This window comes from Xyrauchen texanus, chromosome 17, assembly GCF_025860055.1.
Source record: "Xyrauchen texanus isolate HMW12.3.18 chromosome 17, RBS_HiC_50CHRs, whole genome shotgun sequence".
NCBI lineage: Eukaryota > Metazoa > Chordata > Actinopteri > Cypriniformes > Catostomidae > Xyrauchen > Xyrauchen texanus.
The window spans coordinates 40,047,939-40,120,027 of NC_068292.1; the positions used below are offsets into that span (position 1 = coordinate 40,047,939).

The 72,089-nt window shown below is 38.5% G+C and overlaps 2 protein-coding genes across 2 annotated transcripts; both read left to right on the forward strand.

The window, feature by feature from the left end:
* The first annotated feature begins 5,377 nt into the window (after positions 1 to 5,377).
* Positions 5,378 to 56,782, forward strand: LOC127658464 (synaptic vesicle glycoprotein 2A-like). The gene is given in 14 exon segments (XM_052147789.1): positions 5,378 to 5,526; positions 27,241 to 27,986; positions 36,682 to 36,862; positions 37,202 to 37,353; positions 39,004 to 39,137; positions 39,267 to 39,356; positions 41,559 to 41,632; positions 41,634 to 41,667; positions 43,120 to 43,208; positions 44,354 to 44,518; positions 47,500 to 47,633; positions 48,853 to 49,056; positions 51,017 to 51,176; positions 52,289 to 56,782. Coding segments are annotated over 13 exon segments (2,199 nt in total). The 5' UTR covers positions 5,378 to 5,526; positions 27,241 to 27,388; the 3' UTR covers positions 52,473 to 56,782.
* A 3,947-nt stretch (positions 56,783 to 60,729) lies between these two features.
* LOC127658245 (bolA-like protein 1) lies at positions 60,730 to 65,150 on the forward strand. Its single transcript, XM_052147443.1, has 2 exons — positions 60,730 to 60,808; positions 63,389 to 65,150. Exons 1-2 carry the CDS (start codon positions 60,772 to 60,774, stop codon positions 63,841 to 63,843), a joined length of 492 nt encoding a protein of 163 aa, XP_052003403.1. The 5' UTR covers positions 60,730 to 60,771; the 3' UTR covers positions 63,844 to 65,150.
* Positions 65,151 to 72,089: the final 6,939 nt, after the last annotated feature.

Consider the following 72,089-nt stretch of genomic DNA (forward strand, 5'->3'; position numbering starts at 1 on the left):
GAATTTGTTTCAGCTACATACTGTAAATACATTTTGCCACTCTATACTGAAAATTTCCTATCTGGTTAATTGTTCAGGGGAGTTTAGCTTAAATAGTCCAGATCTGGTCTGTCTTTTTTCAAACTGGGGTTAATATATAAATGTTCTGTTGTATTTTGCTATTAAGCAGCCTATTTAAGTAAATAGATAATAGGCTACTTTTGATTTGCTGTACAAACAGGCCCTTCAGCAGCTGGAACCGTTCTTGCACTGTTTTGTAAATTTGGAGAAAGAGAGATTTCAGAGGCATTTTAATTCATCATAGCCAATTATAACCTGTATGAAAGAGGTATTTCTGAAGAAAGAAAACGTATTTTGCAAAAGAGTAATGGAGATTGGCCTATATAGATGTTCCTCCAAAAATAACAATCCAGCTTGCTTTCAGTCGAGACTGCAGTGTCACACTTTTTAGGGCACTAAGAGAAATACCAGTCTGCAGGAAGCAATTAACAATAGTTAGTACTGACTTTTTCTTTAGAACGATGAGAGGAATGATGCCCAGAGCAAAAATTAACATTTTGAGCTGGAGGACCATCTGTTGGTGCTGTAAATAGCTGAAAGGTGCAGTCCCCCCACTTTTTAGGGCACTAAGAGAAATGCCAGTCTGTTATGGTGTTAATGAAGTAATCCATTGTTGTGACAAGGTTGCTAGGAATCACATTGAACAAGAAGTTAATTTGGCATGACGAAACCAACATACTGTTAATCTACAAAATTGTTTAGGGTTTTTCAAAATCCTTAAATCGTGACCAACATTTATAATACTAAAGCAATACAGTAATACACTCACCTAAAGGATTATTAGGAACACCATACTAATACTGTGTTTGACCCCCTTTCGCCTTCAGAACTGCCTTAATTCTACGTGGCATTGATTCAACAAGGTGCTGAAAGCATTCTTTAGAAATATTGGCCCATATTGATAGGATAGCATCTTGCAGTTGATGGAGATTTGTGGGATGCACATCCAGGGCACGAAGCTCCCGTTCCACCACATCCCAAAGATGCTCTATTGGGTTGAGATCTGGTGACTGTGGGGGCCATTTTAGTACAGTGAACTCATTGTCATGTTCAAGAAACCAATTTGAAATGATTCGAGATTTGTGACATGGTGCATTATCCTGCTGGAAGTAGCCATCAGAGGATGGGTACATGGTGGCCATAAAGGGATGGACATGGTCAGAAACAATGCTCAGGTAGGCCGTGGCATTTAAACGATGCCCAATTGGCACTAAGGGGCCCTAAAGTGTGCCAAGAAAACATCCCCCACACCATTACACCACCACCACAAGCCTGCACAGTGGTAACAAGGCATGATGGATCCATGTTCTCGTTCTGTTTATGCCAAATTCTGACTCTACCATCTGAATGTCTCAACAGAAATCGAGACTCATCAGACCAGGCAACATTTTTACAGTCTTCAACTGTTCAATTTTGGTGAGCTCTTGCAAATTGTAGCCTCTTTTTCCTATTTGTAGTGGAGATGAGTGGTACCCGGTGGGGTCTTCTGCTGTTGTAGCCCATCCGCCTCAAGGTTGTGCGTGTTGTGGCTTCACAAATGCTTTGCTGCATACCTCGGTTGTAACGAGTGGTTATTTCAGGCAAAGTTGCTCTTCTATCAGCTTGAATCAGTCGGCCCATTCTCCTCTGACCTCTAGCATCAACAAGACATTTTCGCCCACAGGACTGCCACATACTGGATGTTTTTCCCTTTTCACACCATTCTTTGTAAACCCTAGAAATGGTTGTGCGTGAAAATCCCAGTAACTGAGCAGATTGTGAAATACTCAGACCGGCCCATCTGGCTCCAACAACCATGCCACGCTCAAAATTGCTTAAATCACCTTTCTTTCCCATTCTGACATTCAGTTTGGAGTTCAGGAGATTGTCTTGACCAGGACCACACCCCTAAATGCATTGAAGCAACTGCCATGTGATTGGTTGATTAGATAATTGCATTAATGAGAAATTGAACAGGTGTTCCTAATAATCCTTTAGGTGAGTGTATATCCACCAAACTTGGCACAGACTTTCAGACTGTTCTGGAAAAATGTGCCAAGTCTTTTCAAACTGAACATATGTACGGTTTTCACTGAGCGGATGAGGTAAAATTGGAAAAATCCCATAGACTTACATTGACGGAATGTTCAAATGGGCCGACGGAATGCTCAGTAATTCAAATCATCAAACTTAAAACTTTAAAAGCAGTTTAAACTTAAAAACTTTCAGTCAAGGCTTTGTGCTTTAAAAACAAAACAGAACTGCTCTGCTTGTTTGACCTCTAATAAACCAACCTCTGGCTCAGCCAATAGTACGAGTTTGTTGAGGGCACAAATGTAATAAATGGTCCTAAATATAACAAATCTCTTAAATGTGATACAAATCTGGTCCTAAATGTAATAAAAGTCTTAAATGTAAAAATGTGTGGTCCTTAATCACGGCCCTATATGTAATAAATGTTAATGAAAAGTTTAATGGCCAACAGGCCATTTAAACCATACAGAACCATATGTAGAGTAAATAAACTATTCTAAAGTCATTACACTAACTTTCATTAGTTAGTACAAACATTAGATCTACATATAAACGCAAACCTATTCCATAAATTATACAAAGCTCCCTTATGGCACAGTTATCGGAAGAAAAGTATCCTAAACATGTCATAGACTTTTTAGCAATTGAGAGCACACTCAAAAGTACACCTGTGTCAGTATGACATACTTCTCCTTTTAATCTATAATAGCCTTGTGACTGTTTATTGAAAATGAATAACATATAAGTAAATATGTCTCACTATTTAGCAAGTATTGCATGCCAGTCTGCCTTATTATGCCTCGTTTAACTGCATATCAATGATTTCGAATGCATACGGAAATTATTAGTCATTAATAAACCTATTTATAACCCCATTACAAAGTTACCTTTATTACATTTACACCATTAATTACATCAAAGACAAAGTTGTTACATATAGGACGTTTATTACATGTAAGGACCTTCATTACATTAAGACTAAATGTTAGTGAGAGGAATGTACATCATTAGATGCTCTTGTTGTAAGCATGCAGTTGTGACTTGCATATTTGAAAACCAGTTGCAAAGCACTGAATTAGCCCATTATGTCAGATCATTCTGACTTTTCTAGAAATACCTTGAAGAGTGACAAGTTTTGCAGTGCATGTTATGGAGTGGTGGTCTAATGCACATAACTGGTAAACTGGTAATCAGAAGGTCGCTGGTTCAATCCCCACAGCCACCACCATTGTGTCCTTGAGCAAGGCATTTAACTCCAGGTTGCTCCGGGGGGATTGTCCCTGTAATAAGTGCACTGTAAGTCGCTTTGGATAAAAGCGTCTGCCAAATGCATAAACGTAAATGTAAAATATTACATTTAGGGACTTTATTAAATTTGTGCCATCTACAAATCATGGTAGATGGGAGGAGTGGAGTGAGTGTTTAGGAAACTATTTTTGCGATTCTGTTTGGTGCCACTAGTGGCACAGAAATGACTAAATTTACCTTTAGCTGTTTTAGATAATTCATGGAGATTTTAAAATATCAGTTCCCAAAATAGGATAGCATAGACTGAGAAACAGCAAACACACATGGTTGAACAAAGTGACATTCAACAAAACATTTTGTCTTGTCTGTTTAACCGGGTCGTACAGTATACAGATATTTGTTTTAAAAAAGAAACCTATATGCATACATTGAGGAGTTGGCTTTTGTTCTTAAACAGATTTTAGTGCTGTGGTGCATTTGCTCTTTGAGAGCACTGTTCATCATTAGATGCACTTGTTGTAAGCATGCATGAGAATGGTGACTTGCAGCCTTATTTGAAAACCAGTCACATGGGCATACTGCCTGTTGCTAAGCACTGAATTAGCTCATTATGTCAGATCATTCTGACTTTTCTAGAAATACCTTGAAGAGTGACAGGTTTTGCAGTGCATGTTTCATATGGATAACCTGGTAATTTCATAATGAACATGCAGACACTCATAATTAATAAACCAAAATGATGCTGAACCAGATTTGTCTTGTTTTGCAGTGCTTAAGTCTCAATCTTTGAAAAAGTGACATATGAGGTGTAGGCCCTACTGCAAACAACAGCTTGTAAATGATGACTTAATCAACAGTTCTGTAGATAATTCAATTAAGGCACCTTGCTTTTAGGAAGCTGTTTGCTTGCCAATAAATCTTAGCTGCCTATGATTTTATGCATTTTGACAAAAGTCACTGTTCCTCTTTGCACAAGTAAGGTTATTTGAAAAATGACTTGAGAAAAAAAGGGAACATCAGTCAACAATGTATTTTTCGTGCTGGCATCAGTTAACGCGGCCTACAGATAGTCATGCTAATGAACAGTATTTGACTACAGAATCTTTATTCGGATTGTTATGAATGATAAATGTTAGTCTACTAGTTTGTATTGAACACTTGTGCCTTTGTCCTATTCCTGATGGATGCCGCCATTTAATAAAAGCAATTAGCCATTCCAGGGTGCTTCGCGTCGATCCTAAAACACTCCTTGGTAAAAAATCGTGGCAAAATAACGGCCCCTCGTGGCTTATTGCTTTATTATAGTGGTTCTTGTCATAAATAATTGGTGTATTTTATTGAATGGAGTGTGATTCTGCTCTAATAACACGTTTGGTGCACTGGTTAGCTTTAGAGGAGGTGGGGGAGTACTCTTCATATCCCACTGTGGTGATGAATTTACTCATTAATATTAATTATGTAACGTAACTAGCAAACGTCACGTTTGCTCATTTAAGCACGAATAATTGGCTGAAAGGTAGTCGTTGGCGAGTGCGCTGCTAGTCAGCTGGCGAATGAGGAAATCCTACAATGGTGAGGACTTGTCTTAGGGGCTGTTCAGAGTCAGACCGAGGTCGTTTTTTTGCTCTAAAAATTGACGTTACTTTAAACATGACACAGCGTCTAAAAACGCAGCCTTCCTGCGCGAGACACTGAAAACACAGCGAGACGCGGCACAAAGGTCAGAAATAAGCGCATGTTTACATAGACAAACAGCGCAGTCAGACGCCGTAACGTTTCGGTGTGAACGATCTCTTATAAATATTAATTGCGTTCAATAAAAATTACTGATTGGCTACAAGGCAGGGGCTGTAAAGAAGGCACTAGCCATCTGGCCTATGAATTAAGCCTACTATGGAGAAGGCTTGGCTTATAAATATTAATAATATTACGTAACTGGACGCTCCAAGAAAGTAACCATGCAGTGTCAGTGTGAGATCATTAATATTCATGAGTTAAGCCTTCGCCATAGTAGAAATCGTTAAAAGAAAATAGCCTGTGTAGTAGGTTTGCACCCCGGTTAGACGTCACGCGTGCCTATCTTTCAGGGTGAAGATACAGGCAATGTCATACAGCTTTCCTCATCATCACCACTAAAATTCGCCGTATCTTCTAAAAAATATTCTTGACAGCACTTGGAAAAATTATTGGAGCAGAATCGCACTGGTAAGTGACGCGATATCCTATTTGTATTTTGTAGCTAATTATAAAATGGTCTCTATTATGATTTAAAGATGCTCATGTTTAAAATTAAACACGGGTGGCGTTTTATTATCAATGCATATGTGTTTTTTTTTTAATGTTATCTGTTGCAGTTTTCCCCTATCTGTTTTTCAGGGATGAGATTCATTCGGGAAAAAAATGATCTGAGCACATCAATGATGGATGCAAACACACTATACATCAAAAATACGTTTTTTCCCTTTTATATAAAATCCAGCGTTAATGGTATTATTATTATTTTTAAAGCAGTCTTTTTTCATTCCACATGGCTCATGCATTATTTCAATAGGCTACCAAAAATAGCCTATTGCCTCCCCACGTAGCAAATTAGGCTTTTTTTGTTTGTTTATTTACTTAAATGTTCCGTTAGCATGGGTTAAAGAGACGATTAAAAGAGTAACTGATAAAAAGACATATATTCCCATAGAGACATCAACGTACCCTAAGCCTCGCCCCTTCACCTAATAGCCATCGGAATAAAATGTGACTTATTAATTTCGCTCACACTCTGATTTTGGTGCTGGTATCGTGGTTTCATATTTTCTGCATTCGATTAATCATGAAAAATATTGATTAAATGAGGTTTATAACGCGTGATATATTGAAGGATCAAAATGACCTTGCAGCACGAAGAATGAAAACCTGGTACATATGTGTGTGTGTGTGTGTGTGTGTGTGTGTGTGTGTGTGTGTGTGTGTGTGTGTGTGTGTGTGTGTGTATAGTGATATATATATATATATATATATATATATATAGGCCTATATGAATATTCACGATGATTTGGCCCATTCAATCTTGTCACGACTGCTTGTGCCATTTGGTTTGAATGCTCAAATTGGCTGGATTCACTGTGATGTGTGACTACATGTGCCCATATCATTGTTGCTCTTTCAATGAAACAATGCTTTTGAACTGCAAACAATCGTCTCTGATAAGTGCATGCAATGACAATTTTTCTCTTTACTTTTCCTTTATAAGAATAGAATATAACCGGTAGACCTTGATATTGTATTATATTGATAGTACATGCAAAGATTTATGTTGGTTGTATTAACAGTATTTGTCGAGTGTTATGTATATATTTACTATTATTGATAGTGCATGCATAGATTTCTATTTTGTAGTAGTATACAGTATGCAGGGCTCAGTGTTAGAATATTGATAGTATATGAAGAGATTTATGTTGATAGTATTGATATGCTGATAAGCTTTATGTTAGTAGAATTGATAGTAAATGCAAAGTTTTTAATATTGATTAGGACTGCTTGTATGTAAAGCTTATACAGTATAAGCTAGTATTGGTGATTTGTTTAGAGCTTTACAATTACAGTACATTGGTAGTAGTGATTGTATATGCAGACTTTCACATAGTAGTGGCAGGGTGGGCAGTGCTTGTGTACTTGTTTTGTTTTCAGTTGGATTATTTCACATCTTTTCATATGTTCTCGTTTTAAGTCGCCTTGGATAAAAGCATCTGCTAAACGAGTAAATGTAAATACAAATGTAAGCGAGAGTTAATACAGATCTTTATGTTGGTTGTTTTGAATTGCACTTTAAATGCAGACTTTAAAATGCTGTATGTCTGTCTTTCCTGTCCAGAAGTTTAATGATGCTTCTGTATTCATTCATACTTCCTCAATCAGCCATTCTTAGAAGGAGCTACTGTATGATCATACTTCCAAAGCCCTAACTTTGATCTGATGGGGTGCAAGTGGCCAAAACCATCTCAAGCACTTATAGCGAAGCGTTTTCTCTAAATGTGAATTGATTTGTAGGCTGTCTCTCCTCTGGTGCTGTCCAGGATTGCAGTGGTTTCTCAATCATTGCGTGCTCTATGCGCTGCAGTGCTCTTTTCAGTGTTACTTTGAGTGGAATCCTCAGAGGAGTGATGCGGCAAAGGAGAAACAGAGAGAGGAAAACGTTCAGTGTGAAGTGTGTGTGTGTGTAGCTTTAACAGCAGGAAGTGTTTATCACTGATCTTTGCTGGTGCTGATGTTTTGTCAGATTGGGTCATCATATAGAACTCAATGAATATTGGATTGCCACTCAGTTTGGTGGGTCAGTCCTGCTTATGCAATACATATCTTAATATCTTGGATAAAATATTACATTCACAGTTTTAAAGATGGAAATTATATTAGTAAGTTCTCTTATAACTCAATACCACAATTACTTGAACATAGAGGTGATTTTTAAACGATTTTGCCACTTTGTCATGTCTTTGTGTGACACTTGCTTACATTTGCTTATCAGTCATATGCATGAAAACAGCAAAATGAAAAAAACTATGATTTACTTTAAATTAATTATGTAAATGTATTGCATTGTATAAAGTTTTGTCTTTGTATATAATATAAAGAAATACCTACCAAAATAAATGAAATCTGAAAAATCATGCTGAATCAAAATAGGTAAAATTTGAGTTCTATTGTTTAGAACTGCAAAAACAGTGAAAAATGTTTTAGAAGTGCAAAATAACCTTTGTTCCCCTACATCACTGGTCATGCTATAATATATATAGCGGGGGGCTGGAGCCTATCCCAGCTAACATTGGGCGAAAGGCGGGGGACACCCTGGACAGGTCGCCAGTCCATCGCAGGGTATATATATATATATATATATATATATATATATATATATATAAAATTGTATATATAAAATTAAAATTTTGGTCTGTCATGCGTCAACAAATCCAATGCATCTTCAATTGAATTGATTAATTGTTAGAGCAATAAAATAGCTTTTGTGCCTCGCTGTTCATTTATTATAATACAGTAAGTAAAGCAGTGATCTGATGACCAAATAAGAGGAGTATGTGGAAAATATCAGTACTGGCCCATATTACTTTGTTAAAATCAGAAATAATGTTTCGTATCAGAAAAATGTCATATCAGTGCATCCCTAATTGGTAATCAATAGGTTTTTCCTATGTCCTCAATAACACTTCACATCCTGTTAGTCTTTTCTAGAATCCTTTTAAATGACAAAGGCCAGTTCCTTAATTACATGTTCCTCCAGTAATATAGTATCAGTGGATCTTTTAAATTCTAATGATATATAGAGTTATTTCTTTTTATAGAAATACTTCCTTAAATTACAGCACAAGCATAAGATTTTCAACATAATAATGCAAAAGTTACTTCTCAACTAGGGCTGTCAAAATTGCTCAAAAATGACATTCGAATATTCCCTCTAAAAAAAACACATATATTCGAACTATTCGAATATCTGGTTGCGCATTTGGTCAATGACGCGCATTACGTCAATAACAGGACAAATTAATACAAAGAGACATAACTATTTGTATAGGTAGTTTATTTAAGTTTAAACATATTTGACAACGTATTACCTACACAAAAACAAGTAAATCAACTAATGGCCAAGACCTCACGCTCGCTCGCACGCGCAGGCACTCTTTCTCTCTCTCTCTCGCCCTCACGCTCTCTGCGCATAACGGTTTAAAAGAACAACAACAATAAACAAATGTTGAGTGCTGATCAAGAGTTTTGTGCAAGCAATATAAGGTCGCGACTCTTGTCCCAAATATAGCAGGCTTCATTCAGTGATTAAAACAAATTATTAACATTAATTGAAGTTTTACAGTATATAGAACCGACATTGAGCGCTCCGAGCGAGCTGTGCTGTGGTAAACATGGAACTTTTCCTTGACATGAAACGGTAAATAATCAAACCAGTGGAAGCCTGCAGTGCATGAAACTGCTGTATCTAACCTACCTTATTCATGCAACATCTATTCAGTCAGTACAGTAGCCTTACATTTTAGTCATGTTTCTGTTTAACGTTAAATAAAATGAGGCACACAATTCGAGAAATGTGACAACAAAGACCCCTCAGGCAGCACGCCCACTCGCTAAAGCAGACAGCCGCACATCTGCTACCAGCGGGCGCTTTTTTCCACATTCGAATATTAATTTTCACCTTCGAATTTCTGTTTTTTAAAACTATTCGAATATATATTCGAATTTAGAATATTCGTTGACAGCCCTATTCTCAACAGGCATGACCCTGTTGTGTTTAGAACAGAGCCAAATATACTGTACAGTATATGTAAAGAGGAAAGCAATATTGAAGCAGAACCTCAAAATGATTTCATCTTTACACACAGAGCTCGACCCACTTGTGTTTGAACATAAATCTATATATTACTGTCCCAGTGTGTATTGACAGACAGATGGGTAAAGGCTGCCAACCTCTTTGAAGTGTAACAAATAACAATGCCCCATATATATGTGGTGAAAACATGCATAGATAAGCACATTTATTTTGAATTTTCTCGAAGTTAGATCCAAATATCCTTAGTTTCAAGATGATGCGAGAAGAGGAAGTGGTTTCTTCAGAACTGCAGTACGTTATGGGTGTAAATGCGCAGAATGGCTGAAAGCGGTTTAAGGTTTCTCTCGGAAAACACAGCTTAATTTGGCCATGTAAACGACGTTCTGATGGGTGTTTGAAGAGTGTGCGTGTGTGGAACAGACCTGGAAAACAAACTTCATAGGATGGAGCCCAATAAGAAGTCAACACAGTGGAAAGAATTGAACATTTCTGGGAGTCCAGAGGGAAAATCACATACACTATAAACTATACCCAGGAAAATGATTGAAGCATAATTGTGCAGCATGTCATGATAGAGAGTGAAGGTAACTAACACAGCAGCAACTCTGGAATATCATACCCCATGTTTGTAAAACATGCATCACTGAGAAATTACACTGCTGTGGAGAAAGCAGCTGACTGAACGAGCCACGTGTATATGGGAGTAGAGTACGCAGCTTATATAGAGCATGTAAACCGGAAAACTGTTTTTTCGCAATAAGTTGCTTTCTGTTGTCCATGTAAACATAGGCAATGAGTTTTATTCCCTGTCACACAAATCACCAGTAAGACAGCAGATTATCAGTTCATAAACACTTACGTTTTTTTCCTGTTCCTCACACAATGCAATCTCATGACAGCTAAACATTTTTACTATAAAGCATGACTTAAGTAAGCGATACAGTATTTGAACATTTGCATTTCATAACCACATGTAAAAGCTGATTTAAAGGTGATTTAACTATGCGATAGTTGACACTATGTTGATAGTGAGACAAAAGTGTAATAGAAGCACAAAATTATGTGGTTTATTAAAATAACTTTTTGTCTCAAATTTGCGTTTAATGAAACTATTAGTTAGGTTTAGGTTCACTGTTTAGGGTAGGGAGGAATGTTTTGTTGATTTAAAACTCAGTAGAGCTTTAACCTTAAAAACCAATTTTTTTGGGAGAAAATCAAATTAGCTATTAGCGGCACAAATAAGGATCCATGTAATGTCATTTTGCCAAAAAAATGTCTGCACAGTCATGTAATTTTCATGAGATCAGGCTGATTTTACTTAATGTGACATATTGTTTCTGAAGGAAACAGGATATTCAACATGAAAATAAAATGTATTCTATCCACTGATAATGGATTGGATTGTAAAAAGTGGCATGATGGAATGATGGCAGATTGTTAAAGGGGAGGGCTTGTATGGGATAAATACACTATCAAAATGATTCACAAGGCCATTTTGTGTGTAATTTGGAACATCTTCCTTTGGTTAGACATACAAACTGTTACATTTATACAAAAGGGAACATTTGTATTCACAAACATGTCTCTATTTGTACAAATCGCTGCACATTAATTTAATTAGGATTTTCACAGACACAAGTTGAAAGACATTTGTGTATGGACAGTAAGATGCATGTATGACATTTATCGAATTGATGGATAAGTGTTTAAGCATTTGAGAATACTTTTGATACTATATTCATCCCATAGACTGGTGATGACATCAGATGATAAAATTAGTAGATTCAGAGACAGAGTTATTGCATCTCAATAAAAGAATGATGTGCACTGATGAATCACACAATAAGACCAGGAACGGGCATAGGAAGTAAATATAGTGCATTTTGATTTCATGTTGACTTTAACAAGGATGATTTCTCTGAGAATTGTGCCCTACTAAGGGAAATCTGATTTTGCAGCAGTTAGAGTTATGGAGAAATGCTGTGGGTAATTCTGGTGTATTTCAGTACATATCGAATGTTATACTCTGTATGGCTGTATGGATTAAACATTGTAATGTAGATGGAGTTTTCTAATGACGTATGAGTCATTGTAATAGTTTTATTTGCCCTGCTGTCATCCCATGTGAACTCTTTAACGTGCGCCATCATGAGTTCATATATACAAAAAAAGTGGATGATGTAGTCAACAACTTCTAGTGCTATCAATCATATCGATTACATTATTTTATATCCATGTCATGTCTATTCGTATCCGACCAAGTTAATCCAAACTTTACTATACGATCACAATAAATATTCACAAACTGGGGCAGTGGTGGCTCAGTGGTTGAGGTTCAGGGTTACTGACCAGAAGGTCGGGGTTCAAGCCCCAGCACCACCAAGATGCCACTGTTGGGCCCTTGAGCAAGGCACTTAACTCCAGATTGCTCCGGGGGGATTGTCCCTGTAATAAGTGCACTGTAAGTCGCTTTGGATAAAAGCGTCTGCCAAATGCATAAATGTAAATATAACAATATTATAAATGTATTGTACTTAAGACAATGAAGTTTTAAGCTCAAGCTTGATTCAAGCACAGACCATATATACCACAAGATGGACACACTAGCAACAATATGATAGACTTCCTGTCTTTAATGAAATGTCAGATTGACAGCATCCCTCCAAATGTGGCTCATTCCAGTTTGCTCTGGATTTTTTTTGGGCTAAAATGGAGGCAGAGCAGAGAGGATGCTGGGTGATGCTGATGTAGCAGAGGGCAGGAGTGATGGTGGCCATGGTGACAGCGCACACTGAGAGATTTATTTCAGGGTTAATGTGACTCACAGTGGCTCTATTCTTTCCAGAGAGACTGCTGTCGAGATGCTTCTTACCATTCGCCTATATTCTCCCCTCCTTCCCCTGTTCCACCACACTCACTCCCAGATCCATTGACTCAAGGCTTCTGCTGTCTCTCTCACTGTCTGATATACACCAGATGTATTAAGCTTGGGCCTTGTTAGCAATACTTTATCATCCCAAATGTGTCAAAGAGAACTATTGGCTAAAGAAATTAATAACACACTCATAATTTGTGCCCAAATAATCAATCTGTAAAGACTCAAAGCAAATAATGAAAGATGATGGGAAGAGGTTGAAAAAAATGGTTTGTTGTTAAAAGAGGGAGAAGCATATTGAAATGAAATGTGTTTAAATATAACTGTAATATGTCCTAACCAGGCTTGATGCGATAAAGCAACTTAAGTGATAAAAGTGATAAAATCTCTTCTATGTATATCTGAGTTTTTGTTCTAACCGATTGTGAAAAATAACAGGATATTGTAAAGCAGTTCAATGGAAAGGAGGAGGCGAGAACCGGCTTGACAATATAAATAATATTTTTAGTAAAGAACTAAAACCAAAAGACACAAACACACACATAGGACGGACAGCTGCCAACACTCTCTCTCTGTCGCACCACCGTCTGCAGTCAGCCTTTATCCCTCTCGGAGGCTTGATTAACCTGATAAGGGGCCGGGTAAAATCACGACCCGGCCCTCCCTCCACCCTGTCACATTCCCCCCTTGTTCTCTCAGGCCGGGGAGCCTCTGACACTGGGGGAGGGCATGCCTTTATGCCCCATCTGCCAGCAGGTGATCCCCGCCTTCCTGAATCTGGGAGGGGACAGGGGGAGGGAAACAATAATGAAAAATAGGGTTGTGCAAAAAAAACTGTAACATTTTAAAGAGAGGGAAAAGGCCAACACGGAGCGGTAGTGGGAGAGAGAGAGGTGAGAGAGAGAGAGAGAGAGAAGAAAACACTTACTCGCCGGTTCTCCGATACGGCGTAGCGTGGTCCTCGGCCACTCCTCCACCCTTTAACGGACGACAGCTATGCCTCCCCGGGTGGATCGGAGGCATTCCTCCAGACCCTGGCAGACAGAACGCCCCACAGCATTCTCGGGGAACAGAAGGGGTCTCCCCCGCCCCTGGCAGCGGTTCTCACGCTCCAGGCGGTCTGCAGTGAGCCCCTCCCCGCTTGCGCATTTTAGCCCCTGGCAGCATTGGTTAAGAATCCCTTCTCCCCTCGCAGTCGGCGGCCGTTCCTCTGCTTCCAGGCCGCCAGGCTCCTCCGTCCCCAGATGGCCGCGGCTGCTCCATTGGGGTGGATGGTAGCGCCGAGAACTCCCCTACGTCGTATCCCTCCCCGTTCCTGGGTCTTCAACAACAGTGTAAAGCAGTTCAATGGAAAGGAGGAGGCGAGAACCGGCTTGACAATATAAATAATATTTTTAATGAAGAACTCAAACCAAAAGACACAAACACACACATAGGACAGACAGCTGCCCGTAAATGCTCTCTCTCTGTCGCACCACCGTCACGCAGGTGGCCTTTATCCCTCTCGGAGGCTTGATTAGCCTGATAAGGGGCCGGATGTGTAAAATCACGACCCAGCCCCGCCCTCCACCCCATCACAGATATTTTTTTGGATTTCTGCTTTGCTACTCTGGATAGCCCTTCCCATAGTGAAATGTCATTGGTCCTTAATCCAGTCCCTCATAACTGTACATTTAAGCATAAAATATGTTCTGAATGGCTGTGATTGTGTCCGTAGTTTAAAATTCAATGTGGACTGACAAACTGCTCATTGCATGTGGGAACTTGCATTGTACATGGTTAGGAAACGGTGTAGTTCAGTGATTTTAAACTAAAGTAAATGAATGCCAGTACAACAAATAATAGCATTATGTTTAAATTCCTTACATTTAAAATAATATATCACATTTTTGCATTACGGTAAGAAGATTTGGGGGAAATTTACTGTAATGTAAAAGTGTGCTTAATCTTGAAATTAATGCAAATCTCTAAGGTTTTGAAAACAGGCTTCATAATCTTTATTTCAAATTTATTAATTCATTAAAATCATGAATGTTATATTTTTATTGATTGCTTTATTTTATTTTTCTATTTGAATTTGAATTTCTAATTTCATATAATTTAGAAATTAGAAATGGCTTGAAAAATGTTAACAATTTTGTGAGATTCACCCAATTACAGTCATATTCACAGAGTCATGTTTTAAACAAAATTACATCACCATCTTTTTCATCATGGTCCCTGTTATGCCAGTGGATGTTGTTTGTTAAATGAAAGGCATTGTAAACAATGTAATGTATGTCGTGTGGGATGCGCCCAGGCTGTGTAAATCTACAGTATCTGTCTGTTTGACCACCTGTTGCAGCTGCCTGGTAAATAATGAATTGTGGAGCTTTGCATCTTTTGTACAAATAATTGTTCACAATGTGGAAAATGGCTTCAATACCCAGATACACAAATGAGACAGCATGTATTCTTCTGGAAGGGAACACTGTTAAAAATGAAATTGCTTTTCAAATGATTTAAATAATTAATATGCAAGTTACGTAGTAAATAGGGCCATTTGGTGGGATGACAAGAAAATTATTTATATTGCCTCTTATATATGTAATGTGATTGAATTACAGTTTTCAATTTGCTGAGCAGGTCTCCCCTCTCACTGCCATCCCGAATGCTGGCATTTTACTGCCTCTGGAATCCTCTGCTAAAGTGACCTGTTAAGTAGCATGATAGTGCGTGGTGGCAAATGTCCTTCTTTAGAACAAAAGCTGGGCATTATAGCTTGATAGATCTGGCTATTTTTTTGCTTTTTGATTGACATTCAGAATACAATTGGATGCTTATGTATTTACTATGAATTGCCTTGTAAAAATAGTTATTGTTTAATTGAAAAATGTAATGTTGTACCCAGTATTTGTGTGTGCTATTTTTATGCTGATTTGAGCATTGCATCATTATTTAAGCAATGTGTTGTTACTTTGTTATCTATTGAAATACATTGAGAGTCAAGCATCCTGTGTGCTTTGCTTGAAGAAGGCTATTTGTATAAAGCACATAGTGGAGTTCAGTTAGGATGGTGCATTAGAAGTCAGCTGCCTATGTAGGTGGTAGACAGCAAGACAGTCTGGTTTTCATTTTGTTGATAGCAGAGACAAAAGCCTCTCAGACTAGGAGGATTTGCTAATGGCACTTTTCCACTGCACGTTACGGTTCGACTCGCCTCAACTCGCTTTACTTTTCTGAGCTTGCATTTCCACTGCAGTTCAGTGCCGCATCAACGTGGGTGGGATTATGGGCTGATCATTATAGTTTCGCTGCCTCTACTGCCGTGACATAATTTTAACACAACAAAACTGACCAAAATAACACAACCGCTAGCTGTTAGCATTGTGCTGCATAAAGAAGTTGTTGCATGGTGATTTTACACAAGTCTAACAGTTAAATTGGCCTGGTTGTTTTAGAAGCAAGCATCCAGAAGATGGACAACTAAATAAAGTGAAGCTTTCAAGCAGAGTATAGAGTTAACGTAACAAAATGTACCATCCTTCATCGAGTCCAAGGCACTCTCCCTCCCATCGCTCGCTGGTTTAGATAGTGTCCATTTGGTCAAACCACTTCAACTTTTCCTTGATGGTTCTGTAGTCACGTTTAAGTTTTTTAACTTTTCCCTACACTGTTGGTAGGTCCGGTTGTAGCCGTGTGTGGCCAACAGCTGAGACAATTCTTGAGAGACTCATCGCTAACGAGTGGACCGTCTGCACCTCGTTTATTGACCATGGTGTGGTTTTGCGCACAGCCATTTCTTTTTTCACAATTCGAAAGTCGCGTGAACAAATGATACTGCTATCACTGTTACTAACTTTAAAACTAGCGGGTTGATGTCGCGTATCGGAAATCCAGTGACGCTGGTAGTGACGATTCTCCTTGACCAATCAGTGATCTGCAGGATCAGATGACGTCACATTTAGTATCGGCTCGGCTCGCTTAGAACCTCGACTGAGGTGGTACTAAAAAAATCAGGTACCAGGTACTATCCACAGTGGAAAACCCCAAAAAAGCAAGCAGAGTCGAGTTGTACTGTGCATGGGAAAAGCCCCATAAGTGTGAAGTGAGCATCTGCGTGTGTGTATTGTGCTGAGAGGGACATTTTGAGATGAAGGGGTTGGTGAAATAAGCAAAACAATTTTATTGCAGTAATCTCGACATTTTTGGTCAATTATGATATCAAAATATACACACTTTAATGGAAAGTGATTCAAAAACATAAAAAAAAGAAGGAAATGTTTGATTTTGAATTTTAAACCACATCCTAAGTAATGTTAAACCTGTAATGGCCATTACAATGAAACAAATGTTATCAGTAAATAACAAATTATTAAAAATAATATGTTTTATTTATATATGAGGGCTCTCGATTGAGCATATTTATTTAATGCGTTTTATTAAATAAGAAGAGAGTGAGAGCGGAAGGTCACGGACCGATGATGACATGAAGACTACATCATCTGCAAAAAGCAGCGATGAGATCCCCAGCCCACTGATCCACACACCTTCCCCACCCCGACTACACCTCGATATCCTATCCATGAATATCACAAACAGGATTAGTGACAAAGCGCAGCCCTGGCGGAGACCAAATCCCACATGGAATGAACTCGACTTCGTGCCGAGGACCCGGACACAGCTCTCGCTTTGGACGTACAGGGATTGATCACCCTAAGAAGGGACCCCCCCACCCCGTACTCCCACAGTATCTCCCGGGGGACCCGGACATATGCCTTCTCCAGATCCACAAAACAAATGTAGACCAGTTGGGCATACTCTTAGGCCCCCTCCAGGATCCTTGCGAGAGTACAGATCTGGTCCGTCGTTCCAGGACGGAAACCGCATTGTTCCTCTTCAATATCGGCCTCTTTGACAATCAGCCGAACCCTCCTCTCCAGCACCTTGGAGTAAACTTTACCAGGGAGGCTGAGAAGTGTGATACCCCTGTAGTTGGCACACACTCTCTGATCCCCCTTTTTGAAGAGGGGAACCACCACCCCGTTCTCCCACTCCCACTGCACTGTCCCAGACTTCCATGCAATGTTGAAGAGGCATGTTATCCATGACCAAGAATGCAGAATACTCTGAACTGCTGGTCGGTGCATATGCACAGACAACAGTCCGAGTTTTCCCCCCACAACCCATAGGCATAGGGAGATACAGTCCATCCCCTATCCGAGAGTATGGATCCAGAGCCAAGACTGTGCATCGAAGTAAGCCCCACCAGATCCAACTGGTAGCGCTCCACCTCCCTCACCAGTTCCGGCTTCTTCCCCTCCAGCGAGGTGACGTTCCACGCCCCTAGAGCTAGCCTTTGCCGCCTGGGTCTGGTCCGTCGAGACCCCCGGCCTTCACTGCCACCCATATGGCAGCGCACCCGACTCCTGCGTTTTCTCCAGTGGGCGGTGGGCCCAAGCTATAGAGGGGGGTGTCACGTCGCTTCTTTGGGCTGTGCCTCCATGACAATGAGATTACTACCCTCCGGGCAGGGTAACTCTTCCTCTTGCCGTTTTTACCATGGAGTCTTTGTGAACCATTCTTAGTCTGGCCCCTCACCTGAGACCACTTTGCCTTGGGAGACCCTACCAGGAGCACCTGGCTCCAGACAACTCAGCCCTCAGGTTCATAAGGGCACACAAACCTCTCCACCACGATAAGGTGATGGTTCCTGGAAATGTTCAATATAATGGAAATAAATAAAGTATTGACTTCTAACGCTACTTTTTATATTGTGTTATCAATGCTTTACTGCCAAAATAATGTAATGCATTTTAATGAACTTCATTTTAAATATATATATAATATTTATATACACTGGCAGCCAAAAGTTTAGAATAATGTAAATATTTTGCTGTTTCGGAAGGAAATTTATACTTTAATTCAACAAAGTGGTATTCAACTGATCACAAAGTATAGTCAGGACATTACTGATGTAAAAAAAAAAAAACAGCACCATTACTATTTGAAAGAAGTAATTTTTATCAAATCTAGACAGGCCCCATTTCCAGCAGCCATCATTTCAACACCTTATCCTTGAGTAATCATGCTAAATTGCTAATTTAGTGCTAGAAAATCACTTACAATTACATCAAACACAGTTGAAAACTAATTGGTTCGTTAAGTGAAGCTTATCATTGTCTTTGAGTTTGTTTTTGAGTTACCACAGTATGCAACTGACTTGCATGTCATAAAGTCAATATTAGGTAAAAAATGGCAAAAAAGAAATGTCTCTCTCTAGAAACTTGTCAGTCAATCATTGTTTTGAGGAATAAAGGCTTTACAATGCTTGAAATTGCCAAAAAAGATTTCATACAAAGGTGTACACTACAGTCTTCAAAGACAAAGGACAACTGGCTCTAACAAGGACAGAAAGAGATGTGGAAGACCAGATGTACAACTAAACAAGAGGATAAGTACATCAGAGTCTCTAGTTTGAGAAACAGATGCCTCACATGTCCTCAGCTGACAGCTTCATTGAATTCTACCTGCTCAACACCAGTTTCATGTACAACAGTAAAGAGAAGACTCAGGGTTGCAGGCTTTATGGGAAGAATTGCAAAGAAAAAGCCACTTTTGAGACAGAAAAACAAAAAGGAAAGATTACAGTGGGCAAAGAAACACAGACATTGGACAACAGATAATTGGAAAAGAGTGTTATGGATCTTAGTCCCATTGAGCTTTTGTGGGTTCAGCTAGACTGTAAGGTGTGTGAGAAGTGCCCGACAAGACAGCCACATCTATGGCAAGTGCTACAGGAAGCGTGGGGTGAAATGTCACCGGAGTATCTGGACAAACTGACAGCTAGAATGCCAAGGATCTGCAAAGCTGTCTTTGCTGCACATGTAGGACTTTTTTATGAGTTTAAATAGTTCTGAATTTTTCCCAAATTGTAATATTATTATTATTATTATTATTAATCCATCCATCCATCGTCAACCGCTTATCCTGTGTACAGGGTCGCGGGGGGCTGGAGCCTATCCCAGCTAACATTGGGCGAAAGGCGGGGGACACCCTGGACAGGTCGCCAGTCCATCGCAGGGCCACACATAGACAGACATACACTCACACTCACCTCCACATCCACATCCACATCCACATCCACATCCACATCCACATCCACGGCAATTTTTTGGAGACACCAATTAACCTAGCCTGCATGTCTTTTGGATGGTGGGAGGAAGCCGGAGTACCCGGAGAGAACCCACGCAGACACGGGGAGAACATGCAAACTCCACACAGAAAGGCCGGGGCAACCAGGGTTTGAACCCACGACCTTCTTGCTGTGAGGCGACAGTGCTAACCGCTGCACCACCGTGCCGCCCATTATTATTAATAACATTATTAATAATTCACATAAATTCGATTGAAAAACGTCCTTTGGCTTCCTCCCTTTCTTTCTTTCTCTCTCTCTCTCTCTCTCTCTCTCTCTCTCTCTCTCGTCACACCCACACTGCACACCAATTAAACAAAGACAATGGTTAAAATAAATCGGTTAAGAATGTCAAACAATGTCTATAATATCCTACATTTATTAAAATTTTGGTTGGAAAACGGCCTTGCGCTCAGTACATTTTTAAAACCGGGCCAATTGGTTCCCAGAATTAGTGAATGGGTGAGGCGGGAATTCCTCCTCAGTCGGCCTTTATCCCTCTCAAAGGCTTGATTAGCCTGATAAGGGACGGGGTGTGTATAATCACTACCCGGCCCCGCCCTCCGCCCTGCCAAACACACATATATATTCAAACACACACACACACACACACACACACACACACACACACACACACACACACACACACACACACACACACAAAGAATTGAGTCACGACTAACAAACAGAGACGCACCCCTGGCGACTTGAACAATACAACAGTTTTTATAATCTGAAATAACTTTTAATATGTGCAACTTTTAATGTTTCAATGTATTTTGCCCTAATCAGCCTCACATAGCTATAGTGAAAATATATATAATATATATTAGTGCGTATATACAGTATATTAGTGCTGTTGAAGTTAACACATTAATGCAAATTTCATTTAAGGCCACACATTTTTTTTAATGCCGTTAACTCGAAATATGACCCTTTGAATAAACCACAGTTCATGAGAAGCAAGTCAATTCGCACAAATGCCACATGGAAAAACAGATGCAGGGAGACATTATGCTGATACCTGCACCAAGCATTTTATCAATGTAGCACAGCAGTAGAATATGCCCACTAGTGTTGTCAAAAGTACCGGTACTTCGGTATCAAGTCGATACTAAAATAAAAAAGATGTAACGGTACCAATGTTTCTGCAGTACCACTAGTACCGAGCACCGAATCTATCCGGTACCAGCGCACAGTATGATTGACACACGGCAGCTTTAAAATGCTCACAGGTTTATTTTGAATGCGTGCTCTGTCACGTCTTGTACACTGAAATGGACAATTAATCAAATTAAAATTGTGACATGCCCTAGAATGATTTATTAAAGCGATAAAGGCTGCAATCTTACTGTGAAAGAGATGTGTATGTTAAATAAATCCAACCTCTCATCCACTAGAAACTCCACAAACATTCACGTTGTATGAGATGACAAAGCAGAGCACTTATCCATTGTGAATCATGTAAAATATATTTCTATATAATTAAAATCACAGCATCTGCTCTCTAATCTCAGCTCAGCTTTATTTATATCGCATTTAAAACAACAGTTAACCAAAGTGCGTCACAGTAATACAATTTAAAAGATAACAACATTTCAAATTGACCACATACACAAACACCAGTAATGTAAAATACAAACACTCCAAAACTGTGTCCTACATTTCATTCGTCAGAGTTAAAGGCCAGTTTAAAGAGATGAGATTTCAGACGTGACTTAAAAGTCTTCAATGATCACACTGCGCAGTGTCGCAAACTGTTTATCCAGAAAAGTGAAGGATACGGCAAAAAACAAATAAAATCTAGATACCTGAATATGAATAACAAGATATATTACAACTTTATAGTAAAATTTATATTCTCTAGAATAATAATAATAATTAATAAAAGTATCACAAGCAAGACATCTGTTGAATAAAAGATTGGCAACATTAAAAAAAAAAAAAAGCAATGATGTTAAAAAGTTTTATGTTCACTGGTTAAAAGTTTTAAGAATGTATTGATTAGACACCATTTTGATGATGAAATTAAATTAAACTTTTAAAAAATGTCCTGGAAAGTTCTGGAAAATAATAATAATTATTAAACTATAATTATTAAAATAATAAAAAATAACTAAACTGGTGTGTTCAATAGCACATTATCAAATTAGCATATTTTTGCTGTGGTATCGAAATTGGTATCGAGAACCATGAAATTTAACTGGTATCGGTACTGACTACTGACTCATTTTGGTACCGTGACAACACTAATGCCCACAGAGCACAGATGGAGCTCGGAACTTTGTAACATGATTGCAGTGGCAGCAGTAGACAGTTGACCGTATACAGTTGAAGTCAGAAGTTTTCATACACCTTAGCCAAATACATTTAAACTCATTCACAATTCACAACTTATCATAAACGTATTCACAATTACTGACATTTAATCGTAGAAAACATTCCCTGTCTTAGGTGAGTTATGATCGCTACTTTATTTTAAGAATGTGAAATTTCTGAATAATGTCAGAGAATTATTTATTTCAGCTTTTATTACTTTCATCAAAGTTATGGCAGTTTTGGAGCAGTGGCTTCTTCCTTGCTGAGCAGTCTTTCAGGTTATGTTAATATAGGACTGTGGATATAGATACTTGTCTACTTGTTTCCTCCAGCATCTTCACAAGGTCCTTTGCTGTTGTTCTGGGAATTACATGGATTTTTTGCACCAAACTACTTTCATCTCTATGAGACAGAATGTGTCGCCTTCCTGAGCGGTATGATGGCTGCATGGTCCCTTAGTGTTTATACTTGCATACTATTGTTTGAACAGATCAACGTGGTACCTAGCATGTGTGTGTGTGTGTGTGTGTGTATGTATGAGAGAGAGAAACAGGGAGATTGCGTGTATGATTAACTGTGTTTAAACTGGCTCTCTTGTACAGAATGGTGAAAACCCAGTGAGTAGCAGGGGTGCACTGACTTTGCTCCCGAGAGAGTTTGTATGAGAGTCAAAGAAAGGTGGAGGAGTAGCGTGACGGGGCTTTCCACTATAGCTGTATGAGTCTGATTAGGGTGATATACATTGAAACATTAAAAGTTGCACATATTAAAAGTTATTTCGGATAATAGAAATGTCTCTCTCTGTTGTACTGTTTGTTGGTCACAACTGGAGTCTCTATGTGTGTGTGTGTGTGTGTGTGTGTGTGTGTTTGTGTGTGGGTATGTATGTGTGTGAGCATGTGTAAGTGCTGGTGAGGCGAGGGCCCTTTTCAATCGAAATGTAAATAAATGTAGAATATTATAGACATTGTTTGACATTCTTAACCGATTTACTTTAACCAATGTCTTTGTTCGTATAGCTATTTTGCTGTGGTAACATGTACGGTGTGTGTGTGTTGGTGAGATGAATGCGAAAGAGAGGGAGCCCAAAGATGCTTTTCAATCTAAATTTAAATACATTTAGGACATATATATATATACATTGTCATTCTTATCTGATGTACTTAACCGGTCTTTGTTTTAATTGGTCATTTTGTTCTGGTAGCCTGTAGGGGTCATTGAAATAACTGAATAAGTTGGCTAATTGATATGGAACCGTTATGCGGTAGGCCTGAATTTTCATTAGAAAATTAAGTAAGAATTCCTTGCAATTCCACCATACAAACGCCATACAATGCTTTTTTTTAAACGCTGCTTGACAGATCATGTTTTTCCTCAGCAGATGAAATACTGTCAAAGCCATTTGATGTGATCTAGCAAAACAGCAGGACACTCATCCTAAATATCTGGTTCAGAGATTATCCTTGAGATTAGTTAGCTAGTTTATGGAATTATTGTAACATGATATCAGATCACCAGAAAACACACACAAACAAGGCGAATTGCCATTGATATGAATTGGAACGCTAATGGATAGCTCTCTCCAGCTATTGTAGAACTCCTTGGTTCACAGTCATTATTTTTGCAATGCCATTTGCAATTCCATTCCATTTGACACTAGTGGTCCAGAAATCCCACACTTCACCTTTAATTTAGTGGGCTGTTAATAATAACAGCTAACATTGTGATTCTCAACTGTAGGTCACTGCACCTCCTCACTCTTCTATAGTGGATGTGCTGCTTGCCTTTTTCTTCTCGTTGAGTGATAGTCAACACTCGAATACGGTATAAGGTATAAGGTAATAAAACTGAGCAGGGCCCAGCTAAAGGTATTGAGAAGAGCAGTGCTGCTGACAGATATCGGAGATTGCCTTTTTGTCTGCCGCTAAGGCAGAGTGAATGTTTGGCCAGCTCGTTATCTTCAGAGACACAGGGTGATGTGGCCGCCCGGCTGATGAGTTCCATTCAGAGACGAGTACACAACAAAGAGACGACCCCTGTTACCGGTGGCCGCTACTCTGAGAGAGAAAGAGACAAGGAAAGGCAAATTAGAAAAGAATGTGAAAAAGATTGGCTGGCTTGTTTATGTTTATTTTCCATCAGAAGGGATGGAAAACATAAAGAATTGAACGATTCTAGAGTCAAGACCAACTTTGATATTGGCTAAACAAAGCCTTGTCTGAAATATAGATAAAATAGATATTTAGACCGTCAGATAACTATTCAGACACACTGTCACATAGATAGTTAGATGAAATGTCCAATAGATACATAGATATTTTTGTTTACATTGGAATTTTTTGACAGTTGGTGCTTGAATGGCCTTGTCCCATTAATGTCAATACAAGTCTATGGGAATTTACGGATTTGTTATCATCCGCTGAGCAAAAAACGTAATTCTGATCAGTTAGAAAAGATATAGCAGTCTAAAGGTCTGTGCCAAGTTTATTTGTGATGTAGCATGAAACTCTAGTTTCGGTCTTTGTTCAGGGATATTGTAAAATCTCTAAATCATGTCTGTAGTATAACAGTTTGTTAGCATTCTCATGACAACATAACTATTCTGGTTCCTTAACAATTCCATTAGCAATTATTTTTGTACTTTAGAAGAACTACATACTAACTGCAAACTAAGGCCATGTCCACATTAATACATTTTCAGTTGAAAAGGCATTGATTTTGTTATGTTTACTCCTCTCAATCACATTGGAATGGCATTTTCCTCTAATGAAAACTGTGATTTTCGCAAACACTCTCTAGTACAACACACTTTGGAAGATGATGACGTTGGGAAATAGAAAACAGAGATGTGTGGTTGTTGCCTAAGCAAAGAAAAAACTAAAATTGTTTTTGGTTACACGTTTTAATGAATTTTGGACTATTTATTGAAACAAAACTGTACTGAATGCATCATGTTGTCTTAAGAACTACGAGTTCAGAATTAAACTCATTGAAGTCACTTATTTAAGCCTCAAAGGCATGTACAAATAACACAGTAGTTATCAGTTAATTTTGTGTTAGATACAAGACAAAAATAATAACTTTTAGTGAGTAAGAACCATTCCATACAATTCAGTGAGTGAGTGATTTGTTAGAAGAGTTCAAGGCTTATTTTTGAGTCATTTTGACTCATTATCTTTTCGACTAACTTATTTAGATTCATTAAAAAGAATTGGCTCATTAGAGTAATTCGTCCAAGAATCAGACTACACTGGTCTCATTATATGTTTGTTGTTGCGTGCGACCAGTGAGGAAAACACAAGAAATATGTGATGTCCATAAATTATGTATGTTTTAACAATGGGAATGATTCTTATCAAGAACCAGTTCCTGATTCCCAGTCCTAAATATAATCCATTTTAGGTTTGTGCAGTGTAAGACTTCTGTTCATATCTTTATCAAAGTGTTGTAGAGCTCCTAAGTACCCCTGAGATATTATTATTATGGTTTAATTATGTATATTGGATTACTAATGCAATAACTGGATCCAGGTCAATTTCAACAGATTTTACAAAGCAACATAAAGTGATGGTTTAATCAATTTCCCCCTGGGAACATTTTAATAGCCCTTTTTCAGAGAGGCAATCTCAATTGGTTTCTTAAAAGTGGTTTCCACTAGAATGTAAACTGGAAAAAACAAGGTCACTGTGATGACGGCTGAAACTATTTGCTGGCTGTCAGTGTTATCCATGTATCCGTGGTTTCTGTAATTGCACTCTTAGCTTGCAAGAATTTTTTGCATATTCACAAAAGTTATTTATCATTTAACCATTAAAAGTATCTGTAACCCTGCTGGAAAGTCCAGCTAAACCAAGTTTATGGTGATAGCTGGTTTTGCATGGATCTTGTAATTATTTGAAGTTGGTTCAAGCTTGTCTAGATAGTTGATCAGCTAAAATACCAATTGTTGGACCTGGTTTTGACCTGGTATATTTTATACAAGATGGATAAGGCTGGTAGGCTACCTTGGACCAATAAAAAACACCACATTCCAAAAACCAGCTTGACCGCCTTAAACTGGAATGACTTGTTTCTTCCAACAATTAAATATATCATATACAGCATTTGTCTAGACAAACATTGTGGGAAACAGGCAGCCATAGTGACAGAAGACAAATTATGTCTGAATAATTATGTAAGTCAATACTGGCATATTGTTTGTCTTCCCTGTATATCTTATAAATATAGACATGCTGTGTTCAGCTACCTAGTAGGCAGCAGTCATTATAGGTGCACTCTTGATAAAAAGGCTATTTAAAAAAGGTAGAAAACACAATCATGCTGCCTATTATAACTAAAACACCTTGTTTTGACAAATGTAAGTCAGTATTGCATGTATTCTTTGCAGTGAAGGAAATCCCTTAACATGCTAAACTCAGTGTCTGCTATAAATACCATATAAATATTCATTCCATACTGAAATGTATCAATAAAAAATAGCTCAGTCTAATTAGAAATGGACTGTTTTACCCAATATTTGTGTTTGCTTTGTTTTTTAATACGTTTTAGAGTATTGTGTTTTTAGCTTAGCAACATGCTAACATCATCCTCTACTTGTATAAACTGTTAGTCGAGCCTCCCTTGTGGAGTGCTTTTTGTGTGTCATGTGAAGTTTTTATAAAGCTGTCACTTGTAACTTGGTTAGGATATTGCCTTAGAAGGCTGCTACCTAAAGACCCACAAACTACCTGTAAGATTCAGCAAAAAGTAAGATCGGAAGAAAAAAGGCTAGCTGTGTCCCAAATGATGCAGTATTCACTATGCTCTTGGCCATCTAGTGTATGAGTTTTCAAAGTGAAAAAGAAGCATTTACCATTTTTCAGCAGACGGAAGCGGCATTACAAAAGCACACAATGTGTTGCGGTTAGCTTTAGCTCGTTAGCTTTAGCTTTAGCTCGTTAGCCAACCTCAGCCGACACTTATATCTCAAATAGCGTACACATTTACACAGCGGTGGGGTGATGGTAAAGCTGTCTTCACAAAAGTTTCACTAATTGCCACATTGCAACATTCACCATTAATAATTATTTTTGCATGGCCAGGTAACCCCACCCCTTCCACTACATAGGGCATGCAGCAACAGCTGAGTGCATGTAAAAGTAATCTATACTGTAAATTCTGGACTATTTCTGTGTGACATCTTGAATAACGGCGTTCTTTCTTCTGTATTTTCAGACTGTCATATAAAGCGCTGCTCTACAGTAGGAGCATTGGGTGCTGTCCAAGGTGCTGAACTCTTCTAGCCCATCTTTACTCTACTACATGCCAACTGGTATCTCCTGACACCCGGTTCCAGCACTCATCAACGCACAACTTTAAAGCCATGGATGAGGGTTATAGAGACCGCTCAGCCTTTATTAAAGGCGCTAAGGACATTGCCAAAGAGGTCAAAAGGCAAGCAGGTAAAAAGGTGGGCCGCCACGTGGACAAGGTGGGCGATGAATACACCAAGCGCTCTTACACTCGCTTCGAGGAAGAAGATGATGATGATGACTATCCAGTGCAAGCCCAGGATGGCAGCTATTACCGTAGCAACAGCAGGGCCAATGATGACGAAGGGGCTCACAGCGACTCTACAGAAGGTCATGATGAAGATGATGAGATATACGAAGGTGAATATCAGGGCATCCCCAGAAATGACTCAGTGGAAAAGGCAGACAGACAGGTGGATGGTGTGGGACAGTCGCAGTTCCGGGACACAACGCAGTATGAGGGGGAGAGGAGGAAAGACCAGGAAGAGTTGGCCCAGCAGTACGAGACCATTCTCCAGGAGTGTGGCCATGGGCGCTTCCAGTGGACCCTCTACTTTGTGCTGGGTCTGGCCCTCATGGCAGACGGCGTGGAGATCTTTGTGGTGGGCTTCGTACTGCCCAGTGCTGAGAAAGACATGTGCTTGTCAGAGCCCAACAAAGGAATGCTGGGTAAGTGAAGAACAGCTTTTGGATTTCACTTGTGGATTCTATTTATAGTACTAACAACCTACTGGATGTTAATTGAGTTTGTAGGGTTTAAAAGATAATCCTATTGCCAATATCTATAGAAACGTGGTGAAACAGGATTTCTTTTTTGTGGTGTTGAAGGACTAGATCACCCAAAATCAAAATTTCATCATTAATTACTCAATGAAATGTTGTAAACAAAGCAACATGTTAGGCAGAATATACAAGCTACTCTTTTCCAAAAAGTCGTAAATATAACTTGTGCTCTAAATTCCAAGTCTTCTACTGCTATACGAAAGCTTTGTCTGCAAAAACAGATTGACATTCACATCCTCTTCATCAGAGCTCTCAAATCTCTTCTGAAATGACACCTTTAAACATGTTGCCAGGTTTGATGTCACGGCAACATGATCACAACATGTTTCCGAAAGTTCTGGTACCCTATGATTGCCGACAGTATGCTGACTAACTGACATGCAACATTTCCCAACAGACATTTTTGCATCAGTTTCAGTTTGTGTACCTTCCCACGTGTCCGGCAGCAGGTTGCACGAGTTCATATCCACATTGAATCCTTTGCAGTTGAAAACAACTCACTTCACAACTAGCTTTTGGCCACCTCTCCTGGATATAAACAGAGCTCAAACGTGCTTATACGCCTAACAAAACTTACAGCTTTGGCCACTGGGGGCACTGTTTTATATTTCGGTAAGCATATACTGATTTTTGCTAAAGAAATGTCGGCCTACTATTTCCAATTTCACTGTGAGATCAGGCTGGTCATGGAGTCCAGCTTGATCAAAACACTAGTCAAATGGACTACTTTTATGTTTTTTGGGATCCTTTTTGGAGCTTGATTAAATAAATCACCATATTAAATCATTATATTAAAAAAGCCCTGACATTCTGTCTAAAATCTCCTTTTGTGTTTCATGGAAGAAAAAAATATAATATAGCTTTGGAACGACATGGGGTTGGCCTAGCTAGACCTTTTTGGGTGATCTACCTATTTTTTAAATGACACTGTATAAAATGAACAAGACTTAAGCAGCAATCCTTCAGATACTTCACATTTTTTGAAGGTGTTATATTGCTTGACATGAAAATTAGCTGTTATTCTAAATTATTTATCTGTGGATCTAGGCACCTCTTTCCAAATAAGTGATGTTCACAAGTTTTAGAAGTATACAATTCTATCTAATAATATGTCCATGAAAGTGAAGAGTTATCTTCCTTGTTACAACAACAGTATATTTCTTATATTAGGTTTCCACTGCCATCTCATACCCAATTCACCATCTGTCAGTCCACCAAGGACATACAATCCTCCATCCTGCTTGAATCCAACCCTGCGTTGACGCAGTTTGAGCTATAATTAACTGACAACAGAAGAACACCAGTGTGCTTTTCATAGCTTATTCTAACTCCTGTGGTCTATGATACAATGGTCAGAATCTATGAGATGTGGATTCATTCTTAAACAAACATAACAAATATGAAACCCATTAAATTACCTTGCATGTGTCCATGCGCACGCATGAGGGCATAGATGGAGTCCTCACATGGAGTTCCTCTTTGATTTTTTTATTAAGCTATAAGCTTAATTGAATAAAAACAACTTTTAAAAGTTTCATCCTCTAAAAAACATACACATACACATTGGTACACTGTTTTGGTACTTTGTTTTTGTAAGTGCAGTTCTGATGCATTTTTACAGGTGTGGCTGTATTTTTTACATTTCTTCTATCCTTGTTGGATGTTTAGTCTTTATAAATTGCATTTGATATATTAAGTTATTGATGTGTATTCATCTTTATAAGCTTATGTCTTCATGATAACAGTTTGTCCATTGATACATACACTCTGGGTCTCAGCTTGAGCATGATATCTGTGTGTGTATATTTGTCCCATTGGGGAGCAGGGCCCTTGGTCTCTCCCTTATTACTAAACAACCCTGACTCATGGTGGAGTGCTCACCGCACCTCTGCTGGGTCCAAGTGTGTGACTTTTTCCACGCACAGGCAACTGCAGCTCTGCAGCAGAAATGCCTCTGTTACATGACACGCTCCAATCAAATTCAACAGCGTGGATGTGTGGGTTGAAATGGCCTGCGGATGATAGTTTTTTCTGCTCATTGCATTCAGCAGTCAAACTGCATGTTTCTCCCCTGATGGGTTTAAATGGAAGGAATGAGGCAAAATTGAGAGTATGTGCTGTTATTGTTTATGTTATATGAAAATTAGAAGAATCAAACATTATTATTGATCAGAACACTGAATACAACACATTAAATGTAATGCCAAATCAGCCGTCAGCAAGATTTTATGTTTGATGGATTTGTATTACATCCAGATTGATGGATGGATGGATGAATGGATGGATTTATAGACAGTTAGATGGAGGGATGGAGGGATGGATGGATAGATTGTCGGAAGGACGGTTGGATGGATGGATAGACATATTGATGGATGGACGAATGGACAAATAGATAGATAGATAGATAGATAGATAGATAGATAGATAGATAGATAGACTGATGGAGGGAGGTAGGGAGGGAGGGATGGATTGCTGGATGGATAGATAATCAGAAGGATGGTAGGATGGATGGATAGACATATTGATGGACAGATGAACAAATAGATAGACAGACAGACAGACGGATGGAGGGATGGATTGCTGGATGAATAGATTTTCGGAAGGATGGCTGGATGGATGGATAGACATATTGACGGACAGATAGACAGCAGATAGATAGATAGATAGATAGATAGACAGACAGACAGACAGACGTACAGATGGACGGATAGATGGCTGGATTGATAGACAGTCGGAAGGATCGTTGGATGGATGGATAGACATATTGACGGATAGATAGATAGATAGATAGATAGATAGATAGATAGATAGATAGATAGATAGACAGACGGACGGACAGATGGACGGATGGATGGCTGGATGGATAGACAGTCGGAAGGATTGTTGGATGGATGGATAGACATATTGATGGACAGATGAACGGATAGATAGACAGACAGACGGAGGGATGAAGGGATGATGGATGGATGGGTGGGTGGATGGATTGATGGATGATGGATGGATGGATAGATAGATGGTCAGTGAGATGGATAGATGAATATTCGAAGGGATGGATGGATGGATAGACCAACAGACAGACGGATGGACAGACAGGCACAGACAGACAGAAATGTGTCTTTTCCCTCCACAAATGTAGAGCATCTCTGCATGTGCTACCGTGAGAACAGTGAGGGTGAAAGGTGTCGCAGCTGTAACTTCAGAGCGCATTTAACGGTACACCAGGTGCCAAACGGCATATAAATGGGGTGAAACTGTGGAACAAAATCCACAGACCTGCCACTGTCCTTGCAATCTCTTGATGTGTGACGCAGAGAGAGAGAGACTCACTGTGCACTCGCAGAAAGGCACGAGAAAAATCCTGCACTATAAATAGTCTCGCGGCCCCTCCCCCACTTTCACTTTTTCCCTCACTTCCTCAACCCTGAAGCCTGTGTGCTTTCCTGTCACTGTGCGGGAGAATCACATCCTCCTCTCTCGCCCTCCCCCTTTGCTCTTTCTCTCTGAGGAGGAGGTCAGCTGTCTCCAGGCACTTGCTCCGCCCCTCCCCTGCATCTCCGAGACCCCCGTGACGCAATGCAAGTGGTCCCACCCACTCAGCCGTCACCGAGCCCTTTTTGACTGGGTTGTGCTCTTCATCCATAGAGCATCAGTGAGTAGCGTAAAACACAGCCCTTCTATTTAAATTCAAGACATGTGCTTAACCATAAAAGCAGCAGTGTTTATTAGTGCTGTCATGTGAGCAAGTCGTGAAAAATCTCAAGCACAGCATTGCAAATGTGTTCAACATTGTCATCACTATTGTTCAGGTCTCCCTAGCAAATGTGTGCTGCATCGCTGGCTTTGAAGGTCATACGCTGGCCTGCAATTCTGCAGAAAGCAATACAGGGTTCCACAGAATGCAAAGACACTTTGTTTACAAAGCTCTACACATCTTCCTGGATCTTGTTCATTTATGGAAACATTTTTGGAATTTAATGATTTCAGCCTATGAATCCTGCAGAATTCTAGTTTTGCAGTGCCCCATTAATAGAACACAACAGTCTGTTTCTGGAAGTGAAATTCCCATATATTTTTTTCCACAGAGGAATTGATTATTAACGATAATTTAAAGACTGACTTACCATGAACTCCTAGGTTGTTAATCATTGGTTTATGCTTCTGCTGAAACCATCTTTCTGTGTTAATTAATCACAAAGAACTACACTACTCATGATTCTGAGGGAGAAAATCCACCAATTAGAAAATCACGCTGCGCATGATGCAGCCAAGTCGGTCTCCCTACACTCTCAAAATATTTGTATATATAAGAATCTTTACATATACTGTATTTTTCTATACTTTAAATAAACAACTAAAAATGTATAGTTATATAGTTTTTTCCTGCCTTAGACATGCTGCATGGAGGCATGAGTTCTGCAGATGTGGCCAGGGCAATAAATTGCAATGCCCATACTGTGAGACGCCTAAGACAGCACTAAAGGGAGACAGGAAGAACAGCTGATCATCCTAGCAGTGACAAACCCCATGTAACAACACCTGCACAGGATCGGTACATCCAAATATCACACCTGTGGGACAGGTACAGGATGGCGGCAACAACAAGTGCCCGAGTTACACCAGGAATGCACAATCCCTCCATCAGTCCTCAGACTGTCCGCAATAGGCTGAGATAGGCTGGACTGAGGGCTTGTAGGCCTGTTGTAAGGCAGGTCATTACCAGACATCACTGGCAACAACGTCGCCTATGGGCACAAACCCACCTTCGCTGGACCAGACAGGACTGGCAAAAAGTGCTCTTCTCTGACGAGTCGTGGTTTTGTCTCACCAGGGGTGATGGTCAGACTCGCGTTTATCATCGATGAATGGTTACACCGAGGCCTGTACTCTGGAGCGTGATCGATTTGGAGGTGGAGGGTCCGTCATGGTCTGGGGCGGTGTGTCACAGCATCATCGGACTGAGCTTGTTGTCATTGCAGGCAATCTCAACACTGTGCGTTACAGGGAAGACATGTGTACCCTTCCTGCAGGCTCATCCTGACATGACCCTCCAGCATGGCAATGCCACTAGCCATACTGCTCGTTCTGTGCGTGATTTCCTGCAAGACAGGAATGTCAGTGTTCTGCAATGGCCAGCGAAGAGCCCAGATCTCATTCTCATTGAGCACGTCTGGGACCTGTTAGATTAGAGGGTGAGGGCTAGGGCCATTTCCCCCAGAAATATCTGGGAACTTGCAAGTGCCTTGGTGGATGAGTGGGGTAACGTCTCACAGCAAGGACTGGCAAATCCATGAGGAAGAGATGCACTGCAGTACTTAATGCAGCTGGTGGCCACACCAGATACTGAATATTACTTTTGATTTTGACCCCCCCTTTGTTCAGGGACACATTATTCAATTTCTTTTAGTCACATGTGAAACTTGTTCATGTCTTAGTTGTTGAATCTTTTTATGTTCATACAAATATTTACACATGTTAAGTTGAAGCATTGTCAAGCAGTTGAAAATGAGAGGACGTTTATTTAATGGTGTATGTAAACTTCTAACTTCAACTGTAGTTACAATGGTTGTGACAAGCTAGTTAATTTCGCCAATGATTCATCGTACTATTGTGGTTAAGCAGTGAGTTACTGTATGTCGTTGTATGGCATAGGTTTGAATCAGCCACTGAATCATTATTCAATTTATCTTTCAGGGGTGCTTTTCCCAGTCTTATTATTTCATCAACAAAATGTTATGTGTTTTCCACAAAAAATGTCTAAACATCCCTAAAACAGAACACATGTACTTGAAAAGCAAAATTACATTATACCATATATTAAGTCCTGTCTTCAAAGAAAGCCTAGCCAAATGAATTATGATTTATGCTTAAAACAATAAAAAAAATACATATAGTGGTGCAGGAAACACTCTCAGCAGCTCTCAGGAGCTAATAAAAGTGTAGTTTTACCATATTTAAAACCCCAGAATCACATTTTAGCTGTGCATATTTCTATTGGCCAATACATTCATCAATGGACTCAATGGAAGGTCAATTAGAGTCAGAAGGTGTTGAGATGGTGGGGATCTCCTGTGCAGGGTTTGTGTGGTGTAAGTCGATGGGCCCAGGAGAGGAAGGGGTGAGATAACAGTCCCCACTGCTGCAATGCAGTGTGATGCCTATCAAGGCTTATCATCACGCCTGTCTGCTATTGTGTCCCATATTGACACCAAGGTGAGAGATAACAGTGCTGACAGCTGCCAGCTTCTGTAGACTGGTCATTTCAGGAGAACCATCAGAGACAAAGTTGATACTTATTGAAACAGTTTGTAACTGAGAAATCAATAAATGGTTCGTACAAATCATATCCACAAGTGATTTGCATGTAAATTACTGCTAAAGTCAGTGTGTGGGTTATACTTATTCCTTATGCCCCATATAAAAAAAATATTTAGCAATCACAAACATAAACATTATATATAATCATATGTTTGAAGTGGGCCCTAACAACCTTATTCTTGGTATACTACCTCCATAATAACTAAGAAATAAGTTATAGCAATACACTTTCATAGTAATTAAAATGGCATCTTTAAAGCAAATTACAACGACAAATCAGAGATGCCACGAGGGCATGGATCGAGTGAAGAGAAATAATATCAAGCATGAAAACAATGATGGAGGTAATATATAGATGGGGAGTTCAATATCATATAAAATTAAGAACCTAAAATTTCAACAGATGGAAAGTGCTTAAAGAAGTAATAATTAATCAGTTATGATGATTCTTTCTCTTTGACTTTTCTGATTAACTGGTAAAATGTAAATGTAATTAACAATTATACTGCCCTACAAAGGCAAAATGCAAAATTTGGTTATAACGGAATCAGGTCTCTTAGACTATGATCTGCCCTGTGACAGACAAGTTTGGCTCATGGAAGAGTTTAGCTCCACACACACATGCAGCGACTTTATCAATTGATGTTGCTAGTCTCTGTACGGTGAAGTCTCAAGTGGGCGTTTCTATCTATGTCGATCTAACTTTATTGGTGGATTGCACGTCTGGCCATGTCTTTTGAAAATCTGATTACCAGTGAAACTAAGATATCATTCTACTTTGACAAGGATTCAGTTTTCTTGTCCGTAAAACAGCATATTCTGCAGGGGAGAGTGTTTTTACATGAACTGCAGCAGTGCTCAATGCATCATATCATTAGTAAGATGAACGATCTATCAATGTGTGAATCAAACTCACTCAGACTGCCATCAGTTTCTTTTCCATGCATCATTTTTATTATATCCATGCATGTGGTGATTGACGAAACCCCTCTGTCTCACCTGCACTCTACTCCATTATCTCAAAGGAGATGGGTGTTGTGAGCTCCAATGAACACCATCTTCACTCCTGTTGGTTGTCGTTTCCAAAAGTCACTCCTCATTTGCATAAAGTTAGATTTTTTTCAACATTGTTGTGCCGCTTGCCACGCCCACATCTAGTTGCCAGAGGTCGCTTGTCGCTCGTGTCACCGGAAGTATCCAGCTCTCATTGAAAATGAATGAGAACTAGTCATTTGGTTGCTGAAAGTCGCTGCATGCGTGTACAGGGCTTTTGTCTCATATGCTAAGCTTTAGAGAAAACTTTATGTGAAAATGCAATTACTACAAAATCCAAATCAAAATAATCCTAGCCATTTTTCGGCTATCCTAGCCATTTAGTCTACAGCCCACTCTCAAACACAAGCCGCTCCCAAACTACTTTGAACTAATGTATAGAGTGTAAAAAAATAAAGCATTTTATTCAATACAGCATTTGCCTGTTGTTTGATTGGGTGGGTAAGACTCACGTTTGGGTGGGCTCAGCCCACCCCTCCCAAACCTGCATCTGGCCCCATCTGTGCTTACCAAAATGAATATCGCTGCTATCCAGTGGCCCAAGCAGGAAGTGTTTTTGAACGTATAGGCATGTCTGAGCTCCAGTTTCCAGGAGAAATATTTACAGAGTGATGCCAAAAGCGAGTTTTATTTTTATTACATTTTTTGTTGAAAATGATGTAATACAGTCAACAGCAATGCTATTAACCAGACAGCCTAATCCAAGCCCCAAATGCCTGATGGGAATTAAAGTTAGTAATTCAGCAGAATGGGGTTGATTTCAGGGTACATACATTTTTAGAAACAATATTTAAATTTGTGATCATGTTGTATGTAGCCCTAGCGACAACAGCCATTACTGTCTGTACAAATGTCTATAAGACCCACACGAAGCTATTCATTTGTGCCCTCTTCATGCTTTTAAGAGCCTTCCAAAACATTTGGGCACTGGTAAAACATTGACTATAATATAATGAAATATTTAGTTTTGCTAAATATAAATGTACTTTTGAATGTCCATCATTGGAAAAACAGGCTTTTTGGTTGCATAAAGTTGTAGTTACAGTATTTACAGTGGCAGTAGGGACTTATTGTGCATCCTAACCAGCTAATCCTTGATCCGTTGGTCTGTAGAGAATAGCAATAGGTAGACCTGTGCTAATCTTATATGGTTCTGGACAGGATTTTGATGTAATTATTGACCCTACACCCTCTGTCTGTCTCTCTCTTTCAGGTCTTATTGTATACCTGGGTATGATGGTGGGTGCCTTTGTGTGGGGAGGTCTGGCTGACAGAATCGGGCGCAGACAGACACTTCTCATCTCTCTCTCCATCAACAGTGTATTTGCTTTCTTCTCCTCATTTGTCCAAGGATACAGCTCCTTCCTGTTCTGTCGTCTGCTCTCCGGTGTGGGGTAAATGCATGATTTAAAGCTCCTACAGTCCCTCATAACTATCTAAAAACAAGACTACTAAGGCATTTAGGAGTCGTCCTCTTGTTTTGATGTTTAAATTTTAGGTTGAAGTTTACAGTATCATTTCTGTGACACTGCAACTAGCATCACCCAGTGGAGTTGCAAAAATAGTAACTTTTTTAAAACAGGTTTCCTGAACGCTCTCCCCAAACTCAAAACAAAAAACTAAATTGTCAACAAAATGACATCATCTTACATTAGTTATTTTAATGGTACAAAATGATGCACAAAATCCTAATTTTGCATTCCCTTTCTGTTTTATGCTTGACTTGGCTGTAGGATTGGTGGTTCTATTCCCATCGTGTTCTCATATTACTCTGAGTTTCTGGCTCAGGAGAAGCGTGGTGAGCACTTGAGCTGGCTCTGTATGTTCTGGATGATTGGAGGCATCTACGCTTCAGCCATGGCCTGGGCCATCATTCCCCACTATGGTAACCATCAAGCTTTCTTTGTTGGTATAGTGGTTAACTGATCTTAACTGGTAGTAGAATGGTTTTAAACCCCACAAGGAATGATCCATAAACTATACCTAATTGAGCACAATGGCATAGGTTTAGTTTGAACATTTAGGGGGACCGAATGTGGGTCCGGCGGATTCATTACAACACATTACACAATGCATAGTTGAACTGCAGCAGTTCAAATTAATGCACAGTTAAATAAAAAAGTATATTCAATGTAGGGACGTTTTTTATGGTTTGATTACCGTCTGAGAAAAAAAATTTGGTTTACTAATTTTTCATTTTGTTATTATGAAACAGCACTGATGCAAAAAATATTCTAAGTGGACGCATTTATAGGGGATATGTGGACGCTAAATGAAGCCCTATAATTCGAAAACTGATAAATACACACACACACACACACACACACACACACACCCCCCAACACACACGCACACACACACACGCTGCGTGCGCGCACACACACAGACACACACACACATATGTTGGGTTTTCATGTTTTATGAGGACTGTCCATTGACATAATGGTTTTTATACTGTACAAACTTTATATCCTATCACCTAAACCTAACCCTACCCCTAAACCTAACCCTCACAGAAAACATTCAGCATTTTTACATTTTCAAAAAAGCTGTTTTCCTCATGGGCACTGATTGTCCCCACAATGTCAAAAATGTCAGGTTTTACTATCCTTGTGGGGACATTTGGTCCCCACAACATAGGGAATACCTGGATGGACACACACACACACACACACACACACACACACACACACACACACACACACACACACACACACACATACATGTTGTGTTTCCATGTTTTATGGGGACTTTCCATAGACATAATGGTTTTTATACTGTACAAACTTTATATTCTATCCCCTAAACCTAACCCTACCCCTAAACCTAACCCTCATAGAAAACTTTCTGTATTTTTACATTTTCAAAAAACATAATTTAGTATGATTTATAAGCTGTTTTCCTCATGGGGACCGACAAAATGTCCCCTCAAAAATTTCGGGTTTTACTATCCTTATGGGGACATTTGGTCCCCACAAAGTGATAAATACACGCACACACATACACACACACACACACACACACACACACACTCACACACACACACACACACACACACACACACACACACACACACACACACACACACAAATAGGAGGTAATAAGACATGCTTCAATCTATGTCACAACAATGCTTATCCCAAGCTCAGTGATGTGTTTAAGTGTAAACAGAGTGCTTCAAAAGTGCGTAAATGTAAGAATATTGTGGGTGGAAACATGTAGTTCACAGCTTTAAATAGTATTTTTTTCTGTATCAGTTTAAAGCAATCTGTTATCTCTCAGACACCCCAACATAAAGAATCAGCAACATACTCTAAATACTGTCCACATACCTTACAAATAAACCTTTGGACTATGCAAAATAACAGGAACATTACTTACAGCAGGAAATTTACAGACCGATCATGACTAAAATTGACATTTATTGTTGAATGCTGTGAATTTGTATATCAGCCCAGTTTCTTTCAAATAATGGAATATCCAAACACGTTCCGGTGTGAACTTCCCTTAATATATGCCTCTTCCTGTTAACCAGGCTGGAGCTTTCAGATGGGATCAGCCTACCAGTTTCATAGTTGGCGAGTGTTTGTGCTGGTGTGTGCGTTCCCCTCCGTTGCTGCTATCGTGGCGCTAACCACCATGCCAGAGAGCCCACGCTTCTACCTTGAGGTTTGTAACTTTCCTTGTTTAGATGAGCTTTGATCTCTGTTATGAGTCTTGCTGTTTGTACAATAGATTAAAGTGCTGTTAAAGCTAATATACCAGAACTGATTCTACTGCAACGCATGTATTTAACAGAACGGGAAACACGATGAAGCTTGGATGATACTAAAACAAGTCCATGATACCAACATGAGAGCAAAGGGCTACCCAGAAAGGGTCTTCTCAGTGAGTACCACTTGTTTCTACAGACCAGCCATCAATAAGAACACTGAGCAGGACAGAAGTGATCTATATCTCTGTATGAATAAGAAATGATTTTGCAGTCACACAAATGGATTTCAATTTGTCTGACTGAACTGAGAATCAAAGTGGTTTTCATACATTTAATTAGCAAGGTTGATTAAGTTATGAAGATAGTCATTATGCAAACATGTTTCATTTGGATTTTGGAAGCATCGTTTCATAGATTCCTGGATGCCGACAGTTATGTTCCTGGAGGCAGATTGGTCAATACAGCTGTCATTTGTTTTTTGGTTTTTAAATAACTTCATAACAAAAGCAACAAAGCAAATTAGGCCATGCCAGTAGCATATATTATGAATCCACTGCACTGCTGTGCATAACAATGTCTATGACTAGCAGTGACAGCATTATATACTATATATATCAAGTATATACACATTATTATAAAACCAATATACAGTAGTGGCCTAAAATATTGGCACCCTTGTGTGGCAGGGCGGAGGGCGGGGCCGGGTCGTGATTCTACACACCTGGTCCCTCATCAGGCTAATCAAGCCTCTGAGAGGGATAAAGGCTGACTGCGGAGGATTGTGTGGGAGAGAGAGATAGTTTACGGACATGTCCGTCATGTGTGTTTGTGTCTTCTGTTTAAGTGTATTATTAAAATATTATTTATATTGAGAAGCCGGTTCTCGCCTCCTCCTTTCCATTGAACTTCTTTACACCTTGGTAAATATGAGCAAAGAAGGCTGTGAAAAAAAATCTGCATTGCTTATCCTTTTGATCTTTCATTCAAAAAATTCACAAAAATCTACCATTTAATTATAGTAAAACAATTGAAAGAGGGGAAATATCTCATTTATTAAATACATATTTTTCTCCAAAACACATTGGCCACAATTATTGGCACCCCTAGAAATTCTTATGAGTAAAATATATCTGAAGTATGTGCCCATTCATATTTTATATTTTGTAGTGCACATGGGTGACTAGGAACATGAAATTCTGTCATGACTTTCTGTTTCACAGGGGTATAAATATGAGGTAACACACAGTCTAAATTCCCTTAATCATCAATCACAGAGGGTTAAACTAAAGAATATAGTTTTGATATGCTGCAAAAGGTTGTTGAGCTTCACAAAATGGGAAGTGTCTATAAGAAAATAGCCAAAGCATTGAAAATACCCATTCCCAATATCAGAGCAATAATTAAGAAGTTCAAATCAATTGGATATGTTAAGAATTGTCCAAGAAAAGGACATGTGCCTTTATTGTCTCCATGCGCAGTGAGGAGGGTGGTTCAAGTGGCCAAAGAATCTCCAAGTATCACTGCTGGAGTATTGCAGAAATTAGTTGGGTCTTGTGGTCAGGAAGTAAAAAAACAATTAGTCTTCACCTACATCACCATCAAGTTGTTTGAGAGGGTTTCAAGAAAAAAACACTCTGCTCTCATCCAACAACAAACTCAAGCATCTTCTGTTTGCCGTCTGGCCTGGAACTTCAAATGCAACCGGGTTCTATGGTCAGACGAAACAAAAAAATAGCTTTTTGGCAGCAAACACCAGAGTTGGGTTTGGCACACACAGAGGTGAAGTACCCAATGCCCACGGTTAAATGTGGTGCTGGATCTTTAATGTTGTGGGGCTGTTTTTCTGCCAGAGGTCCTGGACATCTTGTTCGGATTCATGGCATCATGGACTCAAATACCAACAGATAAAAAATCAAAACCTGGCTGCCTCTACCAGAAATCTTACATTGATCTTCCAGCAGGACAATGATCCAAAACAAACATCAAAATCAACACAAAAATGGTTCGCTGAACACAAAATCATGGTTCTGTCATGGCCATCCCAATCCCCTGACCTGAACCCCATAGAAAATTAGTGGGGTGAACTGAAGAGGAGAGTCCACCAACATGGACCTCTGAATGAGATATTTCCCCTGTTTCAATTGTTTTACTTCAATTAAATTTAGATTTTTGTAATTTTTTTGAATGAATGATCAAAAGGGTAAACAATGCAGATTTGTTTCTTTGCACATATTTACCAAGGGTGCAAATATTTTTGCCCATTTTAGGCTTATTTGTGGGCAGATTCTTACCACTTAGCCATACAAAACTGACTTCTCTGGTGCATATCAGTTATGTGTCAAGGCAAATTATCAAGCATGCTGTGGAATCCACAGGTCACCACCATTAAGACGGTGAAACAGATGGATGAGTTGGTTGACATGGGTGGAGAGGCCACAGCCTGGCACCAGCTGGAAGATCAAACTCACCAACCTCTTTCACCAGGTATGGTAAAATATACACAGGTTTGAAGGAATTGTAAACATTTTGTGAAAGGTGCCATTTTGTAATCTAATGAAAATTAGATGATCTTCGGTGAAAGTGACGATTATCAATGAATAACTGCTTGTTATTGGCGATTTTTGAACAACACATTTTAAAGGGCACCTATTATGGCATTTAAAATGTTCCTAATATTGTTTTGGGAGTCCCCAACAACAGTTTTACATGCATGCAATGACAAAAAACACTTTTGTTGTCTTATAATATGCATTTATGTTTACCTGATTTGCTCACCGACTCCCAAATGATTTGTTCATCGACTCAAACCCCTCCTTTGCATGACGCTAATCTGTGGTGATTGGTCAGATGACCCAGTCAGTTGTGATTGGTATACAATCACAGAGATTGTATACCAGAATCATACAGAGATTGTCGGAAACGGAACGCATCAGAGAAGGAATTTGAGTTGATTTATGTTAGCGATCATAGCCCAAAGTTCGGTGGAAAACACCCAATCAGTTATTGTTTGCGTTAGCCCAACGCATAAACATATTGATAAAGCACTGCATTACTACAAGTTATTGCTCTATTCTTTATGACAACTCCAATAACATCGACAAACATTTCACATATTTCAAAAAAATTGACATTGGAGATCTAGAAGCTGCACTGAGTGTAACTTACACAACACACACAAATACTTATTAAGCATGCTAAAAAACACATAAAAGCAACAATTATTAATAATACTTACAGATTGTGATTCGGAGGAGGAAGCTGATCCAAATAAACTTGGTACTGAACCTTCCTTCAGTATCAACCGGCTCGCGAATCCACACTTGAAAGCATTCATGTTCGTAAAGCAATCGTCATTAAAATGACGCGAACACAGCACAAGGTTCGGGCTATACTTGTGTGGTATAGTTGTAAATATAAACTCTAGCCACTGATTCTTCACATGCTCGTCCCTGGGCAGTGAAAAAAAGGTCGCTTTTGATATGCACTTCATAACACAGCGTCTCGTTGTCGACATGATGTTTTCAAGTTTTCCCTGGTGTCTGCGCGCGCAATGAGTGGGCGCGGACAATTTGATAATTTTTCGTCTTGACGTCACAATGAAAAGGAAAATGACTCATTGGAAAAACGATTCATTCAATTGACTCAGAGTCGACTCCTACTTTTGAGAGACAATAACTTTTTTTACGGTGAACTTTCATATATAAAACTTTGCAGGATGTTTTTGTTCACTTAAATCTATATTACACACTACATGAAAGGTAATTTTCAAAATTCCATAATAGGTGCCCTTTAAGCTACTGGACTGGAGAGGGAACTTTGCGTAGTGAACATAAGCGTATGTTTGCAAAGTATATTGTACTCAAGGAGAATCCTGTTACCCATAATATATTCCTTTAAGTTGCATTTGCCTTTTCAAATTGTATTCTTGCGTTCAAGGTGTGGAGCAACTTCCTGACAGTCTTTAATCCGGAGTACAGGAGAATTACCTACATGATGATGGCTGTGTGGTTTTCCATGTCCTTCAGGTAAACAATGAATGTGTTCATCCAAAAATAAAATTCAGTTATCATTTATTCACTCTTATGCTTTTCTAAAACCATATGACTTTCTTTGTCCATTGTACACAAAAGGATAGGCAGAATGACTGCCCCTGTCACCAATTTAGTGATGTTTCGTTCGTGAATGAATCAGACTTTTTGAACGAATCTTTTAAGTGAACAATTCGTCTATACAATGATTCATACAAGGCTGCTTTGGTGGCTTTTATTGCCTGTAAAGACTGATTATAGCACAAGCCAAAAGCATTCAAGTGCAGACTGTTAAGGAACATATCATTGGTTTCAACAGCTGAATGAATACACCTTTCACTGAACCGGTTGCTTGAATCTGAACGAGATGAGATGTCTCGTTCATGAACGAACTGAATGTACTCATATGCTTGTTCGCGAATGAAATACGTACATGAATCACATCTCGTTCGTGAATGAGGATCTGCTGACTGGCTGAATTAGAGGAGGCATGTTGTTCGTTCAGTTCTGCAATCTTGTTCAACAAGAAAAGAGGACGGATGAATTATGAATAAAAGTGAGTGATGACCACACATTACAATGACATGCGAACGGAACTGAAACTCATGATTGTTTTTAGACTGGTGTTGTTGTCTTTTTTTGTATAGCTTGATAAAATGTCATGCTCAGCAGTTGCATGAGAGAACATGATAGATATGCTTTGTTGTCATTTGTGAGGAAAAGCTTATGATGCTTAAACTCTTTGCAGAGAGTCTCTTAGTAAAATTGTATACATGCAAATTTTACTAAAAGATAATTTGTCATGTTCCGGCCATTCACAGTGTAAAAGATGGTCAATTGGCACCATCTACAGGCGCGACAGTGTAATTTGCAGAACTGATCAATGAACTAATCAATGAATGAATCTGAACAAATCTTTTCGTTGAACAGATTCAAAAGACTCAAGAAACTCAATTGAGTCAAAATCACCGCCATGACACCACTCATCATTGTATGAAAGAAAGATGCAATGAAACTGAACATACTGCTTATGTTGGAAGTAGACAGAAAGGCAGCTCACTAGATTTTGGAGGAGAGCGATAATGATTTGTGATTGTGCGATAATGACATGCTTTTAAATGTTTCTTCTCTCTGCCTCCCAGCTATTACGGTTTGACTGTTTGGTTTCCTGACATGATCAAATACCTGCAGAAACAAGAGTACTCCTCACGCACAAGAGTCTTTATCAAAGAGAAAGTGGAGCATGTGACCTTTAATTTCACACTGGAGAACCAGATCCACCGAAATGGAGAGTACTTCAATAACAAGTAAGCACTGCTCTGGAACAATATGCATCCTCCAAAAATATCTTAGTAAATAGATATGTTCTTTGCAAAATTGAAGGCTGAATTGCATGTACACTTAGTACACTTAATTCAAGCTGGTGGACTAGTTGAAAGAAATGCTGATTATAATATGCTTATATTTCATTCAGTACTGAAAGGTACAGATAAAAGTAGTTCAATCTTATTATAAATGTACCAATAAGGGGGCCTGGGTAGCTCAGTGGTAAAGACGCTAGCTACCACCCCTGGAGTTCGCTAGTTCGAATTCCAGGGCGTGCCGAGTGACTCAAGCCAGGTCTCCTAAGCAACCAAATTGGCCCGGTTGTCACATGGGGTAACGTCCCCGTGGTCACTATAATGTGGTTCGTTCTCGGTGGGGTGCGTGGTGAGTTGAGCGTGGATGCCGTGGTGGATGGCGTGAAGCCTCCACACTCGCTAAGATACACGGGTTGACGATGTCAGACGTGGAGGCAGCTGTTATTCGTCTTCCGCCACCCGGATTGAGGCGAATCACTACGTGACCATGAGGACTTAAAAAAGCACATTGGGAATTGGGCATTCCAAATTGGGAGAAAATGGGGGAGGAACAAAAATCTACCAATGAGATTGTAAAATATTTGACACAATAGTTGTGTATGCTATGTTTTTTCTTTTGCTTATTTAAGGATTACATCATTAGCTTAGCAACATGCTAGTGTCAAACTCTATTGGAATGTGTATGCTTCCACAAGGAATGCTATTTGTGTGGTACACAGATTTGCTGTCAATGAAGAGTATTTCCAATCAGTCACTCATGAGGTTCCATTACAGTTAGGATGCTCCCTTAGAAGGTACCTACTTTTGTAGACAGCACGGCAGATCACTAGAGTCCGGAACAGAGCTGTTGTCATTCAGAAGCTTTGATGTGAAGCCTGGGATAATGTAATAGTCCTCAAGCGCTTTTTGGAACTATTAACTAGTCAGTGTCCTGCATTTTTGTTCTCATAATGTGGCCCAATTATCAACAGTTACACTACATTTCACTGTTGATCACAGTGTGTTTGACTAATCTTTATATTCTGCTCATTTCTAATCTTCGCAATGCTTTTAGAATGCTTCCATGCATTTTTTAGTTTTACATTTTAATCCCATAGGAAAGATACAAATTCACAAAGGAGATACAGTATCTTTACTCAGTTGTTTCTCCTATTGAGCAATGGGGAAAGTAAATGGTATATGCAGACATTTGATTAAGGATCTAATGCATAGTTCAGCAACCCTTTTGACGCGGAGTGCCATTTTATTTTTTTCCTGGTCAATAGCTGTAGATTTTCCGAATCTTGAGCCCATTGTGAAATTTTTTCTATTTAGCATTTTTCTAATTTAATAGTTTATTTTTCATTACAAATGACATTATCAGCATAACGTTTTGAGGGAAAGATTTGTGCAAAGCCTGATGATTATGATATAATCATGATCCTGCGTGTGAATTTTCACAGAGCATCTTAAGTGCTTTAATGAAAGAAAACATGTCTTTTTGTACAAAATGAGTTAACACAGTTAGTCAGAAATTTTCTTAACTGATTACCGATCACAAAATTGTGTGGAATCTTAAATGTTTCTTATATTATGTTATTGTAATCATGTTATCACTAGCACGCAAACAACAGCGAGAGAGGAGCAGTCTATTTTACTTTTTCTGCACCTGAGTTCCAGTCTCGATGTTGTCCTTCCTCATGATCACACAGTGTGTTTTCATCAGATGAATGGGAGGCTAAACACTTTTAAAGTGTGACGAGACTCACGCTGTGTGTGCAAGCCATTTGCATTTCACAAGCCGATCAACTATTCAGCCCTTTTCGGAGAAACGCACCTGCAAAATCCTAAAACTTTATTTCCAGGTTTAATTTATATTTTGAGTAGACTTGAAATAGATTGTTGAACCCCACGATGTGGGTTTATGTTTTCTCTTTTAATGTAATTTTGAGTGTGACTAAACTCCTGGTTTAAGGAGGGTGTACCTGTATGCTGTGTTGGAAACCTCAATGATTAATAGTGGTGTTTTCCTTATTACATGACGTGTTGTGATGAAAGTAAAAAGAAACATGGAATGAAGGCCGTCATCCGCGCAGACTGACCGAAGCAATCGGGTGCGTTTACTCACGCGATTAACCGAACGTGAAGCGCTGCAGGCTCGTGATGCGTGAATGGCTTGCACGTGCTGCACAAGTCTGTTGGGTATACTTGCAGTCTCGTAAAATTTTAACTTTTTCTTTAGCCTCTCATTCAGCTCATGAAAACACGCTGCACGATCATGAGGAAGGATTACATCAAGATGTCGATTGGAATACAGCTGCAGAATTTATATAAATATAATAGTCTGCTCCTCTCTCGCCATTGCAGGCATGCAAATGATTACCCCTCCAGCATTGGCACACGTGCCATAGTTTGCTGACCCCTGCACATTTGCTCTGAAGTTTTCAAATACATCTCAAAAACTGTGTTCAGATTTTTCAAGAACCCAAAGTGTGCAATTAAAAGCCTTAATTCACTTTAATATGAATTAAAATATTAATTATTAATAGCAAGTGAGCTATGCATTCCACATTCATGTTTTAGCTCTATACTCTTACTGTACAAGATGTTTACAATTGTCTCATTCGTGTCTACTTTTTTATTTCTCCTAAGAAATTTCATTACATTTACATTTACATTTATGCATTTGGCAGATGCTTTTATCCAAAGCGACTTACAGTGCACTTATTACAGACACAATCCCCCCGGAGCAACCTGGAGTTAAGTGCCTTGCTCAAGGACACAATGGTGGTGGCTGTGGGGATCAAACCAACGACCTTCTGATTAACAGTTGTGTGCATTATCCCACTACGCCACCACCACTCCTCATTAGAAACATCTGAGACAAAGAAAACAACAACTTCTAAACAATACAATTTTACTCTTCGATCTTTTTTCTTTTAATCAAGGTTCTTGAATCTAAAGATGAAGTCTATGGTATTTGAAGACTCCCTGTTTGAGGAATGCTACTTTGAGGATATCACGTCAAGCAACACCTTCTTCAGAAACTGCACCTTCATTTCCACCCTCTTCTACAACACCGGTGAGGAGATCACAGGTTTAGCCCTCCTGGCTATAAGCAAATATAGCTTCTGTTGAATTTTCTTGAGTGTGATTGGCCCAGTCAGATGTATCAAATATTTGGATTCAAGCTGTAGTCTTTCAAATCTATGATCCTTCATAGGAAGTCAATCATATGACTTGTTTTGCCTTGGTTAAAATGGCCCCATTTACTAGAGCTATTGAATGCATTGAAAATGCTTTAGGTATCCTAGCAACAGCAGCTCAAATTCTTCCTCTGCCTGTCTTTGAAGGAATGACAATATGCTTTTCCTGATTCAGTCGTGCTGGGCATTCATGTTTGTTCCTCTGTGCAGCTTTCATTTGAATGCCAAGACTGAGAAACCTTAAGGCTCTGTTCCAATCCAAATGAGCTTCCTACCTAGCATAATTCACATTTTAAGGCATCATATACACACAATCCTTAAATTAGGGCTGTTCCAAGATGTATTTTTTATATATTTATTTTTCTGAAATTTGAAATAGTGAAATGTACAATTAATGAAGTTTTGTCTAATTAGAAATGGACTCTTTATCAAGGTGATAGCTTAGCAACATGCTAACATCAAACTACTGTAATTAATAGAACGGAGTCGACTGTAGAGTGTTCCAATTTAGTCAGTTGAAATGAGTTTGCATTTCAGAAAAGGGGTGGTCAAACTACAATTTAAACATGCAAAATGATCAAACACTGCAACGGACTAGGATATGATGTCATGAGCGAGGACTTATGGTTTTAATAAATCAAGTTAACGTCTGCAACAATAAAAAACACGTTGCTTTAAATCATGTATTCTATCGATTTGAACCATGAAGTCAGTGTGTGACCAAGTTCACCAAACATGAACTTTTTCATGCAGTGGGATGTGAGAATTTTTCACACGAGCTTGCGTTTCCGGTCTCCCATGCTTGAATGGGAGTGGAGCGCAAAGTGTTGTGTTACCGGGGCTTTAGGATACTGCCTTTGTAGACCGTATACAGCAAGGTAGTTCCCTTGTTTTCATGTCTGAACCCAAATGTCAAAGATGCTGCTGCATTTTTTCTGCCTTCTAAGGCATGACAACTGTAACATATAATGAAGTGCTCTGTATGCATAGGGATTTCATTGAATGCATTGTTTATGTACAATCTAGTAATTCTTAGAAGTCTGGCAAAGAAGTGCTCATAACAAAGTTTAAACAAAGGCCTTTTTCTCTTTCTAGACTTGTTCAAGTACAGGCTGATCAACAGCAAACTCATTAACAGCACTTTCCTCCACAACAAAGAAGGCTGTATGTTGGATTTCAGTGATGAGAATAATGCCTACATGATTTACTTCGTTAGTTTCCTTGGCACGCTCGCTGTCCTTCCTGGAAACATCGTGTCTGCTCTCCTCATGGACAAGATCGGACGTCTAAGGATGCTGGGTAAACAACAACAAAAACAGTTTACATCAGTGCTGCTCTGTGATTGGTCAGCTGTAATCATTACCACATTAATCACAGCATTTATGCTGGATCAGGAACTCAGAAAGTCAGGATTTCCATTTTCAAATTAGGAAAAGTGCACCTTAAAGGAATATTCTGGGCTCAATGCAAGTTAAGCTCAATCAACATCTGTGGCATGTTATTGATTACCACAAAAATGTATTTTGAATCATCTCTCCTTTTCTTTAAATAAGGCAAAAACTAAGTGACAGTGAGGCACTTACAATGGAAGTGAATGGGGGACAATTTTTCAACGTTAAAATACTCACTTTTTTAAAAGTATAGCCACAAGACATAAGCAACATGTGTGTAAACGTGATTTCAGTGTGTTAAAATCACTTACTAACCTTTTCTGTGTAAAGTTGTTGCCAATTTTAAAACTTTGTTGCCATGACATTTAAATCCTACAAAAATTGGCCACATATGCTTCCATTGTAAGTGCTTCACTGTAACCTCCATTTAAGGAAAAGTAGGGACGAGTGGAAATTAATTTGTGTGGTAATCAACATTATATCACAAATGCTGTCGATTGAGTTTAACTTTTATTGGACCTGGAATATTTCATAAGTCAGACTTTCAACTTTGAAACTCGTGCAGAAATCTGCAATGTTTTTGCCAAAACTGAGGCGTTTTATTGACACAAATTAGCCAATTTGATTAGACTGCAATTCACAAGCTTTTGATTTGCTTATATTCCAATATTATTTGATTCTGATTCATTGGTTTATAACTATTAGTTATAATGGCCATTTTGGTTACATTTGAAAGAAAGTCTCCCCCAGCTAATGTTGAAAATTGAACAGGAAACCTTTCAGCTTTGTATATTAAGACGATAACTCTTCCATTCAATTGCTATATATTGAACAGATTTAATAATGAACACAGCCAAAACTAATGTAAACTATAAAGTTCGACTTAGATTATTCTTTAGATTTTAAGAATGTATTCTTCTATGGCTGTGTCTCGTTTGGACGGCTGCATGCTAGCTATGACTCGTACTTTGAAGGCTGTAGTATACCGAGTGTCCTCCTTTAAACAAGCCTCGTTTAAATGAGACGGCCTTCATAGGACAAACGGAAACATAACGTAACATGGTTGCTATGACAGCACACCACACTTTAACAAGTGCGAGCGCTTTGAGTGAGAAGGGAACAAAGTCCCTCTGGAAGGGAATGCATGAGGTACATTTTATGTAGGAGAATTTTAATGATGTAAAGAAAAGAAAATAGATTTTACAGGTGTACTTTTAGTCTAATACTTTATTTTAATTATACATTAATATAATTAATTATACATATGATATACTCTGCACCCATCTACTGAGGCACTTCAACTTGGGAATTAACATTCCTTGTGTTTGAACAGCATATTTACGGGCAAATTGGCATAATTTTTTTTTAGACATTTCCGTTGAAGCAAAGAATTGTGGGTTGTGAGTTGTGAGAGCCCACGAAGGATACACCTCATGCATCCTCCGAATTCCTGTGAAAGAAGGTCACATTCGAAGGTTGCATTCGAAGTGTCCTACTCGCTTTTCTGAAACAAGACAGCCTCGATGACGTATGCGAATGACAAATGTGACCTCCGGAGGACGCATCCGTCCAAACGAGACACAGCCTATATTTTTACCCAGCCCTAAATAAAACGCATCAGTTAGTCAAAGATACAACATCACATGATAATAATGCTAGCATTGCAATTTGTTTCCTTATACGTCAACTTCCGAACATTGTGCAATGGAGCGCCTTATGGGCGGAAGTCAGATAAATGAAGTAGTAATGTTGTATATCCAACTTTAAATGTAACGCATCACTCCATAACAGATTTTTGGGGCTACTAAATTGAGGCAATTACCCATTTAAAAAAAAAAGTTTTTTATTTTTCTCCTTACCTGGTGTAGCGGGTTCCAGTGTGATTTCCTGTGTCAGCTGCTTCTTCCTGTCGTTTGGAAACAGCGAATCAGCTATGATCGCTTTGCTTTGTCTCTTTGGGGGCATCAGCATTGCGTCCTGGAATGCCCTGGATGTACTAACAGTGGAACTGTACCCCTCTGACAAGAGGTAGGCCATGTGATCTTTCTGTGATTATTGTTATTGTTAAATGTGTTGGAATACCATCACTAAGAATCCATCAATGTACTGTATATTAATGTATATTTTAAGTGAAAACATTTGTGGTCTTTTAAGCCACGTTTAAAAATTATTTTATATGTTAGATACATACATTAGATAACACAATTGTCCTCTCCAATGTAGTCATATAAACTAATTTGTGTTTGACAAATAGATACTGTAAGAGTCATGTCAGAAAATGATGTGCCGCATAGCCACTGCATTGAAGATCAAGTGCATCATTATTTAGGGAATGTCTTAATATTATCCGTCAAAATGAATAAAGTCGCAGTGGTTCTGGGATACACCATTTGTTGTCAGTGCCTGTTGCTGCTTAAAGGGATAGTCAACTTTCATCATTTACTCACCCTCATGCCATCCCAGATGTGTTCTTTCATCTGCAGAACACAAAAAAATTTTTTTAAGAAGAATATCTCAGCTATGTAGGTCCACACGATACAAGTGAATGGTGAGCAGAACTTGAAGTTCCAAAAATCACATATAGGCATCATAGAAGTAATCCATATGACTCCAGTGGTTTAATCCATGTCTTCTGAAGCAGTATTGTAGGTGTGGGTGAGAAACGGATCAATATTTAAATGTTTTTTACTATAAATCTCCACCTTTGACCAGCCCCGAGTCGACCAGTAGGTGCACAATAGGCACAAAGAATGTTAATTGCCAAAAAGCAATACAAGAAGAAGAATGTGAAAGATTTATAGTAAAATAAATACTTAAATATTGATCTGTTTCTCACCTACACCTATCATATCGCTTCAGAAGACATTGATTTAATCACTGGAGTCTTATGGGTCACTTTTATGTTGCCTTTATGTGATGTGGACCTACAGAGCTGAGACATTCATCTTAAAATCTTAAAAACTTAAAAGAGTCATACATATCTGGGATGGCATGCGGGGGAGTTTTTTTGGGTGATCTATCCCTTTAAAAATGTGTGCTATTTATCACCCCTTGGAGCCCAATAGCTGAACAGCCATTTGATTTCAGAAATGTTTGATAGATTTCATTTTATGCCATTCTTTTCCCCTTTATGTTTACAGAACTACAGCCTTTGGATTTCTGAATGCCCTGTGTAAGTTAGCTGCAGTTCTGGGCATCAGTATCTTCCAGTCGTTCGTGGGCATCACCAAAGCAGTGCCCATCCTCTTCGCTTCGGGGGCTTTGGCTGTTGGAAGCTTCTTAGCTCTAAAGCTTCCTGAAACTCGTGGCCAGGTGCTTCAATAGTCCAGCCAGCAGGTGGCGGTGTTTAAGTAGGGAATGCTCGACTGTGTCGCCCAACCCCAAACCCTGTCCGTGAGTGATGCTGGGAGCAGCTGAAACAAACCCCATATTTACAGAACAGTTCAGATCAGATATCTTAATTACTCCAATGGGTGCAACTGTAATATTGTTTAATTTCAACTTGACCTCATTCAACTCTATATGTATAAACGTATTCCCTGGCATCTTGGGGAGGGAATAACAAGTGAGCCACCCACTCATTCTATGTTTTCATACAGCAGATCATTTAGTTTCTTTAATGAATTGACCCCTTGACCCACTTCTGATGTATTATTGTATGCAGGAATATTAGAAACCCTTTGTATGTGTAGAAAACCTGCCATGTTAAACACATTCCAGCTTTGCGTTCTGTATGTTACGAATGTGAAAATTATCATGATCAGTTTGACTTTCCCTTAAATCTTTGTCCAAGCCATCGTGTGATCTGAAAACCATCATCGAGGACCCGTGACATCATTAGGTAGATAGATATATTTGAATGAACAGTGTTGATCTAGTGGTGCTGGTGATGGTTCTTGTTGTTGCTTGTTGTTGTGTCCCAAGAACAACATTTTTTGATTGCGGGCGATGCCATAATTGTCTGCAATATCGGCTCAAGCACTCTTCACTTCTCAAGTTTAGATGTTTCAATGCAATTACTGCTAGAGTCACATTATTATAGACGATCTGTATCTTCGTTGCACTCGTTTTTGGTTCCGTTCCATCTGAAAAATACCGTTGTTCTTTCAAGATGTCTGATTATTGAAGGTGTTGTGCATGTAATGATGTGTGAATTCATAAGTATACGCTTAAAGATGTAAAATGTCAGAAACGTGACAATGATGGGGTTGTCATTTTTATGGTCTAGACAAGGCGAACTGCTCTCTGAGCTTGCTATTGTCCATATTTTGCATTATTATTATTATTATTGATTTAGTACGCTAACAACAGAACATACCGTTTGTGTTCCTACTGATATCCACTGAGTAGTTTCAGTTGAGCCCCTTTGAATGTGCGCAAACAATGAGACGAAAGTTACATCGGCGCGTCATCTCATCTAAGACATTCATTCATGACAAGCGTAAAATCTAAAGGAGAAAATAAATAAATGAAGCGCAATTTGATTAAACTATCAAAAACAATGGGTTTATTTGAATGATTATGTACATTGTGCATTGAATATAATGTTAATATATTAACATTAGCTTTGAAACAAGTCTGTCTGTTTGAACACTCAAGCTAATATTAAATATACATATAAATAATCATATATACATAAGAAAAAAAGCTTTCATGTTCAGGTGTTGAACTAGTACCTATATGTCTTAGATTGCCTTTGATGTATGTATATACAGTTATTAAGGGATTTCATTTTTTTGATCAAAGTAAATATATTAAAAAAGTGACTGATTAAGTCCATACACAGATTTGCAGCACACAGACACCCTCATTCATGTTTTCTCACATTCTTGTAAAGAAACAGAGGTATCCGTCTGTATGGGAGGATGTGTGGACCGTATGTATGGAAGTATGTGTGCGCTTGCATGTGAAATGTTGAGTGTTCTCTAAATATTTGTATTTATTTATATAACTGTTTATGAGAGTTTGGTTTTATAGTATTTTTTACTTTATCTGTAGAAACAGATGTAGTGCCACATGCAGGGTGAAAATATTGCTGTATCATTGTTAACCTGATGTTCAAAATACTATGGTGACTTGTTAGCAGTAAGTGAGTATAGCATCAAAAAACAAGAGATTTTATTTAAGGTCTGTGTTGAAGAAATTAAATAAAATGGTTCCTGTTGAGCGGAGGAGGGCGGGGCCGGGCTGGAACGAAGCACGCCCGGTCCCCAATCAGCCTGATGGGGCGCGTGAGGGACAAAGGCGGCTGGTGACAACAGTTCGAGAGAGAAAGAATTGCAGGCAGCTGCTCTGTTTGTGTGTTTTTATTTAATTCAATAGTATTTATATTGTTAACCCAGTTCTCGCCTCCTCCTTTAACCCCCATACACTGGTGCCGAAACACGGGAAGGAGGACCATCATCACCGGCCGCCTTTATCCCTCGCGCACCCCATCAGGCTGATTGAGGACCGGGCGTGCTTCGTTTCAGCCCGGGCCCGCCCTCCTCCGGTCTACAGTTGCATTTGACGGGTAGCAAAAAACGAGGGTATCCTATTAGGAAAAGCAGTAAACAAGTTGTGATATTTGTCCAATTCTGCTATGTTTTACCAAGCATAATTATTACTAGCTCCACGGAGAACAGTTTTTTCCTGTTAAGTAAACAGATATTGAAGCAAAAATTTCAGAAAAGATAAAACCCCACCTGGTTGAAAGCGATTTTTCAGCCTCCGATATTTCTGAACGCTGTTAATGTTTACACTGCAGCAGTTTTTTGGTGTCATTCAACGTTCTTTACTGCCGTTTTGTAGGATAGCAGCCATAATACATGTGTTCAGTGTAGACACCACGATACAACAGATTTAAATACACTCAAATAAATGTAATCAAAGTGGTTTCCTAACCTAACACGTGATTCATTTTAGGCACAAATGGAACTTTTCAAGCACTTAAAATGGTTGTAAAGGCATTACAGTTCATTTCAATTGGAGAAAGTTTTTAAATGAAATGTTCTAGAAACTGCCGTCCCTGTCGTGACCTTAGGTCAGCAGAATTAGTGTCACAGATGCTGTAGTGACAATCCTTATGTGTGCCATGTGTGACAGTGCGCATCTTTAATTGCCAAATATTTTCTACGTGCTCAGTTTGTACTGGCAGATCCCACATTACGGCATGTAGAAAAAAATTACACGCTTTGTAATACATTGACATTCTAGCAGTGTGTGGCGATCCAAGTAAGCAAAAAATAAATAAATAAACAATTAAAAAAAAAGTTTTGTGGTTTATAAACGTATCTCTTAATCAGGTCTTAACAGTGTTTTACTCAGATGGGACACACATTAAAAACAAAATGTTGTTCTTGAATATTATAGAAAAAATGATGTCTCTAAAATGAAAGTTTACTCACCCTCATGTCATTCCAAACAAATATGCCATCAAGAACTGTCTTTGTATGGAAAAGATCTGTGTGAAGATTCTTCAGAAATGTTACTTTTCTGCTCCACATTCGAATTAATCAGCATACAGGTTTAGAACGATATGGAGGGGAGTAAATAATGTTTTGCGGGATACTATTTCTCTAATATTCATGTGCGAGATGGTTACAATTAGTAGATATTTTAAACATTAAAACATGAAAGATTTGCTTTGTAAGTGAACTGTATAACTGTTAGTACGCACCACCAGTCATCTATTGAAATAGAACTTATTCAATGTCACTGTTAAAATGGCCCATTTTGCCATTTCTTCCACATCTAAACATATTCTTATCTAAAATCCTGCAGTTTGTAACCCTTCATTGTCACATCTCAAACTTGTCGCCATTGAACTACAAATGAGTATGTCATAACTGCTGTTGTATGCTGTGAAATGCTGAATTACAGTAACTAATCTCAGTGAAGCTGTATAACTTCTCTCTGTGTAAAAGCAGTCCTAGATTTGGTGCACTTCATCACTTAAGATTGTGTACTGGTTGTACGACTTTGGGTTTTGTTACAGGGTCTTTTGTATTTCTGATAAATATGTGTTTACTTAGCAACAATCAAATCTTGTGTGCAAAAAGAAATCAAAGCAATAAGTGGTAAACATGTTTCTTTGCTCTGCCCCCAAACTATTGGGAAAGAAAGCACACAAAATGTTCACTGGCCACATTCAATGAAGCGGCAGATGTTTAACAGCTGAAAGAAAAAAGGCCAACATCCGTGTACTCTACAAATATACCATAGCTCTTCTGATGCTTTTGTCAGTTTTAATGTAATGCCATTATTTAAATGTGACGGAGAGTTTATCACCTTACCATTGTACTGTGCTGTAGAGATTGTAGTTGTTTGTATGTAAAAGAATAAATATGTGGAACAATAAAACAAAAAAGATACAAAAAAAATGTTGAATATGAGAAATAGAGTACTAGTATATGTTGTTCATTTTGTGATATTTTTGTTTGTTTGTTTTGTTTTTGTACATGAGAATGGAAATGACGCTGACATTAATTAATGTTGAATATAGAGACTATTCCATCCTTACCAACATGGTTCTGTATTACAGTTTGTGAGAGATTTACTTTCGTTTTCTGACTCGTATGCGGGGCATTGGACTGCGCTTGTACAGTAAAAATTGTCCCTCAATGGATTTAAAAAATATAAATAATAAAACATATGCTTTAATGCTTGAATATATCATTTGCGTTCTTGATGTACCACTCAGACAACCTTTAAGTGTGTTTTGTTAATATTCAAACACTGTGCTATTATACTTATAGGGAGGTCAAAGCTAAATACTACAGTATAGTTGCGTAATCTTTGGGTAGCCTAAAATGCTTAACCCCTAAATGCATGGGTATGTCGCCAAACATTATGACATACCTCCGGTCTTTAACGACCTTGCATGTAAATCTATCACAAATGGATCTACAAAATGGCCAAATAGTGTAAAAATGTAAAAAAAAATTAAGACAATTCAAAAATAACAGAATAGACCATATTCTTATGTTTTAATTTTCATCTATCAAAGCGATGATGCAACAAATGGCTACAGAATAGGACTCATTACTTCCACACTGAAATTTCACGAGATGCAACTGGCTGTAAAACACATATTGAGCGACACATACAGTGGCAAGCAGAAGTATGTGACCTGTTTGGAATTAGCTGGTTTTCTGCATTAAAATGGTCATAATATGTGACATCACAAGTATAGACAAATAAAATGTGCTCAAGCTAACAACACACAAACAATTATAATCTTTCATGTCTTTATTGAACACATCCCATTAAACATTCACAGTGCAAAAAGTAAGCGAACCCTTGGATTTAATAACTGGTCGATCCTCCTTTGGCAGCAATGACCTCTACCAAGTGCTTCCAGTAGCCACGGATTGGGTAAAGGTCTGGGCTTCTTCCAAAAGGTGAATTTTCTTTTTTTTTAAGCCGTTCTGTAGTGGATTTACTTTGATGTTCAGGGTCATTGTCCTGCTACATCACCCAACTTCTACTTAGCTTCAGCTGGCGTACAGCCACACTGACATTATCCTGTTTGATATCTTGATAACCTAGGAATTAATTTTTCCATTTATGGCGAGTGGGCCAGGCTCTGAAGCAGTAAAGCAGCCCCAAATCATGATGCTCCCTCCACCATAATTCACCGTTGGGATGATGTTTTCATGTTGGTATACAGTGCTTTTTATACACCATATGTAGTTGTAACAAGGAGACGTGATTCCAACACAGGAAAAACTATTTTATTTAAATAAAAACTGTTCGCTTAGCAGCGATAACGAAAGTTGACTCAACTGGAAAATGGCCAACACACAGGCAACTTGTTAGCTGGGCGCTCTCTCCCCATCTGTTGCTGTCCCCTCTTCTCAATTGCCCTTTTCACTCCTCACGGAAACACAAGACAGGTGGAAATCATTCACCTCTCATCTCCCCCGGCCTTACTCCCCACAGCACGACATTCAGCCATGCCCCCGCTTCCACAGTAGTGGTGCAGGTTCAACACAAAACATTCAACCTTAGTTTCATTGATCCACAAAACATTTTCCTAGTAGTGTTGTGGAGTGTCAAGGTGGTTTGTTTGAAAGCAGCGGCTTTCTTCGTGGTGTCTTACCATGAACACCATGCCTGTTTAATGTTTTCCGTAAAGTAGACTCATGAACAGAGATGTTAACCAGTTCCAGTCATTCCTTCAAATCTTTAGCTATCACGCTAGAGTTATTTATTTTTTTTACCCCATTGAGCATTCTGCAGTGTGCCCTTTGAATCATCTTGGCTGGACGGCCACTTCTAGGGAGAGTAGCCACAGTACTAAATCATCTCCATTTATAGACACTTTGTCTAACTGTGCACAGATGAATATCTAAACTCTTCGAGAAAACTTTATAACCCTTTCCAGCATTACGCAAAGCAACGATTCTTGATCAAAGGTCTTCTGAGACATGGTCCACCTCAGCAAATGCTTCTTGTTAATAGTAATCTCAAAATGTTTGAGAGCTTTTTATAACTCAAAGTAGCTCTAACCCACACCTCCAATCTCATTTCATTAACTGGATGCCAGGTTTGCCAAGTCTAAATAGCTTTTGTTGATGTCATTAGCCTAGGGGTTCACATACTTTTTTCAAACTACACTGAATGTTTGAATGTTGTATTCAATATATACAAGAACAACAAGTTAAAAAAGTTTGTGTTTTCATTATTGTAACTTAAATTAAGCTCATACCAGATTTCAAGACACATTTTATACATAAATGCAGGTAATTCCAAAGGATTTACATACTTTTTCCTGCCACTTGTAACATATAACCTACAAATTTCAGGCACTTTTTGAGTCTAAATAGATGAACAACAAACCTAATTACACCTAAATGACAATGGCCAAATCAAACTATTCACTTGCTATAGTTTACTTTCATGTTGCTTCTTCGTCATATAGCAAAGTCAAATGTAAATCAAGTCAATCACTAAAACAACAGTACCACCTTGAGTAAGAAATAGCATGCATAAGATTTGTGCACCCTTATGGAATAATTGTAAATTCAATATTGTCACACAGAAAAATCAATGTCATATAGTAGCCATTTGTAGCAATATAGTACTTGTCTTACTTTACACAATTGACTTAATTGAGTCTAATCACAGGGGCGGCTGTGGCTCAGGTGGCAGAGCGGATCGGCTACTAATCGCTGGTTCGATTCCCGGCCCACATGACTCCACATGCTGAAGTGTCCTTGGGCAAGACACTGAACACCAAGTTGCTTCCAATGACAGTCTAGCACCTTGCATGGCAGCTCTGTTGCCATTGGTGTGTGAATGTGAGTGTGGATGGGTGATTGGGACACAGTGTAAAGTGTTTTGGTAACCTCTAAGGTTAGAAAAAGTGCTATATAAGTGCAGACTATTTAATGACTCATTTTTTGTAATAAACAAAAAATGTGGGCGGCTGTGGCTCAGTTGGTTGAGCGGGTTGACCTTGCATACAGGTGTATGAATGTGTGTGAATGGGTGAATGAGTCACAGTGTAAAGCACCTTGAATATCATAGGTTAAAAAGGTGCTATATAAGTGCAGACCATTTACAAAGAAATATACAGTCTATTTTGTCCTATTAAACTTATGTAGATATGAAATAAACCCATAAAATTTGATTTAGGAATGTGCAAATGAAGCAACACAGGGACGGATTACCGACCGGGCCAATGGGGCCAGTTTCCAGGGGGCCCCGACACCCCCACCCACCCCTCAACAACTTTTGGGGGTCATGGGACACTAAAGAACCAAAGTATGCATTTAAAGGAACATTTGACCCCAAAAAATTATATTAGGAGATGTTGGGCAGAAAGAAAGTGGATTGTGATGTTTACTGCCAAGTTAAATATAGTCAATAAAACTTGTGCACAATATCCTTTGACTTCTGGAGCCATACGACCTACTAATGTCATGAAAAGACAAAAATGTATTATTTCAATATATTAGCTATTATTCACTGAAAGTCTTCCCCTCTGACATAGCTCTCAATGAAAGAGCATTTCAGTGTTAATTGAGTAGAATTATTTGACTGAATCATCTAATAAGGGCCGTCTTGCGTTGCACAGCCCAAGTTGTCTTTTGTCACCACTAGCCAACAGTAAATGATATTAAATGCTTTAAGTTAACAAGAATAGTGAAAAAGAGCAATTATAGTTTTGCCAATTCCTAGCAACTGAGGCAGATTCCAACAGAAAACTCTCAAGTGCTTCGGGCGAGCTAGACTTCTGTTAGTTTGCTAGAGTCAATTTGGCGCCAGATGCAAATACGCACTCTCTGATGACATATAAATGTATTTTACAGTTACTAAAACATTGATTTATGATATAAAGCCTTAGTAAGGGAGGTCAGCCCCTTCTATGATGCGTTAATAATGAAGCAGTGGTATGTAGTTCTTTCTATACATACTTATATTTTCTTCATTTTTCGTCTTGTTGCATTGTTTGTGCACTATAAGCTTCTGTCAACAAGACAAATTCTTTGTATGTGTTAGAATACTTGGCAATAAAGCTCATTTTGATTCTAAACAATGTCCAGATAAGGTGTAATTCTCTGTTTTGCCGGTAGATGGCAGTAAAGACACTTCAGCAGCCTCATCAGAAGGCGGATCTGCTTGAGTCGCTTCCTGTATGTTGTACATAAAACACGTTGAAGACGTTATAAAAGGTGAGTCAAATGATTTCCATTTGTAATCACTCATACAATTTGTCTATATGTGCTTATATATGCCTGTCAACGATATGGTATTTTAAATAGCATAACTTGGATATTATTAAAATTAAACAACAATGCAGGCAAATCTAGAACATGTCATTTCTAATCTTTTCAGCTTTACAGTATGAAATCCCTTTAAATGAACCATGATATTTATTTACGTGTGTCAGGTGCACGGGCGTTTAACGTTTTCCGGTACGATCAGTATAGCTTGTTTGCACATGACGTCACGTCACTGCGTTGTATGCCTCCATACTTTTGAATGCTCCCATCTTTTCTTGATTTCTTGCTACTTTTTTTTTTACTGGAGAGCAAATTAGAGGGTATATTGGTTGCGAATCAACATATTTTAATCAGACAATTGGCAGACGACACTACCGTCTTTATTAAAGATTAATCACAAATTTCGATTGCTGTAGATTTAATTGAAATATTTTCCAAAGCATCAGGGCTTTTATCTAAATATAAATAAATGTCAGCTGATGGCTGTAAAAAACAACAATGTTGAAGTAATGTTATTTAAATCTTAATCCAATTATTAAATAAATAAAAATAATAATAATAATAATAATAAATAAAAACAAATAAAACAATTCCTCAGTACCCCATCTTCTATTTGGAATACCATCCCACAGTATATTTTTTCTCAAGTAGGTGGCTTAAAGTTTATTTTAATGTGTAATTATAATAATAGTACAATTTTTAATTAATAAAATTAATACACATTTTCATAAACAGATGATACTAGCCTGGTCCTTAATTTACAAACACAATTTCCCCCCTCATATATATATTATATGGAATAACAGAAATTATTTCTTAACAGAAATAAATCTATATTTTCGGAAAACTGGGGCCGGCTGCATAAACATAGCCATTAACTTAAGAATGCATCTAACAATTAGTTTGACTAGCTAAAGACGCCATAGAAAGCCTGTTGCATAAAACAAGCTCACAGTTGTCTTCAGTAAGCATTGCATTGTGGGAAAAATAAGACACTGAACAGCTTAAAAAATTGTCCTACAGTGGACGCTCAATAAATTTTTTATTCGCTGAGAATATTTGCTTATTAGAGGACTACAATGCTTCAAAATGTATTTTAATGAACACATTTAGTGATTTAACCCAAATAATTAAAAACACAACATTTTGTTACCATTTTTGAAGTCAAAGTCTTCAACCAAGTCTCAACTCAAGCCCCTTTCAGCCCCCACTGGCTCAGCTGACAGTTATTTTCAATGGCAAAATGGAATGTAAACAAAAGTTACCCTGAGGTGTGCTGTCTTACATTTTGGTCTTTAAGTTTTTATGCAACTGACTGAAAAAATTAAGACCAACATTTTAGACGACTAACTATTAAGACTAGTCTAAAACAGTTTTATGCAACCGGCCCCAGGGTAAAAAATGGAATCTTATTGGTAGGTCAACTTTTGAATCCTGAAGGAGTTCTTTTATCTTACAAGGAATTTCTGATGAAATTTAAAATACCTAAAAGAATTGTCAGTAGTCATTGACGCAATACCTTCAGGTGCTGTAATCCTTTTAAGAGGTCAACATTCTAATTTGACTGTTACTTTATCCACTATAGACCCCATAGGGAAGGTGTGCTTCTCAACCATTCCTAGGAAAAATAATAGAGCAATTCAAGGTTGTTACAGTCCCATATTTCATTTCTTATTGGAATGGATTTGTTCATAGTATCCCTTGGAAAAAGGTATGGACCTTACCATTGAAATATCTTTTGACTAACAAAGTCAGAGAGGTTGTTTTCGAATTGTTACACAAATTCTGTCCAGCTAAATGTTGTATTCAAAGAATCAAAAATGACAGACACTCAGTGCTGTTTTTGTAACAACTCATCAGAGACAGTTCTTCATTTATTTTGGAGTTGTAATCACACTTCAACATTTTGGTATAATCTTTGTTATTGTATTCAGAGCAGCATATAATCTGACTTTGATTTTTCATATCAGCATGTGCTAATTGGTTTCCTTAACTATGAAAGAAAGACTGTAATAGGTATTATGTAATAAACCTGTTGCTTTTGTTAGCAAAGTATCATATACATAAGTGCAAGTTTATTAGTTCAATATAATAGTACCATATTATATTCTAACCATCCCAAAGCAAACTGAACAGTGCTTCTGTTGGTATATTACTACATTTGTAAATGATCAATGTATCCTTTTGTCCCCACCTGGCTATTGTTACAATTGCTATTGTTGAGGTTTTGTTGTACTAATCATATGTTGTGTCTAATCAATTACTCACCCTTATTTCAAACCCACATTACTTAATTTTGTTCTGTGGGACACACGTGTTTCAGTCACCATTCACATTCATTGGATGAAAAAAAGATGCAATAATGAGTTAAATCGGGGGTGCTACTGTACCCAAGGGGCCATCCAAAATGTGCATGTTTAGACCAACATCTGTCTGATATCTAAACAAAATATCTGCTAGTTTGTGATAGTCTGTCTCTAAAATCAGGTACAGATTCTGGTCAATGAAATCTTGCATGTTTTCCTACAGGTGGTCTCCTCTCTTTACGCCTGATGCTATCCAGTGCTCTCCGCTGCCTGCGTCCCTCCTCCTCCAGACAGCTGGCCCATCTTCGGCCCCACATGGAACCCAGTGGTCCTGTAGAGTCCACCATACGGACCAAACTAACCCAGGCCCTCAAACCTGAGCACCTGGAGGTCATAAACGAAAGCCACATGCATGCCGTGCACCCTGGTTCCGAGTCCCACTTCAGAGTTCTGGTGGTGAGTCCTCAGTTTGAGGGTCTTTCTCTTCTGCAGAGGCATCGGCTTGTGAACGAGACTCTGCGGGACGAGCTCAGTTCCTGCGTTCATGCCCTCGCCATCCAGGCAAAGACGCCCCAGCAGTGGAGCAGCAACCCCAGCCTGGCCAAAAGCCCTGCGTGCCTTGGAGGATCCAAACATGATAACACAGTGGCTGAAAAACTGAAGGCAGGTCGAGAGTGACTGTGAAGACGCAGTTTGTCATTTCACAGACATTTAATGGTATAATGATGAGATCTGAAAAGAGAGAACAGCTGTTTTTTTTGCACATTTGCCTCATGCATATGTCTTTTCTAGAGATGACTGAAACTAATACTAATTTATTATGAACCTAAATGCAAAAATGAATAAACACAATTATTTCATATTGGTTTTGAGTGGCTTAGTACTATAAAGAAGCTTCCAGGTTCTTGCTTAATTTACACCAGAAGCAATAACTTTAATTTTATGACTTGGACATCAGATGGCAACAAGCAAATTAGCATTACATTTACATTTATGCATTTGGCAGACGCTTTTATCCAAAGCGACTTACAGTGCACTTATTACAGGGACAATCCCCCCGGAGCAACCTGGATTAAGTGTCTTGCTCAAGGAAACAATGGTGGTGGCTGTGGGGATCGAACCAGCGACCTTCTGATTAACAGTTATGTGCTTTAGCCCACTACGCCACCACCACTCCATTACAGTGTCCTATTGGTTTAATATTGCAATGTAATTAATAAACTGTTATTGTGAAGTCAATTGAGCAGTTAATTTCATCCACTGGGCAGTTACTGCTTATTAATCCTCATGAAAACATGTTTTATATTTATTAGATTTTGCATGAAGATTCCCTTGATTTTTGCCATTATTTTCGTGACTTAATTTACTTGAGTTTTTTGTAACTCCCATTATTCTCAATGGTGATTCTCATACTGTAGTATGAGCTTTAAAGGCAGTACAACAACATCTATCATGATGTAAAAATACTGTGCAATTTAAATAATGTATCACAATGAGAATTAAAAAGCATTTTTGTAATTAATGTGAATTTGGGGCCTAAAAGGAGGAATTAATTTTCTTTTAACAAAATACAATTTCAAATTGCTTCTGATTTTGGGGTGAAGTATGAAACACACATGTTCTTGAGATTTCGTGATAATCACCAGAGCATGTATATTGTGTGTACAGCTGTCACTAGGTTATATTGTATATATGAGCATGGCTGAAACACTGTGTTGACCAATCAGAATGCTAAACTAGAACAATTCATTAAATAAATATACTGTACTTGTGCTGTGCTGTATTATCTGAACTTTGCAGTTACATGCTAGCTTGCACAAATTGCACCACCAGAGGGCAACATGACATCAGAGTACAGCTTGAGAAAGTCAGCATGATGTGCTTTGATGTGCACTGTAGAGTGGTGTCTCTTCAACTTCTGCAAATGACTCCTTGTTATATGCAGTAATTGCAATAGTTACAATTTTGAAAAAAAAAAAAATGCAAATCTTTTATAAACATTGAAGCAATTTTAGTATGTATGAGGTACATACCCTCATGCCATCCCAGATTTGTCCGATTTCTTCTGCAGAACACAAATTCTGATTTTTAGAAGAATGTTTCAGCTCTTTTGTCCATACAATGCAAGTGAATGGGTGCCAAAAATGTTACGCTCTAAAAAGCACATAAAGGCATCATAAAAGTAATCCATAAGACTCCAGTGGTTTAATCCATATCTTCAAAAGTTATTTGAGAGGTGTGGTTGAGAAATAGATCAATATTTAATTCCTTTGCTTGAAATTCTTCTCCCTGCCCAGTAGGGGTGATATGCATGAAGAATGTGAATCACCAAAAACACAAGACGGTGAAAGTGAAAGTTAAAGTAGAGATTGACTGAGAAGGGAGGATAATTTATAGTTAAAAAGAACTTGATAATAGGACTTGAAATATTCGTTATCATATCACTTCTGAAGATATTGATTTAACATGTCTAATGGATTACTTTTATGCTGACTTACAGTATGTGATTATTGGAGCTTCACAATTTTGGCAGCCATTCACTTGCACTATAAACAGCTGAGAAATTTGTTTAAAAATCTTCATTTGATGAAAGAAAGTCATACGCATCTGGGATGGCATAAGGGTGAATACATGATGAGAGAAATAACAATTTTGGGTGAACTATTCCTTTAATGTTGAGTGCAATTCAGAGGTTCCATGTAAAAAAAAAAAAAAAAAAAATGTAATTACACTGACTGTTAGGTAAAAGAAATTCTTGAAATATGCATTACTTTTCACTGTATTACATCATTTACAACTTACAAATGATGCACTTTTGGCTTCACTCTGTGGGGTTTTCACCCCAAAACTGGGGCTCACATGTGCCTATATGTTCAGCAACACTTCCTGCATCGGCCACTTGGGGCAGTAGTTTGAATTTCTGTAAGCACAGACCGATTTCAGCCGAAGAAATTTCAACCTACTGTTGCCAAATTCACTGCAAGATCAGCCTGCTTCTAGTTGTGTCCCCCCTTTGTTTTATTACGTTTGCTGTTTTGTTCTCATTTGTAAGCTTTGTTAGATAAAAGCATCTTTTAAATGCATAAAAAAAATTATAAAACTAAAATAATAATTATGTTCAAGAATGCATGAGGTATTTTTTTAACTGGCTTGTTCACTCTTGCTGAACACCTTTTTTCCCTTCTCCATCTTTTAAAGATTTAGGAAAGCATCTATGTTTTTCAACCAACCTACAGTATAATTAAAAAAAAATGGAATTAGTTTCAATGTAAAATGTCTCTGATTATAGCTTCCTGACACATGTAGATGGTTTATTGTCAGTGATAATGAGGAATCGCATCTGTTTACAGTGAAGAGAAGTAGAGAGCTCGGGAGAGAACGGTTCTTCATCATTAGATACTGGAGAGTTCATCCATGTGGAACAGATGACTCATATCACAATACCAGTGAGGGATCAAAACAAGTGGTGTCGTCGTTTGGCTGGAAAAACAGCAACACGAACATTTTATGACTGTCCATTAGAGAGACCTGGGGCGATCCCACACAGGTCAAGCCAAAGTGTGTTTAACGTTCACTGTCTCGAGAGGGCACAGATGACCCACAAAGTGTGATTTGTGTGCTAGAGTTCCAGATGCGGCAGTGCCTGAAAGATACAGGATTGTGATACAAGCCAGAACAGGAAGCCCCATCAAGCAGGTGGGGTTGGGCGGGTATACAGTCAAGAATGTTCCATCCACAGTGGCTACATTCCAACAGCAGCAAAATATGCTTGTCAATCCTGTTTTAGAGTGTCAAATACAGTTATATTTACATAGTTTGGCAATGAAGGAGAGTGACAGCATTCTATAACTGAAGTTCAGTTGTGAGTCCTGAAGAAATTGGCAGGACTCGCAACTGAACTTTTAGAGCGAACAGAACTGCTGCGGACAACTAGTTGATAGTCACATTATACAGTGCTATTGTTACTCTGCACATTTTGCACATAAGTTTGTCTTTTTGTATGTTGTTTTTTCATGTGGCATTCCGGTACCTCAAATGATATACAGTAAACTGTGCAAGCATTCAAAGGTTTTAGATCCAGGTGCTGTTGTTCCAACTGTCTGGGCAATACCCAAATGCTGCATTCTATACTCAGTTAAAAAAAGTACAAAACATTCAAAGCTCTGATGTTTTCTTTTTAATCCTGTGTTCATTTTGTGCTAACACATTTTGTGTTCTCGGTCAAAAATTACCGGCCCACTAAGATTGTTTTTAAATGTCTCATATTGCATACATTTTCAATTGCATTAGATCTTAGAACTTCTCTTTTAATAACTATGACAGGTTTTGTACTCCTTTTTTGAACATATTTTTAATATGAATCACTACCTGCGAAAAAAAAAATACAAATAAAATAATTTTATAATAAATTAATAACACGTACTTGATCTGTACAAAATATGGAGTGGTGGTGGTGTAGTGGTCTATACAACAGTACTGGTAAACAGTACAGGTTGCTCTGGGGAGATTGTCCCTGTAAGAAGGGCTCTGTAAGTCGCTTTGGATAAAAGCGTCTGCCAAAAAAAAATAATAACATTTACCAGATTGGTGGTGGTGTAGTGGGCTAAAGCACATTACTGTTACTCAGAGGGTCTCTGGTTCAATCCCCACAGCCACCACCATTGTGTCCTTGAGCAAGGCACTTAACTCCAGGTTGCTCTGGCAGGATTGTCCCTGTAATAAGTGCACTGTAAGTCGCTTTGGATAAAAGCGTCTGCCAAATGCATAAATGTAAATGTGCCATTTTAAATCTTAGAATCTGGACCTTACAATGCATATAGCTGATCCTACCCATTCTTACATGATGCTTTTTCATTTGCTTACAAATAAGAACTTTTTCATTCTCATAATTTGCAAATTTGTTATCACAACTATATTCAGAGTTAGTAAATAGCCATGTGTTATGAATGGTTTGAAAGGTCTCAATTTGTAGAATGCAATGAGCAAATTTGTTTCACTCAGAAGCCAAATTGCAGTGAGTATTAGTGTTTGAAATTCCCACAGACACACATAAATATAATAAACAGGAGGTGCTCAACACACATTGTGTGTATGTGTGTTTGTTTGTGTGTGTGTTTGTTTGTGCACATGTCTGAGGTCTTTGCGTGTGCAAACACACATCCACATATGTGCTCATCTAAAGGATTAGGAAGCTCCAAGAAGTTCATATTTGTGTATTTTGTAGTCTATTCCATTCATTTCCAATGGTCGGTCATTTTTGACCGGGAACAAAAAATGTGTAACAAAGAGAAATAATAATAATAATTAAAATAAAATGGTCCAAATTTGACATGGAAGTGTAAAGTGACTTGTAAGCAATACAAGTGTACTCAATACCCCAGCAACTGGAAAAAGACACTGTATTTAATTTCCATACTTCATTAAGTAGCACAACTGTTTTCAGCTGTCCTAAAAATAGTACCAAATAAGCACATTTTAAAGATTGGGGGACAGTATACAGTATTCTTTTTACACTGGAGTAATGTCTGCTGAAAATGTGACTTTGCCATCATGGCTAAAAATGTAATTTTAAAATTAATAAAAATATAAAGCACTAATTTTTCAAACAGTAGTGAGGATAATTGAAATATGTTTTCACCAGTATTTTGATCAATTTAATGCATCCTTGATTTAAAAACAAACTCAGAGTAATTCATTTTCCCCAAGAGATACTATGTCATGTATTCAGGTCACGTGGCAATGCCTATGTTTCCCATATGAATTATGTCCGGGAATGTATTCACGCTCACCTGCATACTTAGAGAACTTTTTAACAACAGAGAAGTATGTTCTTCATCAAAACAAAGCCAGTGTGTCCAATTATTAATGTATCTCAGATGGGGTCACGAAGGCTGGCAGCGTGGCATGGTTCAGTGGGAACTGGGGTGATAGTGCGTCAGAGCAGAGAGAGTGATGGTGCCATGCCTGGCTGGGACTCTGGACAGTGTGCTGTTCCCGCCGACATTTGATTTACAGGCCTGTGCTGGATATGGGCTCCCTGACAGAGCTGACCTCTCTAGGTTGAGGGTCAAAAGGTTAGGGATGGGAGCAGCAAATGGTTGTCTGAAAAAGCTCCTACAAGGACTGGCCGTCTCTATGGAACTGTCGTCTATACCGTTCCTCCGTCTGATGCACTGTTTGTGTACTGCGGGGGGTCATGGATTTACCATTTGCTGGGAAATGTTTGAATGTATTTTCCTTTAACCTTGCATTTATTGTTTGTTTTGTTTTTTGACACAGAGAATAACTTTAAATTAATGAATTAAGTAAAATTATATTATACACTGGCAGCCAAAAGTTTGGAATAATGTACAGCTCTTATGGAAATAAATTGGTACTTTTATTCATCAAAGTGGCATTCAACTGATCACAATGTATAGTCAGGACATTAATAACGTGACAAATTACTATTTTAATTTGAAAAAGAAATTCTGAATTTACATTTATGCATTTGGCAGACGCTTTTATCCAAAGCGACTTACAGTGCACTTATTACAGGGACAATCCCCCCGGAGCAACCTGGAGTTAAGTGCCTTGCTCAAGGACACAATGGTGGTGGCTGTGGGGATCAAACCAGCGACCTTCTGATTCACAGTTATGTGCTTTAGCCCACTATGCCACCACCACTCTAGCTGCATTCTACAGCATTCTAGCTGTGCGTTTGTCCAGATACTCAGGTGACATTTCACCCCACACTTCCTGTAGCACTTGCCATAGATGTGGCTGTCTTGTCGGGCACTTCTCATGCACCTTACAGTCTAGCTGATCCCACAAAAGCTCAATGGGGTTAAGATCCATAACACTCTTTTCCAATTATTTGTTGTCCAATGTCTGTGTTTCTTTGCTCACTTTAACCTTTACTTTTTGTTTTTCTGTTTCAAAATGTGCTTTTTCTTTGAATTCTTCAAAATAAACTTTTGAAGTCCTGCACTCCTGAGTCTTCTCTTTACTGTTGTACATTAAACTAGTGCTGAGCGGGTAGAATTCAATGAAGCTGTCAGCTGAGGACATGTGAGGCATCTGTTTCTCAAACTAGAGACTCTGATGTACTTATCCTCTTGTTTAGTTGTACATCTGGTCTTCCACATCTCTTTCTGTCCTTGTTAGAGCCTGTTGTCCTTTGTCTTTGAAGACTGTAGTGTACACCTTTTTATGAAATCTTTTTTGGCAATTTCAAGCATTATATAGCCTTCATTCCTCAAAACAATGATTGACTGACAAGTTTCTAGAGAAAGCCGTTTCTTTTTTTGCCATTTTTTACCTAATATTTTCCTTAAGACATGCCAGTCCATTGCATACTGTGGCAACACAAAAACAAACACACAGACAATGATAAGCTTCATTTAATGAACCAAACAGCTTTAAACTGTGTTTGATATAATGGCCATTGACTTTCTAGTACCAAATGTGCTATTTAGCATGATTACTCAAGGATAAGGTGTTGGAGTGACGGCTGCTGGGAATGGGGCCTGTCTAGATTTGATCAAAAATGACTTTTCTCAAAAAGTAATTGTGCTGTTTTGTACATCAGTAATGTGCTGACTACGCTTTGTGGTCAGTTGAATGCCACTTTTGTGAATTAAAGTAACAATTTCCTTCCAAAATGGCAAAATCTGTACATTATTCCAAACTTTTGGCCCCCAGTGTAAATTAATAAATTATCAACAAAATAGATTTGATCAAAAACAACTTCTATATAATGGACTTGAACCAGGATGGAACCTGTAATGAGTTAAAATTAACAATGAAGGGTTTTAATTTGGCAAAAACGTTTATTAACATTCCTGGCAGTGATTTTGATTTCAATCTTGAGGTAATGCTTTAAGGAGTAGTTCACCCAAAACTTTAAATTCTGTTCTAATTTACTCACCCTCATGCTGTTCAGGACTTTCTTCAGTATGCAGAGCAGAAAATGTGAAATGTTTGTGAATGTTCCGGACTATCTTCAATACAATGTCAGTTAATAGTCTCTCACTTTAAGCCCGTTATACACTGTAGGATTTTTACAGTCCTTTAAGATTGTTGCTTGTCAGACTGTACGATATGATCACATTGAGATTGCCATAGCACACTGTGCAACATTATGTCAGACTGTACGATACACATCATAGCCGACTGTGGTCCCAATCGTCCTGATCAGTGAGCGCAAGCTTTGCGGAACAGAAGTTAAACCGTAAGATTTGCCCGGAGAAGCGTTTCCCCCCTAAAAGTCAGGGCATCAGCATTGCTCCAATACCACTCCATCCTGAGCATAACATATCAAAAGAAAGATGGATTTTATAGGCCTAAAAAGACATCTTGATCACAAGTACAGAATAATACAGATGTAGAGAATGAACGCGAGTGAGAGATGTAGCCTACCACAAGCAAAGATTTCTCGTGGAAATTAAAAAGGCTTGTGGCCTGACAAATGACAAAGTTCTGCATTCACAAAGGAGAAAACAAAATAGGTGGATTATAGGACATCTCTCTCCTCTTTTAGATTAGTAACCTATAGACCATGCAGCATTTCTCAAATTTGATTAGGCTAATTATATATCGCACTTGGAAATTCCCTATGGATGATGCACAAACAGAAATAGATCTGCTGATTTGGATTGAAAAGTCCCATAAATACTTATCAATATATATATTGTTCTATATATTTTTTTTTAATTAAATCTGCACGGTGTGAATCTTAAATAAAGTAGTTTACAGATGCTCAAATTGTGTAGTAATTCAAATAAAAACATGTTAAGAAAAGGCAATCATTTATTTAATTTCGTTTTGTAAGCTCTGTATTCAATTCAGGGAATATTCTGTCATATTGCTGAAGATCTACACTTTTCTCCACGTATTTTCTGCTTATTTATTCAAACTTTTTATATAAAATTAAAAGAAGAAAT

What these genes read in the sequence shown, in the direction of transcription:
- LOC127658245 (XM_052147443.1), top strand. Translation starts at nt 60,772, where the DNA reads ATGTTGTACATAAAACACGTTGAAGACGTTATAAAAG. An exon ending in CGTTGAAGACGTTATAAAAG is followed by an intron (nt 60,809 to 63,388) that starts GTGAGTCAAATG and finishes GTTTTCCTACAG; the next exon opens with GTGGTCTCCTCTCTTTACGC.